General features: G+C 54.4%; 5 protein-coding genes across 6 annotated transcripts; 3 read left to right on the forward strand and 2 right to left on the reverse strand.

The window, feature by feature from the left end:
• Window positions 1-1,195: 1,195 nt before the first annotated feature.
• POLD3 (DNA polymerase delta 3, accessory subunit) lies at window positions 1,196-21,640 on the reverse strand. 2 transcript variants are annotated; one of them, XM_079305054.1, is made up of 12 exons: window positions 21,518-21,640; window positions 20,695-20,750; window positions 20,111-20,213; window positions 18,272-18,311; window positions 16,714-16,843; window positions 13,182-13,419; window positions 11,791-11,863; window positions 9,887-10,049; window positions 8,532-8,644; window positions 5,282-5,376; window positions 5,127-5,208; window positions 1,196-2,753 (listed from the first exon to the last, which is right to left on the reverse strand). In XM_079305054.1, exons 1-12 carry the CDS (start codon window positions 21,575-21,577, stop codon window positions 2,548-2,550), a joined length of 1,359 nt encoding a protein of 452 aa, XP_079161180.1. In that variant the 5' UTR covers window positions 21,578-21,640; the 3' UTR covers window positions 1,196-2,547. The 2 variants fall into 2 exon arrangements, with proteins under 2 accessions (XP_079161180.1, XP_079161179.1); XM_079305053.1 differs by having other exon boundaries at window positions 16,714-16,846.
• Window positions 21,641-26,762: 5,122 nt separating this feature from the next.
• Window positions 26,763-28,703, forward strand: LIPT2 (lipoyl(octanoyl) transferase 2; the record flags this gene model as incomplete). The annotated part of the gene is given in 3 exon segments (XM_079314499.1): window positions 26,763-26,866; window positions 26,868-27,229; window positions 28,062-28,703. Coding segments are annotated over 3 exon segments (699 nt in total). The 3' UTR covers window positions 28,295-28,703.
• A 1,631-nt stretch (window positions 28,704-30,334) lies between these two features.
• On the forward strand, window positions 30,335-30,855 carry KCNE3 (potassium voltage-gated channel subfamily E regulatory subunit 3). The gene has a single exon (XM_079311873.1). The coding sequence runs from the start codon at window positions 30,518-30,520 to the stop codon at window positions 30,797-30,799; it is 282 nt and encodes a 93-aa protein (XP_079167999.1). The 5' UTR covers window positions 30,335-30,517; the 3' UTR covers window positions 30,800-30,855.
• Window positions 30,856-36,764: 5,909 nt separating this feature from the next.
• Window positions 36,765-58,080, forward strand: PGM2L1 (phosphoglucomutase 2 like 1). Its single transcript, XM_079321462.1, has 14 exons — window positions 36,765-37,044; window positions 42,197-42,364; window positions 45,765-45,871; window positions 47,066-47,150; window positions 49,341-49,424; window positions 50,803-50,996; window positions 51,262-51,451; window positions 51,658-51,755; window positions 53,561-53,741; window positions 55,037-55,130; window positions 55,506-55,635; window positions 56,028-56,217; window positions 56,295-56,428; window positions 57,171-58,080. The coding sequence occupies exons 1-14, from the start codon at window positions 36,934-36,936 to the stop codon at window positions 57,271-57,273; spliced, it is 1,869 nt and encodes a 622-aa protein (XP_079177588.1). The 5' UTR covers window positions 36,765-36,933; the 3' UTR covers window positions 57,274-58,080.
• Window positions 58,081-64,127: 6,047 nt separating this feature from the next.
• Window positions 64,128-65,251, reverse strand: TPBGL (trophoblast glycoprotein like). Its single transcript, XM_079321143.1, has one exon. It carries the CDS (start codon window positions 65,205-65,207, stop codon window positions 64,131-64,133), a length of 1,077 nt encoding a protein of 358 aa, XP_079177269.1. The 5' UTR covers window positions 65,208-65,251; the 3' UTR covers window positions 64,128-64,130.
• Between the last annotated feature and the right edge of the window lie 2,513 nt (window positions 65,252-67,764).

The raw sequence follows: 67,764 nt of genomic DNA on the forward strand, positions 1-67,764 counted from the left end.
CCCTGACAGGAGGAGACAACCAGGGGGATCAGGCTGTGCTCCAGAGAACAGGAGGAGAGGGAATGGCTCAGGCTGGGCCAGGGCAGGCTCAGGGTGGAACCAGCAGGAATTTCCCCATGGAAAGGGTGCTCAGGGCTTGGCAGGGGCTGCCCAGGGAGGTTTGGAGTGCCCATCCCTGGAGGTGGCACCGAGTGCTCTGTGCTGGGGACAAGGGGGGCACAGGGCACAACGTGGGCTTGGCCAACGTACTGGACTCTGTGATTGCTGGTCCCTGGTGCTGAGGCACGGCCCTGGCAGGTCCTGCTGTCCCTGGGAATCTCTGAGCTGTGTTTTGCTTCCTTATAAGGCCCTGCTGCTCCCTGCTCCGGTGTCTGCGGCCGGGCTGGCATCGCCTGTTGGGAGAGCACAACAATTCCCAGCAGAATGCTGGGACATTCCTGCCCAGCCCTTCTCCATCCCTCCATCCCTGTCTCCAAAATGCCCAAGCCCAGCAGGAAGAGCAGGCCCTGCTCTGTGGAAGGAGGGTTATAAATCAGCTCAGCTGTCTCCTGAACAAGGGATGGGCCTTTTGCATCCCTCAGAGCAACACCAGGGGCTGCTGGTTCAGAAGCACCTTGTCCAACGAGAGCCCCAGCCTGGAGTGTCTGACAGTGCAACTCCTCAGTGCCCCTGGGAAACAAGGATGAGGATTGCTCTGCCCGAAATCAGGTTTCTAGGGAGGAAAGAAACACTATAAACTGCATTTCACTGAAGGAACCTCTCCCACTGCCTCTCCCGAGGCTCTTGTAAATAGTGGGAAGGGAGAGCAGCCCTAGCTGGGATCTCAGGCAGGGGCCTGGAGCCCCCTGGGGCTGGCAGCCCAGGAGAGGGCAGTGGGCAGGGTGAGATCATGGCTGGTGGAGCCTGCAGTTGCCCGGGTGCTGCTCCTCAGACATGAGGTCATTTTCCTGAGGAAGTGCCGTGTGACGGCAGAGGTGAGCAGCAGGAGCACCAGCACGCCCCGTCCTGCCTCTGCCCCAGGATCACACTCCAGGCCTCCAAGCTCAACACAAATCCTGCTGTTTCAGGGTTTCAGCCACCCAAAAACACTCAGGTGAAAGCTTCCAGCACTGCTTCTGATGGAAGAAATCTTCACCTGCTTCACCGGGGAAATGTCTTTGACTCCCATGCAGCCAAATATCACAACCCTTGGATATCAGGATTTGACACATTGTTTAATGAATAAGGACAAATTAAAAATAAAAAAAAAAAAAAAGAAAGTCTGTGTTCAATGGGATTTGTTACTTATTGTTACCTTTAAATTTCCCCTCAACTCCACCAAGAACAACAGAACCACTACAGCAGGGAGGGTTTTTCTCTCAACAGTTAAACTTCCTTTGTTAAACCAGAACAGGGCTGCTCATTCTCTGCCCAGGCACAAACCCAGTGATGCTGCTGGGGTGCAGCAGCTCCTCTCAAGTGAACACTGACTACACCAGCCCCTGGCTGGAAGCACCCACCAGCCCAAGCTTCAGGGATCAGCTCCTCTGGAAAACCTTTTACACCTGCCTCTCAACCTTAGGACCAGCCAAGACCAAGAGCTCCTTTCTGGTTAACAGGATTGCTATGCTTTACTCCTCTCCCATAACAGGTTCCTCAGGACCATGTGCCATGACACACTTCCTTCAGCAGGCAGATGATGAGATGTCCAGGGATAAACTCTGCTCTTGTCTGGTTCATGCCTGTAAAAAACCCTTCAGGCATTCCCTGGTACCTGCCTGGTGTTATCAGCAGTGCCCTCTGATCACCCTTCCCTCTGACTCACTGGCCTCCAAGGCTAAACCTCCAGCTCTTTCCCAATAACAGCAGAGCCTTCCCCCAACTACTCCAGAGCCAATTGGGTGGGAAGCCTCAAGGATGTTTTTGTGAAGACAGAACACCAACAGTGTCCCAGTCTATAATTAACCATCTGAGCAAGTTACAGAGGATATGTTCAAGGAAGAAAAGAGCAAGAGGATTTTATATGCACTGCTTTGTCCAAAAAAAGATTATGAAAGGCAGAGCAAAAACTATTTACCAGTCCTAGGGGGCAAATGAAGCACATTTCATTCAGTTAAAGCTGAAGCAGATGTTCAGTATGTGTGTCTGTGCCTGAAGACCTGCTACGTCACGTAGGCTTCTACCCAACTGAACATCTGGATCAATCTGGAGAGCTGAGGGTGTACCAAGAGGGGAGGAAAACACCACAACTCCTAACTTAGCACCAAGGGGTGATTAAAAAAATACAATTTCATGTGACCAGACTTAACAGCCTTTCAGGAGTTCCTCTAGATGTTGCTTCTAGCTGGCAGCTCCCACACCGCTTGGTTGACTGAAATTACTACAGTAACAAATAACAACTTTTCTCTGATACAAAATCCAGTCCAGAGTGCTTCCTTACACAGTAAGCAGGACAGCTTGTGTAACCAGGGGGTGCATGCTGGCCTCCACAAGCAGCTTGATGAGAGCCACACAAAAAAAGGGAGCAACACTCCCAAGCTGCCAAGAGGGCTGGGAGATGGACCCAGGTCATTTCTTCTGGAAGAAGCCCATGATGGAGACCTGCTTGTTGGCTCTGTTGGCAGGAGCTGCCCCTTTCTTCAGGTTCTTCTTTTCTTCCTTTGGGTCTCTCCTGGTGGGCAGCAGGGGCTGTTTGTGTGGAGCTGGTGCCTTGGGCTTGCAGAACTCATCCTCACTGTCCGTGCAGGATTCACTCTCGTAAACCTTCTCAGTCACTGGTGGAAAGAAGAGGGAAGGGGGCAGAGGGGGATGATGGTTAAGCCACCTTTATACCAGTGATGTCCCCACTGCAGCCTTCCCACAGCACTCCTGGAAAGGAACGTTTTGGGTCCAAGGAGCACAAGCCAGATGCAGGAATTAAGCCCACTGCTCAAGGTTAAGCAGTAGGAAATGGCCCCAGGTTGTGCCAAGGGAGGTTTAGGTTGGCTGTTAGGGAAAATTCCTTCCCCAAAAGGGCTGTCCAGCCCTGGAGTCCTCATCCCTGCAGGGATTTAAAAGCCTTGTGGATGTGGCACTTGGGGACAGGGGCCAGAGCTGCCTTGGCAGGGCTGGGGGAACAGCTGGAATCAATGACCTTACAGGGCTTTTCCACCCTCAGTGATCCTGAGATTCCAATTCGTGTGGCAAAGGCTGACAAGCAGCCATCAGAGTGATGAATCCCAAGGAGATCAGAGTCAGTAGTTTAGCACTGGACAATGGAACATCTACTTTATGGCTGAACCCACCATTCTGACTTGGCCTGATTTCCAAAGGTGCCAAAGCAGTCAGACAACCCAGAGACACCCCCGAGCTGCTCTGCCCAGCACACTGCACAGTGAGGGAAGAGCAAAGCAGACACTGCCCATCTTGAGGGGCACAGGGGTGGAAACCAGGGCAAACACAAAGAAACCCTTCACCAAAATGAACCCCCAGCCGTGTCTGCAGTCAGGGATGTGCTTGAGGGGGCTGCCAGCTCACTCAGCCAGGGCCTGGCCATGGAAAGCCCAGGGATATAAAACAACACACACAGAAATGAAACTGGAGTCAGCTCTGCTGATGAAAGCCACCTCAGACCCCAGAAAATGCTGCTATATCAGCTTTCCCAGCAGTGCTCTGGGATTCTTCTAGTAAGCCATTTTTCTTCAGCAACTGTATTCTTTTAAACAGATGTCTTAACTTCCCCTCTTCTGGGAAACTGGCTTTCACTTGTACTAATGCATCAAGTTAAATAAGGTTTCCTACGTCACCAGAGACTGGGAAGAGGAATGCTATGAAATCCTCCTGGGCAGCACTAGCAGAACCTCAAACAGGGACTGCAAACCAAGCAATCTCCCTTCAGAGACAACAGCCTTTTCAGGGAGCAGCTTCCACAGACCACTGGGTGAGCTTGAAAACCTTATCCTGTTGTCAGCCCTGTCAGGAGCTGCTGGGAACTCCCAAAGTGTGCAGTTAACCCCTCCAGCTGCAGTAACACAGCTTAGATCACCTCCTTTGGCTGCAACCTCAGCTGAGCTGCAGAAGCCTGTATTGGCAGCACCTATGGGTACAGGTACAGCCACTCACAGCCAGACTCCCTGAATCAGAGTGGCTCAGATGATGGGAGCTCTAAAATGCTGTAACACAAATTGCCCTCCAATGCACAGGTGGATATTCCAATCTCCAGGCCCACGTGTGTCCTTTGAAGCTTTAGACAGTGCAAGGTAGAAACATCCAAGCCTAAACCTCAATAATTCCCCTTTGCTAGGGACTAAGAGCAGGCCATCAATCCGTGGATTTCTCTTGATGCGTAGGAATGTGTATTGTGCTTAACTCCACACACACTTTAATTGCTCAATTTCCCTCAGGGCTAATCCGTAAATTACTTTTGCTTTTTGGCACCAATTCCTTGCTGTTGCAGCTATTGTGAAAACCATCACTTAAAATTGTGGAGAAATATAAAGTACAGCATCACTCTCAACGTTAAGATTTAACATCTCTTAAAACTTCAATGTCAGGACATGGAGGAAACAAATACAGCTTTCTTCAGGTCACAGGAGAAAGGAGTCAGGCTGGAATTCAAAGCCTCTGGCTCTCAGGACTTCTGTAGGGACTCTCCTCCCTTCTGAAAGCAGAGCCACCCTTATCAGAAACAGAAACCCCATTAAGCATTTAAGCCCCAACTTATTCCCTGTTTATCTGGGATTCTGTAAATTTCTTTAACATATAATCAAATTCTGCACAGCTCTGGATTTATCCTCAAAGGAAAAAAAAAATAAACCAACAAGGTTATCTCAGGCAGAATTTATCCCAAACCCTAAACCTCTTTCTGTACCATCTTTAAAAGCTTGCAGCTTTGGAGAGGAGAGTAAATGAAGGTGGTAATCATGATGGCTGAAGAAAGGGAAAAGAACTGCAGGGAAATCTGTGAATAATCAAAGAAGGGTAAGGATTCAGCTCCAGCTCTGACTGCCCACCCAGGCCTTCACCAGAGGCACAGTCACCTCAGTGTGGGAGCAGGAGTTCCAAGTGGGATAACTGATTGTGTGATTCTTTCTAAGGCTGGGAGAAGCTGGCCTGTTAAATGGCCAGCAAAGTGAGCTCCAGAGAGTGCAGGGCACAGCCAGCCTTACCCATGCAGCCTTCCTCTTCATCAATGAACATCTTGGATTTCAGCACACGCTTCCTCTTCCTCTTCCTCCCTGCAGCTGGCACCTGCAGGACACAGCAGCACTGTCAGAAACCAGGAGCTCACCTCTGCCAGCTCACCCCTCTCATCTGCTCTCACCTCTGTGGGTGCAGGCTCCAGCTCAGCTTTTGGAGCAGGTGCAGGTGCTGGAGATGGAGCTCTCTCCTCCTCAGGTGTGGGAGATGGTGGGACATCTGCCAAGAACAACAACACCTTGATGGCACGTGGGTCTCACGCCACACACTGCAGGTCCCAAAGGAAGGGGAGTGGGACAGGATGGGAGAAGCAGGCTGGGGATTTTCGGTAAGGCAAAAAAAATCAGTTCCACCACAGGAAACTTTTAAACCAGGCCCAGAAACTGGCAGGTTTTGGCTATACATTTCACTTGCTAGTCAAAAAGAGTGACTGCAATGTGTTTAGAAATTAAAACTGTGGTAAAAGAGTTGTTGCTTCAGTGGTGGTGCTACACATCCCAAACAATCTGTGCTATTAGCTTAACCCGAGAATTAAATGCAGTACACTATCACACATCTTAAAAGATTGTTAAGGGATTGGGTTTTTCCCCAAACTTTTATTTGGGGAGAAAAACCACCCTAGAACAAGAAACACCACAAAAAAGGAAGCTGATTCTCTGACTGTTTCACCTCCTTGCTCTCCTCTGGGTTCAAGGACAGGGACCCCAGACTCTGCTCAATGCCAAGACTGATCAAAGCAGTCAGGGACACCTCCACACATTTGTGTGGAGCAAAGTGAGCTCTGGAGCCTCTCCCAGCAGCATCAAAGTGAGGCACGCAGGGCTTTAGAGCAGGAGCAAGGCAGGGTCACCCTCCTGTGGGGCTGGCAGGGGGACAGAGCTGCAGGAGACCCAAGTGAGAAACGCTGCCACGCACACCCTGGGATGTGGGGAGGGCTGGCACTGTGGGGAACAAAGTGCTCCTGTGACCTACTGCCTCACCCTGCCGTGGATGTGGAGCTGTCCCCAGGGACCAGGGCAGCCAGGCACGCTGCCAGCTGACCTCTGCAGGTTACCCAGGCTCCAGGGAAACGCTGCTGGGCTGCCAGGGCCCAGCCATCAATCACATTCCTGCAGCTTCAGCCTGCTCTGAGAGCTGGGGCTGGCAGGGCACAGCCAGGTAACAGCCCTGCTCCCAGCTGGGAGGGCTGGGGGATCTCACAACGCTCAGAGTTCATCCCTGGGCTAAGGCCCCCACACAGTGCCCAGCACCAAACCTGCCCAGCCTGGCCTCAGCCCCTGGGAAGTGTCTTTAGCTAAGAGGGCTGAAAACCAGCCTGGTGAAAAGCCTGTGCCATGCCCAAGCAGAGGCTGCTGAAGGCATTGTCAGTGTGCCAGCTGCACTAGACTCCTTGGGGAAAATCTGGGCTTTTTTCAAGCTTCCTGCAAACAATTTCCCCAGCTCTTGGCAGGCAGAAGGCGCCTTCTCCCCACGTCAGAGTGTTTAGGACTACTATCAAGCTGTTTTATGGCTTCATTATCCTCTTCTGGCCAACACAGCCCTCTGACATGTGATAACTCCTGAGTCAACCACTAGCTGCTGCCCACAGTTTGCTCAACAGCAACAGCTGCATGAAATAGATACAAGTTGGGCAACTGGATGGACCAAAGATGTAAATCCTGGCTTTGTTCAGCTTGCTCTGACCCTGCCTGGAAAAACTGTGAGAAGCTTGAGTGCTTCTGCTGTGGCTGTCCAAAACCCAGGGAGTTTGTAGGTCACAGTGCCACTGCAATCAGCCTCCAAAGTGGCTGTAAAACACTTGTCAACACTGCAAACCTGTGTTGGTGCAGCTGGGGCTGCCAGGGCTCCCGGCCTGCCCGTGGAGTTTGTTCTGGCGCTGGGAGCAAAACAACCACAGTGCCTAAGGAACCCTCCACCAAGAGGACAATGAAAAAGCATTTACATGGACAGGACTGTGCCTTATGCCCTCTCTGTACCTCCAGCGTGGGACAATGTGTTGGTGCTGGTGGAAGGAGAGCCTATTAGGGCTACTTAGCACATCAGGAGCAGGCTCAATGCAGAACCAGGCAGGAGTCCTGGCCTGACTCACAACTGCCCATAAGTGCCTCACATCAGCCCTGCAGGCTGAGCTTCACACCCACAGAGCCTTGCCAAGTGTGCCTGCCACTCCAGGCACTCCAGGCCCCATTTTGCTCACTGATGCTGTTGATTCAAGTTGCCCCTGCTCTCTTCCACCTTTGGAAACAGATGCTCTTAAAGCCCAGCTGGCTGTATATATGTTTTTTAAAATTTCTTTTTTCATCCAACTCACACTCTTCTGCCTCAATATAGAATATAATACTACCAGTGTGGACTCATTAAAAATATTCCAAACAATTCAAATCTATCTGCTTTCATCTGGTTAGGATTTAGAAGGGCAAGCAGCAGGACCAAAGAGCAGAGTTCTCTCAATTCTCATTATCTCTTTTGAAAGGGCAAACTGAGTGATGTCCAAATTTGTATAGTGTGCTGCAATTTGCATGAATTTACAATTCTAATGCACAACACAAAGAGGTGAAGAACAAAGAGGGTTCTGATGCCAAAAACCTCCCCAGTGCCTGACTACCCTCTTGAGGAAGAACTTTTCCCTAATATCCAACCTAAACCTGCCCTGTCACAGCTCCAGCTACTCCCTCGGGTTCTACCCCTGGTCACTAAAGAGAATATAAACCCTGGAATAAATGAAACCAGGAGGCACACACAGGTACCCCACAGGAGACCAGAGAGCTCTGACATTCCAAATTCCTGCCTGATCTCACAGGATGTGGATGAGCTGAGAGATCCCAGCCAAGCAAGGATGGGCTGATTTCAAAATTCCCTCCTCAGAGCTAAACAACTCAGCTTGTCAGTGGGAGAGTGATGAGGAAATGGAAAGACAAACATCTAAAGAAATAAATACCAAAGAATGTGGGCATATATGTGTGTATATATACATATATTTAATAGCCAAACAAGGAGCTCCACACTGGAACGTGATGGAGTTAAGGCTGATCATGGAGAACAGCTTCCAGAGAGATTTATCATCCTGTGGAATAGTCTGAGAAGTGATACACAGCTGATGACAAAGATCATCTGAAATTATGTGGGCAGCAGGGAAACTATGAAAACAGGCCTAGAGGTGGCATGGCTACTGCAAAGATACCAACAGCAGCCACCTCTGCCTGGCCCTGCAGATTGTGCAGCCACACTAAATGGGGTCACTCAGGCTACAGCCATTTCCACAGTCTTTAGTCCTTTAAACGATTCCCTCAGCCACCGACCAACAGATTTGGAGAGAAATGCTTTGGAAATCAGGCCCCCGACCTACATGCCCGATTGTCTGCAGCTCTTTTTACCTTCATCATCACTGCTGTCAGACTGAAGCTGTTTGATTCTCCTCCTCCTTTTCTGGACGTTTTCAGGATCTCTTTCTTCCTCCTCATCTGACCTATCTGCTCTCTTCGTTTTACTGCCACAAAAAGTAGAGGGGAAAAAAGGGAATGAACACCCATTACCTCTCACGTGTGCATGAAAGCATCATGTGCATTTGGACATTCCTCAGGGAAGGATATCAAATGCCTCTCAAAACCATGAGCATGCATAGTCTGAAGTGTACCCTCCTCACAACCAGGCATGGGTGCCCCAGCACTTCCAGGCCTCTCATGCTCCCCACAGCCAGCTCTCCAGGACAAGGAGGGTTTCTTTAGCCCCTCTGCAGCTCAGCCCAGCACCTCGCCTGGCCTGGCCACGGCAGCCTGGCAAGAGCATGTTTCTGATCTTGTCTCTTCAGCTCAGGCTCCCAGTGTCCCCAGAAGCATCACTCAGAAGCTCTTTTGACAGACTGCTTGCCACTGACTGACTATGAGGTAGTGTCTCAGAATCCTGGAGCCATTTTTAAAGACTACTGGAAAAATAAAATAGCTTCTTTCTTTTTAGTGCTGGCGAGACGTGTCAGACGAAGAAGCCTGGAGGCTAAAGCCCACGTATCCTCACAGAGCTGGGACAGCACAAGTGGCCTCCCCAGCCCCAGGCTGCCAACACCTCCAGGCCTTGGCTTCGTGGGCAGGACTATCAATAAGACAAGCACTTAGTGCTCACTGCCATGGTGGGCTGGGTGGTGTGCTTACCTATTCAGCTAGAAATGGATTGAGACCACCAATTAATTACTCATAGGCCACCAGAGAGCCATCAGACTGTAGTGATTCTTTGTCCCTGTCAGTTTGGGTTGGATTAAACACAAAGGGCTGAACTTAAAATTAACTTGGAGCCTCAGCCCAAAGTAAACCAGTGGCATTGAAAGCAGCCGTACATGAGCTATGGAGACCAACAAGCACAACTTTGTGCTGCAAGCTGTGTACATACAAGCTTGGGAATCTCCCACCCTCCCTGCAGGACAGGTGCTCCTGCCAGCCCTCCCCACGCTGCCTGCAGGGTCTCTCCCCTGGCTGCTCACAGTGGGAGGGAGGTTGGCTCATGGAAAGCCATCCCCTCCCACTGAGGGCAGCCTGGGCCCTGTCCCTCCCATGTGCAATGGCACTCACAGCAGCAAATGGAAAAGAAACACCAGGAAAAAATCCTGACAGATGATTTTAGTCAGGTTGAACACAACTCAGAAGATGGAAACAGGAGGTGAGCCAGCATGTGTGACCAGCCAGCTCCACGCAGGCTGTCCCCAGGCAGGTTCACAGGGACCCTGAAGGGCACGACCCACCTCTTCTTGTCCTTTTGCTGAATTCCAGCAGACTCTGCTTTCTTCCCAGGTTTCTCTGCTACACTGCTAGGAGATGACTCTGGTTCTGCTACAGCAACTGAGGGCTTCACTGCTTCTTTCTCCTCCTTTGGCTGCTCAGGCACAGAGTTGGCTTTGAGTTTATCTGTGAACAAACCATTCAAAAAGAACAAACACTGGGCATTCAGTTGGAATGACAGCTTACAAAGCAGCTGGCCAGCTCTGTGCACCAAGCACACAGACAGCACTCCCCATCGTGTATTCAGGGATCTGCATTGGCCAAGCTGTATCAGACATGGGAAAATGGAGGGCATGCTTCAATTTCTGGGGGATTTTCCATGGTTCTGCTGCTCCTCATGTCAAGCCACGTGTGCTGCAGCAGTTAAAACTCTGTGGCAGAGGACTGGGAGGCAGTGGCAGGAGATCATGAGTGGGGTCAGAGGCTGCTGGGAGGGCCACAGCATTGTGCCAAAGCCCTTCTGGGAGTGCTGGGAAAACAGGCTGGCTGCTTCCCTGGGCAAGGGCAAACAGCACTGAACAACAGCTCTCTTATTTATGACCAACAGCACAAAGCCCAAGGACCCCACTGCTGTTAACTCAGGACTTTTTGGCAATGGTGGAACCTTTGAAGCCAGGAGAGACCTGCATGCAGGGAATAAATCTTTCTCCTGGAATCCCACCCTCTCCTCCACAGACATAATCATTTCCAGTTCTGCTCACTTTGCTCCTTCTCCCCAGCCACCTCAGAGTCTCCTCCACATGCTCCCCCACAGGACTCAGCAGAGAAGGGAACCCCTTGGCAATGATGGAAATGCACCCACAAAGCCTTCCCCACCACCACTGGGTCACCCTCAGGATTTACTCCAGTTCAGAGTGGTGACTGTCCTTAGGCTGAGAGTGTCCTCAGCTCCCTCAGTCCCACCAAAACAGGGACTCAGGGAGTCCCAGCAGGGCTGTGCCTCGTCTGCTCAGTGCTGGAACCATCCCCTGCAAACTCTGACAGATGCTGGTCAGAAAGTGAACTTTGCTGTTTACTCTCTCCCAAAATTCCTCTTTGAAGCCTCTTGTATTCAGTTATAAGGGAATCTTTGAAGAAGGTCCCACAGGCCTGCTCCAATACTCCAATATTTAAAAGCTTCAGCACAGTTTCTTTAGACTTGGATGCTTCAGAAGGGACCTGCAGGGGCCACCTAGTCCAAACCTCTGCTCAAAGAGAAAGGCCACCCCTCACTTTTATTCTCCATTTATCAGTCCTTCAGTTTTTAGAGAAGAAATTAACCCTAAAACTAACAACAGGCTCCTCAGTGCTGTGTGATGGAAAGCAAGCACCATTAGCATACCCTGCAAAACAGATTTTGGCAAGCATCTCACCAATAGCTGATCCTCCAGCCAGAACTCACTCTAAATCAGATTTCTTCTGCACTAAAAATCCTTCCTGGGTTAGTCTGTTCAAATATGTCATTTTAATTGATCTCCCTCCAGCAAGCTTTTTGTCTGAAAAATTCCACTGAAAACTCTTAATTTTTGCTTTAAAAGCTGCGTGCAAAACCATTAACCCCTTTGAGTGCAAAAGAGCAGAATAAAGTATGGAAAACTATTAGGAAAGAGGGGATATAAAGAAAATCCAATGAGTTTGGTGGAGTGGGGATGAGGAGGAAGAGTTCTCCTTTCTGCATGCCTCCCATCACAGCTCTAGTACAAAACACTTGATTCTACTGAATATTTTTTAATTTCTACCCAGCTTAAATAAAATATAATTAAAAAAAAAACAAACAAAAAGAGACTTCAAATCCTCAAGTTTGGGATTTCTTTTGTTTGTTTGTTTGTTTAAATACAACAGGCTGTTCCCTGACCACGATGGCCTCTGAAAACAGAAAAGCACTTACTCATAGCAGCTTTTCCAAAGAAGTTGTTCATGATGCTGTTCTTTGTTGGTGGCTTGCTGCTTGCTGCAGACACCTGGAAGCAAAGAGGGGAATAAGCACAGCAATTGCTCCCAGCCCTCGAGATGCACACCACTGCCTCTGGACAAGCAACTAATAGCACCTGTAGCAGATTTAGCAAATCCTGCTTTGGAGAATTTGAAGATGCTCCCTAGACACTACTATGTGCATCAAAGGGGTCAGAGTAAGTTACTAGGAGCTCCTTAGCAAGGCCTTCGGGTCTGACTGGGGCACATTCCCATCTGATGGCTGACAGTGCAACTGAAATAAGTGTGAAATAAGTGCCTGGACTAGGGTCAGTTCCCAGGAAAGAAGTGCTCTGTCTGCAAACCATCAGTGCCTCAAGTCACAGCAGCTGATAGAGCACTGGCCAACCAGGAAGGCTTTATCCAGCTCCTCTGGCATGCAGGCTGTTTGCAAGGAAATATCACTGCTCTGCTGCACCAATGCAGCCACCAAAGTGGGAAATCACACCCTCACCACTTAAGAAAGTGCAGCCTCCTAATCCAACTTATTTTCATGCAAATATAAGGCAACTAAAGTTCCCAAAACACGCACACTTCACCACTTCTGAACTCCCTATAAAAATCAGAAAAAGGAACCAAAGTGCACTTGGTTGTTAGAGAACAGCCAAACCATCCACAGGGAGTGTTACCATTTTAACATCCATTCCTCTGGCCACATGGCTTTAAAAACAATTACAGTAATTAAAATTAAAACATAATCCTGTCCTGGAAAAACAGCAGTCCAGAAGATAAACAATTTAGTCTTGCACAGGTCAAGCTCTGAAACTTCCCTTGCAGACCAAGTTTAAACACCTTGATACTTTTAAGACCTGGGCTTCTCACGTTTCACTCGTTGCTCAAACAAATCCTTTTAAGCACAATGGAGAGACCAGGATCCTAGTGGGTGTGTATATTGGGATGGCTGGAGAACAACTGTCTGCACAGGGCAGCTCTGCTGGAGATCCAGCCACTGGGGAGTGCCAAAGTTAGGGCAGGCAGGGAACAGTGACAGGGATAATCCTTGAGCATCCTGCCTGCAGGGACTGAGCACTGACAGAGATCCCTGAGCATCCTGCCTGCAGGGACTGAGCACTGACAGGGATAATCCCTGAGCATCCTGCCTGCAGGGACTGAGCACTGACAGGGATCCCTGAACATCCTGCCTGCAGGAACTGAGCACTGACAGGGATCCCTGAGCATCCTGCCTGCAGGGACTGAGCACTGACAGGGATCCCTGAGCACTGCCATGGCGATGGCTCTGCACAGGAGCAGTCCATGGCTGGCGGAGGCACTGCGGGCGGGTCACCGAAGGGCTCCGCGGTCACTCACCCCCGGGGCGTCCCTGGGCTCCGCCCTGCCGTCCCGGGGCGTGTCCCTGGGCGCGGCTCTGGCGGCGAACATGCCCGCGATGCCGCGCTGCTGCGGGGGCGCCCTGGCGGCCGCGGGCCCGTGGCCATTGGCCGTGCTGGCCCCGGGCTCCCGCTGGCCCTGGGCGCCCGGCGGCGGCGCCGGGGGAGCCTCGGGCGGCGGCCGGGCCACGGCGGCGGCGCAGCGGATGGCGCTGAACCTGGGAGGGGAGGAGGGAAAACCTGTTAGCATCCTCACTCTGCCTGCTGGCATCCTCACTCTGCCTGCTGGCATCCTCACTCTGCCTGCTCGCATCCTCCCTCTGCCTGTTAGCATCCTCCCTCTGCCTGCTCGCATCCTCCCTCTGCCTGCTCGCATCCTCCCTCTGCCTGCTCGCATCCTCCCTCTGCCTGTTAGCATCCTCACTCTGCCTGCTCACATCCTCCCTCTGCCTGTTAGCATCCTCACTCTGCCTGCTCACATCCTCCCTCTGCCTGTTAGCATCCTCCCTCTGCCTGTTAGCATCCTCCCTCTGCCTGTTAGCATCCTCCCTCTGCCTGTTAGCATCCTCCCTCTGCCTGTTAGCATCCTCCCTCTGCCTGCTCACATCCTCCCTCTGCCTGCTCGCGTCCTCACTCTGCCTGCTCGCATCCTCCCTCTGCCTATTAGCATCCTCACTCTGCCTGCTCGCATCCTCCCTCTGCCTATTAGCATCCTCACTCTGCCTGTTAGCATCCTCCCTCTGCCTGCTCGCATCCTCCCTCTGCCTGTTAGCATCCTCCCTTTGCCTGTTAGCATCCTCCCTCTGCCTGTTAGCATCCTCCCTCTGCCTGCTCGCATCCTCACTCTGTCTGCTCGCATCCTCCCTCTGCCTGTCAGCATCCTCCCTCTGCCTGCTCGCATCCTCACTCTGCCTGCTCGCATCCTCCCTCTGCCTGTTAGCATCCTCACTCTGCCTGCTCGCATCCTCACTCTGCCTGTTAGCATCCTCACTCTGCCTGCTCGCATCCTCCCTCTGCCTGCTCGCATCCTCCCTCTGCCTGCTCGCATCCTCACTCTGCCTGCTCGCATCCTCCCTCTGCCTGCTCGCATCCTCCCTCTGCCTGTTAGCATCCTCACTCTGCCTGTTAGCATCCTCACTCTGCCTGTTAGCATCCTCACTCTGCCTGCTCGCATCCTCACTCTGCCTGCTCGCCTCGCCTTCCCCGCCCCCGGGGGAGGGTTAGGGGCAACTGAACCCGGGCATGGCACAGAGCAAGAGGCCTCTGATGGAAAGATCAGCAAGAGCCGCAGCAGTCGCACGCTAAACAAGCTGTGCAGCTCTCCTGGGGGAACAAGCTGGACACCAGGCTGGGCAGGGAGCAGGCTGCATTCTATTCCTAAACGGGTCAGCTCTCCAAAGCCCGTGGCTGTGTGAGGATCCAAAACATTCACAGCTTTCTGATGCTCTGACCGCAGCTGCTGCGACAGGCAGCCATGCTCGGCCAGGTAAGCAAACCCCAGCAGAAGCTGAGCACCAGACAACATCCATGACATTCCCATTTAACTGCACAGAGCCATTCCCATGCAATCCCTGAGAGTGAGAGGCAGCTTGGCTTACAATGGTCTGGAACTCGATTGTTTGGGGATGTGAGATACAAGAGCTAAAGGATGCGCTCGCAGCTACAGCACAACTCACTGACAGTCAGGAATAGCAGATCCCAAAAATAGCTGAACTCTGCTCCCCACTGCGCAAATGCCACAAAGGAGCCCAGACTCAGGCCTCCCAGCCCACTGAATCACACAGCACATTTTCATTTGCCTGAAAATAAAGCAGCCTTCTGCCAGTTGGTTTCTGTGCCTCAGCATTAGCTGCTCACGTGCACAGTCCACTTCTACTCCCACCAGGATCTGTACTAACAAAACACCACCATACCCACGGCATTATGAGGCTGCAGCAGCAACCTCTTGACATTCAAACCTTTAAAGGAAGGGAAGCAGACACTGAAGAAAAATAATCCTACTCTCCTTTGTACTTTCAGTTTGTTTTTAACGTGGCTAATACAGCCCTCAGGACAGCCTGAGCTCCTACTCTAAACACCACCAACCCCACAATACATAACAGTCGTAAATAATACTGTCAATAGTTTTGTTGACTGTGCAGCAGAACTCAGCTAAACTTCCCCCATTCCAAGTCAGCTTGCCTTGATGCTGCTGTGTGACTATACCTTTATGGGTCTGACACAAATATTCACTGAAAAAATAGGCAACACTTGGACTATGCTCTGCAAACAAGGAGCTGCTTCAGTTTGGAAAGCTGGCAATGCCAACAGGCATTAAACACATATATTGCTATTAGTTAGCTATTATTAACCACCTCCACTGCCCTCACAGCAAAGCAGGTCCTGTAGAAACACAGGAGAGAACAAAGATCCTTGTCCCAAAGATCCCTTCAGCCGTGTCACAACTGACAAATGAAGAAGGTGCAATTTTTATTAGTTTGCTGGGGAAATCCTGCTTTAAAGCTGGATTCACACACAGGCTTCAGAACCTGGAGTATCTAAACCTTCTGGATGTTTAAATCCCAAAGGACACAAGTATCCCTACGGCACAGGTACCACCCAGGAGTGAACAGAGTGGAGCAAGGCACCTGCAGCCCCAGCAGGGCTCGTGGCTCCCCTGAGGTGGGGTTATCCAGTGCCTCCCAGGGCATCCACACTCATGCCCCAAACACACAGCCTCTCTTTTCTCTGCCACTCTCTTGTCAACACTCTGGATACCACCACATTTCTCCTGTCAAATCCTATACTCTCCCTATGACACACCCTTCAGGCATCCCCCTCTAAACCAGATTGGTCATGGCTCTGTGCATCCCCATGACTTCAAGCTGAAGCTGTCGTGGTGGGAACAACACACAAAGGAGAAGCTGCAGCTGCCAGGGGCTGCTCAGGAGGCAGACAGTGACTCCTGGAGACTGCAGCCCCTCCCAGCTCCTCTGCAGTGCCACCACCAAGCAGCCTCGTGCTGCCTGGACTGTTCTGTGTGCAGAGATCACAGCCTACTCTGAGCTGCCACGAGCCCACACGGGTCAAAGCCCAGCTCCTGGAGAAGGAGCTCCTGTGAGACTGTGGCGAGTCCAGAAGATGAAAACACAGTTTCACAAAACAGAAAGCAAACTCCTGTAACTGCTGTGCTGAGCACATCATTCGTGGTTCTATCAGCCTGTTTCGATTTTCTCTTCCTGTGTGGCTGAGAACTGGATTACATTGGTCATGATTAAGTGTGGCCTGGAAAGGAGGGGAACGTTTCCAGCCCTCAGACAAGCAAGGTACTGGAACAGTCTCCCTGTTGGAGTAAGGACCAAGTGAACCAACTGTGAGCTCAGTTTACTCAACAATCACTCAGTGTGCTCTTTGGGCACGGTGTGGCAGGGCTCTGAGGATAGCTTGTCCTAGCTCTGTCAAAAGCCAGGCCTAGCCAGCAAGCCTGGAGTGCCAGAGCTGTGTGAAGAGGGTGAGGAGGGGGCAGGACTCACTTGCTGCAGTGCTGCAGGTTTGTTTTGACGATGTCGTAGTCGGTGTTGTAGAGGGGGGAGCTGTCCTTGAGCAGGGCCTTCTGAATGCTGTACACGTGCACGCTGGCCAGGCTGGACAGCCTCGACTTCACTGCTGGGATGGGGACAAGAGCACACCCTTCAGCATGCAGACAGACTGACCACCTGACAGAAAACCTGAGCATGAAAAGGTCCAGCCATCCCCCTCCCAGCTCACCAGTGAACAATTCGAGGGAACAAACTGCACAAGCCTGGCGCGTTTTCCACTACCCACTCTTGGTTCTTGCACAACTGACTCACGAGTGATCTCTGTGCCTGCCTGCCAAACACCCAGTGTTTGGGACCCAGAATACCTGAGTGAGCACCTAAAGCTAAGGCAGGAGGTGGCTGGTCACTGCTGTGCCCTGCTGGAACTGCTCTGTGCCACCAGGGCCGTGCCCAGCACCACAGTGTCGCCCCTCCAGTCTGCTGGAATGAAAACTTCATCTCTTTTATGCTACTTGGATTGCAGCCCCCTTGAGACAAGGGCTGGTTTTTAGGAATTCTTTGTTCATTGCTTATATTGTTCTTTCCACAGAGTCCTGGTTTGAGGCTGAGCTTCTAGGCACTGTAAAAATACACGCAGTAATCATTTCTTGGGGCCAGTCCTAGACTCTGCAGCCCTACTCCCATCAAAAACCTCAGCCTCTTCCAAATATAAGTCATACCTTTGGCCTGCCTTCCAATACAAAAGCCATGAGCAACCCTTTCCTCCACAGCAAAAGTGTTACACAGCACACATAACTCAACAAACATGACAGAGAGTAGTTGCACTGCCTGACAATCTCTTGCTCCGAGGAAAACAGCCCGAGCTAGAAATCCACTTCAGATTTCCAACAACGCAAGTCTTTCAAACAAAGTGAGGTCATTAGCACAGATCCTTAAGGTCACAAATACCACAGAGTGCTCTCAAGTGCCAAAGACGTTATTTGAAAGTGATGAAGGGCCTGAAGTTGTGTTTCAGTTCTGTGGGTAAGATTTCATCAGCGGGACTAGAGCTGGGAAGATGGTGAGACAACAGACAGTGCCCAGAGCAGTGTTACAAAGGGGGCTTTTCACCTTTCACTCACAAAAGGGAGGTAAATGTCCTGTGAGAAGGTTTCAACAGCACTAGGAGCAAAGGCTGCAATTGCATTGAACCAATAACCAGAATTACCAGTTTCAGCACTCTTGGGGGCCTGAAGGCTCACCACTGTTCTGAGACACTACCAGGGTATGGCTGTGTCCCTGCTGTCAGGGGCAGGGAGCTGGAGAAGAATCACTGACAAAACGTTCAGAATTAAAATTTTAAAAAATCAGACTCAAATCACAAGCCTGAAGGTATTCAGCTGCTGGCTCAGACACTCCAAATTCTGAGAAACAGTTGGTACAAAAAGTACCCACCTGACCCCAAGAGCCCGGCCGGGCATTTACGTGCAGATGGCAAGTTCTGAGCTTTGCTCATTTTGCTGTTCTTTCAAAGGAAAAAGTTAAAGCTACATGAATTTCCCAGTCTGCTTACCTTCCAGTTTATCCTCCCTCACTACTGCAACCTTGTGGCACTGGAAAAAAGAAACACAAGCTTAAAATCTGAGGCTGCACGCAAGGCTGGTGTTTTCAGCTATTGAACAAGAAAGTATATTAATTATTCTAGCACAAATCACTGCCAGTGCCTTCAAACACTCCTCTGCTGTTAAAGCTCTTAAAGGATCCAGAGAGACAGACTGAAAACCCCACACTAATTCTGTGTTAAACAGATACCATGGGCCTGTCTGAAACCAGGGAAAACCCCATTGAATTCAGGCTGTAAACATGACACTGCCTGTGCAATACATCCCATTACTCAGAACTAATGCAGATTCTGCCATTTCAGGCAGATTTGGAGATTAAAAGACAATATTCCATGCACGTGAATCAGTTTACTATTTAGGAGAAAAAAAAAATGTTGTTTTTTTTTCCTAATCTAGAAATAAAACCAGGGCACCCTGAGATTCACTATCCCAAAAAGAAGATTACTTACTACAATATCTATACTGTAATAGATATTTGTGTATTCAAAAACATTTGGTGGAATGTCAAAGGCATTTAGTGTTTGCCTCCTAAGTTTGTCTGTGGGCAAAGGGAAACAGACACTGAATTTTCTCCTTTTCTTTTGAAAACCTCTGGGGTATCTGCCTGAAGTTTTAGATGACATTCCTGAAAATGTGATAAGCAGCAATGAGGAAAAGGAAATTAATTAAGCAGTAAGCTGAAACACTTTGAAGACAAAGTACTGTAAATTAACTTTAGTTTCCTTTGTTTCCCAGGATTAAAAAGTGGCTTAAACTAGGCAGCAAAAGAGCAAGGGGCAGGAAATGAGGCAGGTGAGAGGAGAGATGCAGCCTGGGCCCCTCAGTGCAGAAGCAGCAGTGCTAGGAGGGGCAGCAGAGGGGGATTTGCAGGCTCTGCCCTCAGGAGTGCTGCAGCTGGATGGATCCACAGCATTCCGGCTACACCTGCTGCCAGCAGGCAGCAGTGCAGCTCACAGCTGGGAGAATGAAAAAAAAAAAGAGATTTGTTGGGATTTTCATTCCAATCTACAAATGAAAACCAGGACACCCTGAGATTCACTATGCCTAAAAGGAGAGTGGATCATATTGTAATAGATGTTTGTGTATTTAAAAACAATTGGTGAGATGTCAAAGGCATTTAGTGTTGGCTCTTAAATTTGTCTGTGAGCAAAGACACTGAATTTGCCCACTTTCTTTTAAAAACCTCTGGGGTATCTGCCTCAAGTTTTAGATGACATTCCTGAAGATCTGACAAGCTCAATGCATTAAGCTGCAATGCCTTTGTTAATAAGCTGAAGCACTTTAAATATAAAATACTGTTAATAAATTCATGTTTCTTTTGTTTTCCAGGATTAGAAAGCTGGTTTAATCAACAAGACAACTTCAGCTGCACATGTGCTGTTCTATTTGATATCATCCCATGCTACATGAGCTCCAGGCTCCCTCCAGACACCACTCAGGCACCTGCACACCACAGATCCTGGGATGTGGACAGGTTGATCTCTGAAGGGCCCCTCCAGGAGGTTTGGTAACTTTGCTGCCCAACAACAATGATTGAGATGAATGTGACAGGGTTCTGAGCCTGGTGTGTTACTCAGCCACGACCAACTGCTCCTCCCTGCCATTGTCTGACTCTGGGACAGACACTGAGCCTTCTCCTGCCCCTGCCACAACCTGCTGCACAAAGAGCCAGCCCAGCTCCTGCCCCAGGATCACAAAACAAGGCAGGAGAGACACCCAAGGGCTCCCAGGCACCTGTGGGGAGTGAAACACTCACACTCACAGACCCTTGTGGGAACTGAAACACTCACAACATGCCCATTCTGGAGGAGGTTTCCTGCCACTAGGTAGGTGACATGAAGCTGAGCTCCTGAGTTCTCCTTCCGTTTCCTCTCCACATAATCGTAGAGCATTCTGCAAAAAGAAACCAGAAAGGTTTGGCCAGCAGAAAGGGGGGAGCTGCCACAGGGCTGGGGCAAAGGGGAAAGGCAGCCTGACAGGGACACTTGTCACACCAGCCCAGTTATTCTCCCCAGGAGTGATTTAATCTCTCTGAGACCCTGCCCCTCTGCCACTGTGGAGAATCCAGCCCAACAACTACAGAAACCAAAGGGCACATGCATTCAAGAGTGGCCCCTGCCGCTCACAGCCCCTGGGCAGCTAGCTGCAAAGCCTCTCCTCCAGAAAGGCATCTCTGAAACCCCTGAGAAGGAACAGCAGACTCTCTGGTGCATCATTGCCCAGCAGCCTGGCAGACAGTCAGGCACATAGAGTAACCTGAAAAGACAGGCAGGGATGTGAAATATTTCCACGTGCTCACTAGTGTGATGGGAACAGGAATTCACAGGGATTTAACAGGGGTTAACCAGGCTCTGGGGGATGCAGGGACACCTACTGTTTAGCCTGGTTGACGTGCACGCCCAGGGTGAAGCTCAGCCACTTGTATGTCACCTGGAAAAGGGACAAATCCTTTAACAAGGAACCCTTGACCTCTCAGTCCCACAAATCTCCCATCTTTGGCTTTTTAGTCAATGGAATTCTCTGGACGCCCCCTCCCTTCCAAGAAGTGCAGCGAGTCACTGAATTGCTGAGAGCTGTCCCAAAGGCGAGGGGGAATCTCACCCCTCTCCTGTCCCGGGGACACAGGCATCTCCAGCTGCACCTGTGTGCAATACCGTGTCATTCTGACCAGCTTCATCTCTGACTCCTGCTCTGCCCTGTTAAACCCCAGCCTCTGGCTGAGAACACCATTCAATTGCTGTTTATCGAGATTTTTCTTAAAGAAGCTACAAAGCCACAGGCTGCTCTTGTTCACGTTGTCAGACAGCTTGCACCAACTTTGCTTCACCATTTTCTAGGCAAAACCCATTTTATTTTTATTTTATTTTATATTTATTTTTCTTTCCAAATAAAATTTTGAAATGAAATTACAAAGGAACAGGCCCACGCGGAAAACCACCAGCTTTCTGAACGGCCCTCAAAAGGGTTAAGGAAAGGGGGAAGAGAGGAGGAAGAGAGGGGAGAAGGGAGTGGGGAGGAAGAGGAAGAAGGAATGAAAATGAGGAAGAAAAGGGAGGGGGAGAAGAGAAGGGGGAAGGACGGTGAAGAGGGAGGAAGAGGAGGGAGATGAAGGAGGGAGGGTGGGGAAGGAGGAAGGGGTGGAAGGAGGCGGAAGGGGGCGCAGGGAAGGAAGGCGGGAGAAGGAGAGGGGCACTCACGACGCGGTTCTGGTCGGTGACGAACTCGTCGATGTTCTCCAGGTAGAGCTCGTCCGCCATGGCCGCGCCGGGCCCGCGCTTCCCGCCCGCCCCGGGCCGCGCGCGCGCGCCGCCATGGCAACGGCCCCGCCGCGACGGCGGCCGCGCGGGGACACGCGCCGAGCGCGAACGGGCCGCGGGCCGCGCCCGGCCGGGGGCTCCCGTCCCTCTGCTCCCACCGGGACCCCTGATCCCACCGGGACACCTGCCCCGCCATCCCCCTGCTCCCACCGGGACACCTGCCCCGCCATCACCCCGAGCCCTGCCGGCACCGGCCGCACTCGGCTGGAACGGAGTGAAATTGAAATGAAATTGAATGAAATTGAATGACAATAAACTACGGTAAAATAAAGTGAAATAACATAGCATAGCATAGCATAGCATAGCATAGCATAGCATAGCATAGCATAGCATAACATAACATAACGTAACGAAGTAAAATAGAATAAAATAAATTAAGTGAAATGAAGTAAAATAAAATATAAAATAAAATAAAATAAAAATAAAATAAAATAAAAATAAAATAAAATAAAATAAAATAAAATAAAATAAAATAAAATAAAATAAAATAAAATAAAATAAAATAGAATAAAATAAAATAAAATAAAATAAAATGCTTTTGAGTAGATCTGGGGAAGCAGCAGGCTCGGGAGGAGCCGTCTCTGCCGTGCAGTTCCCTGTGCGGGTCGGCAGGTGCCAGCGGGACACCGCGCTGGCCGGGCAGGACGGGGATGGGATGGGATGGGATGGGATGGGATGGGATGGGATGGGATGGGATGGGATGGGATGGGATGGGATGGGATGGGATGGGATGGGATGGGATGGGATGGGATGTGATGGGGATGGGGATGGGGATGGGATGGGGACAGGAGAGTCTCACCGGGTAGGACACGGCTGCGGGCCAGCGCAGGAGCCGGCGGGAATCCCGGGATCACAGCAGTGGGAAAGCCCCGGGATTTTCGGGGGCAATCCTCCTGCAGCGCTGCCCAAGCCCCGCTAACCCGAGCTCCCGGCGCCACAGCCACACGACTTTAATCCCACCTGCACTGCCCTTTCCAGGAAGGAATTCCCCCAGTGTCCCACCCAAACTGCCTGAGGCCATCTCCTCCCGGCACTCCTTCAGCACCTGTCCCCAGCACCGCCGGAAAGAGGGGCCAGGAGGGGCTGAGCAAGCTGAAAAACATCCCGTTATCAGCAAACATCTGGGCTTTGCACGGCCCCGGAGCAGCTGGCAGAGAGAGAGCCCCGGGGCAGCAGCTCTGCTGGGGAGCCGCGGTGGTGCCAGCCCAGGTGATGCCAGACCATGGTGACACCAGCCCAGGTGACACCAGCCCAGGTGATGCCAGCCCATGGTGCCAGCCCAGGTGACACCAGCCCAGGTGGTGCCAGCCCAGGTGATACCAGATCATGGTACCAGCCCATGGTGGCAGCCCAGGTGACACCAGCCCATGGTGCCAGTCCAGGTGATGCCAGACCATGGTGACACCAGCCCAGGTGGTGCCAGCCCAGGTGGTGCCAGCCCATGGTGCCAGCCCAGCTTTGGATAAGTGTTAGAGTGAACTCCCAGTGTTCCTGTGCTGGAGTGCCCCTCCAGGGCTCACGATGACATTCATTCCTCAGCTGGCATCGGGTTTGTTTTGCTGGTAACAAAATAATCCACATCTTCTTCCACCTGAGTCCCGGCGCCTCCTCTCGCACCCTTGGTGTCTCTTTTCCTTCATTTCACTGCAGCTATTCCTGTGCTGTGACATTCCTGGCTTGACATTTCTGTCTGGTTTAAGGAGGGAGTGTGCAGCTCTTGAAGGCGTTACTCATCTTTCTGTTGTTTTAAGCCTCTTTTCATCTTTTGTTTTTCCTTCCCTAAGTTTCCTGCTCTGAGCTTTCTGGATGATTTCACGGCCTGGGCTAAGGTGCCTGGTAACTGCAAAGTTACACTTTTCACCCTCGGGGCAGGCACACTGTGTGTTGGTGCTGCAGGTTGGCTGAGGGGTATGGTGAGTGCAAGAGGCAAGAATTCTCTAGATGAGGATTTATTTGTATTAAAATGCTGTTTTACCTTACACCTGCTTTACACTTTGAGTTGAAACAAGTTGAAACAAGACTGGCCATAAAGAGAAGTTAGAATCACAGAAGGGCTTGGGTTGGAAGGAACCTTAAAGACCATCCTGTTCCACTGCCCTGCCCTGGGCAGGGACACCAGGTTGCTCCTGATCTCCTTGGAGAAATATTTTGAGATCTGCTAATGCGAGATTGCCTCATTGTCCTTGCTCCTGTGCTGTGCCAGCTCTGAAGCCTCAGTGCCAGCTCCTGTGAGGTGTGAAAGGCAGAGTCAACAAAGCCCAGGTCCTTCAGAAGAGCCGAGTTCTGAGGGCACATGGCCAGGCAGGGCTGGCTCCTGGGTGTCGAGGCTGGAGCAGCCTCTGAGCACCCTCTGCCCTCTCCTCAGGCTCTGGGAGCTGCCCTGCAGATCTGCAATCCCGCATTTGAGGCCGGGCTCTGCATGTGGTTTGTACCAAGGCCTTTGGGTCCCTTGGAGCCCCCTTAGCCCTGGCAGGGACTCTGAGGTGTCCCTGGATCCTTCTCCTCTCCAGGTGAGCTCCCCCAGCTCTGCCAGCCCTGGAGCAGCTCTGTGCCTCCTCTGGGCTCTCCATGAGCTCCAGGTGCTCCTGTTCTGCAGGTAGGGCCACTCGAGGACATTTTTCTGGTGTTCCCCTAGCTGAGCTCTCCTGGGGCACTCTCCTGCAGCAGTGCTGTGGTGGGTGTTTGACTCAGCAGCCCTGGTTTTGGCTGCTCTGGGGTCCTGCTGGCTGTCCAGGTGGCAGAGTGACCCCTGGCAGGGGTCTGGCAGCTGCTGGGGACAAACTGGAGATGAAAGCATCTTCAGCAGCGTTGGCGAAGGACCAGCCACACAGCTGAGCTTTGCAAGTGGAAACATCATCTCCTGGTGAAGCTCAGGGGGTGCAGAGCCTGCCCAAGGTGGGCCAGAACCTGAGAGCAGTGCAATGAGCACAGAAACTCGGCTCTGCCCCGCCTGCCCGGGCCAGCGAGGAGCTTCCTTGAGCGCTTCCTTCCTGCCCCGGGGCACAGCCCTGGCACAGCCCCACACGGGCATTTCCTTGTTTCCTTCCCCTCTGGCACAGCCTTGGGAACGTGGTTGGGAGCGATGAGGGAGCAGGGTGGGGGCAGAGCAGCCCTGCTGAGGGACACATTCAGCCAGATCCTGCCCCAGTGAACGGGGATCTCAGCCCCAGCACTCGGGGTGAAATGTGTGCCCCTCCTAATACGGCTGCTGCTGTAGGATTTCAGTGCTGCTGCTGTTCTGGTGGATGTTTCCGTGTGGTACCTGGGAGCCTGCTGTCACTGGATCAAGTCAAACAGAACCACAGCTGTGCCCCGATGCCAGCACAGCTCTGTCACCTCTCTGTCACATCCCAGCCTTGCCAAACTCAACAGGAGTGTCATCCAGCCTTCACTGGAGCCAAGGTGTTGCCCTTTGCCTCCATCTGCAGCTCCCTGTGAGCTGTGACAGCCCCTCTTGCCAGGCACCTGTTTCACAGCCAAATCCTCTGTCCTCTTCCTGCTGTTAAGCCCTGACTTGCACTAGCCCTGAACTTCCCGAGGGAGCCTCTCCTGCCAGCACAACACCCCGAGCCGCCTTAGGAACACCCAGCCCGACAGAAGGATGGAAGGTGAGCCACCCGCGGCCCCCTGACACAGATTTCCGGGCAGGATGTGCTCAGTAAACAGGGCAGTGACGCCACCTCACTGCTGCTGACGAGGGTCCCGGCCCCGTGACAGCCCCATCTCCAGCCAGGACTGGGGGCTCAGCCATAAAGGAAAGGAAATAACTCGTTGCACACACGCTGTTGGTGCAAAATGTGACTCCTGGAGCTGGCTGAGGATATGATGGGTGCTGCTCAGTTCCTGGTGAGCTTCATGGTGGTTTCCCCCCGCCTTTTTCTCCTTTTCATTGAGAGAACGGCCCAACAAAGGGAAGCAGCTTTGCTTCCCTGCAATAAGGCAGAGGTTGACCTTGCCGGGCACCCGAATTACCTGTGGCGACAAAGGGCACGTTACCGCGAGGTGTGCCTGCGATAACAGCAGGAGCTCAGTCACAGTGATTGCTCTGGGGAATCAGGGCATTCTTTCACACGCTCAGCCCGTCGATAAGCTGGGAACGGCCGCGTTTTAATGGTTGACTCATTAGCGGTTCGACCAGATCTGTCTATTTTCTACATTTGCAATAAAAGCTGAGGTGGGAACACTTTGTCTCTCACAGTCCCAGGGGGATGACCTGCAGCTCTCACCAGCACCTCGGCAATACAAGAGCTTTATTTACAGTCCAGAACCTTGAGGTGCCAGCACAAAATCGTACAGAGTTATGGGGCTGGAAGGGAACTCAAAGCTCATCCAGTTCCACCCCCTGCCATGGCCAGGGACACCTTCCAGCAGACCAGGTTGCTCAAGGCCTTATCCAACCTGTCCTGGAACACTTCCAGGGCTAGAGCACCCGCAGGTATCCCAATTTCACCCCAGAATGGTATTTTTAGCCTGCTTTGAACAGGCCTGGGATGTCCTGTGCCTATTCCCTGCCCTCATCGCCCTGTCATCACCCTGGTGCCCCGTGTCCCACACCCTGCGGTGAGAGGGGCCCCGTCTCTCCTCCTGTGTCCCTCCTGCAGCCCCGGCCCTATCAGCCACCCCAGGTCCAGGCCTCCTCCCCTGCCTTATCCGCCGTGCCCTATCTCTAACCCCTGTCCCTGTCCCCAGCCTCCAAGCCCCACCACAGCCCCATCCCTGGTAGCCTCCTTTGGGCCGTGTCCCACGTTCCCTGTTCCCCGCTCTAACCCCAAACCGCCATCCTCCGTCCTGCCGTGTCTGCGTGTGTCACCGGGTCTGTGCCCTGTCCCCCATTCTCTCTCCCCGCACGCCTGTCCCCTACCCTTGTCCCCATCATTTCTGTCCCCCCTGCCGTGCTCTGCCCTCCCTGTCTCCGTCCCCGCCGCCTCTCCAGCGGCCGCGCTCCGTCCCCGCTCGGCAGGATCCCGCCCCGCTCTGCCGCATCACTCTCTCCGCGCCTATCCTCGCCGCCGTTTCCATCCCGCCCCTCGCTCGCACCCGCCTCCTTTCCGGTGCCCGCCCGCCGTGCCCGCGCTGTCCGCTGCCCGTGTGTGCGTCCCGCCCCGGTGCCGGTGCCGGTGCCGCGATGCCGCGCGGCGCGGCGGTGCGGGTGCTGCGGCTGGGCGCGGTGCCGTACGCGGAGGCGCTGCGGGCGCAGGAGCGCTGCGTGGCGGCGGCGCGGGCGGCGCGGGGCGCGGGGGCCGGTGCCGGGCCCGGCCGAGAGCGTGGTGCTGAGCGAGCCGTCGCGGCCCGTCTACGCCTGGGGCTTGCGCGGCGCTCCGGGCGCGGCGGCGGCCGCGGCGCTGCGGGCGCGGGGCGCGGCGCTGGTGGCGGCGCGGCGCGGCGGCCACATCACCTTCCACGGCCCCGGGCAGCTGCTCGCCTTCCCCGTGCTGGACCTGCGGCGCCGCCGCCTGCCGCTCCGCGCCTACGTGGCCGCGCTGGAGGCGCTGGTGGTGCGGCTGTGCCGCCGCCTCGGGCTGGGCGCGGCCCGCGCCCTCCCGCCGCCCTTCACCGGGGTCTGGATGGGCGACAGCAAGCTCTGCGCCATCGGTGAGCGGGGCCGGCCCCGGGAGCGGGGTGTGTGCCCGCGCACTGCGGGGCTTCGAGCCCCTGCAGGGCCTGAGAGGGCTCCGGAGAGCGGCACGGGGACTGGCCACAAAGGGGAACGGCTTCCCGCTGCCAGAGATGGGATTTTGGGCAGCAATTCTTCCCTGGGAGGGTGGGCGGGCCATGGCGCAGGCTGGTCAGAGCAGCCCTGCCTGCCCCAGCGTTCCTGAAGTGCTCGAGGCCGGGTTGGACACCAGGGCTTGGAGCCACCTGGGATGGTGGGAAGTGTCCCCGCCCATGGAACACCTCCCAGCCCAGCCCAGCCTGTGATCCCATGCCAGGGCACAGCGGCAGAGCGCCAGGGAACTGCCACGGGGCTGTGGCACCGGGGAGGGTGGCTGGGCACAGGGGAGCGTGCAGGGGAGGGATTTGCATCCAGGAAGAACGGGCAGCGCAATTTTGAGCCCCTGCAGCCCACCCAGTCCCCAGCATTTTGCAACCCTGCACTTACTAGGCTCTTGCTCCCAGAACCTGGTGACCGCCTGCAGCCCAGTCCCCTTCCCTTGCTCCCCCTCCACATCATGCATCCCGTCCTGGGACCCTGCAGCCTGGATTTGGGGTCCTGCAGCTCTCCCCATGTCCAAGCTCCAAGGGCTGGGGTGGAGGGATCTGGACATGCCGTGCCCCGTCTGCCCCAGATTTGGGGAGCCTGTCTGTGTGTTCTGCCTGGCGGAACTGAGGAGCAGAGCGGTGGTGTGGGCAGAGTGGTCACTCAGTCTGTCCCTGCAGCCCCCCCGGTGACGGTGCTGACGGGTGTGTGCTCTTGCCCCGGCAGGTGTGCACTGCAGGAACCACATCACGTCGCACGGGCTGGCGCTGAACTGCTGCACCGACCTCAGCTGGTTCGAGCACATCGTGCCCTGCGGGCTGGAGGGGAAGGGGGTCACCTCGCTGAGCCACGAGCTGGGCCAGCACGTCGCCGTCAGCCACGTGCTCCAGCCCTTCCTCGACTCCTTCCAGGAGGTGTTTGACTGCCCCTTGGTCCCTTCAGAAGACCCTGGGGATTAGGATTGCTGGCACGGGTGTTTTGGCAAAGCCGTGTTGTCAGGGCAGCGCTGGGGTCGCTCTGGTGAGACCAGTTCTCGTGCCTTTGCCTGTAGACTGTGAGTGGACAGTAGCACAGGCCTTCAGGCTGCTGCTTGGACATCCAGACCTCCACTGGGGCTGTTCTCTCGGGCTCAGTGAGTCTCCATCCCTTGGCTGAGACCTCCGTGGTGCCACATCCCCACGCCACTTGCTGGGGAAGTGCCCAAACAGGTGCTTTTGTGGGGTTGGTTTTTTCTGCTTTTTGCCCCACAATAATTAGTGATTTGTGTGAATGCTGATGAATTCATCTGAATTCACGTGGGTTGAGCATCCTTCCCTTGCTGAAGGGTGAAAAGAGGCAGATTTTATATATAAAGAGAATTGCAGGGAACTTTGGCTGCTGATCTCTGTCATTTATTTCCCCCAAGACTTGATGAATGATAACCTTTTTCTCAGGGAAGCCCTAACGTGGCAGGAGATCCTGGCTTCGGGGCGGGTGGAAGATTGGCTGTAAATGGCTGGTTAAAGGGCCACTGGAGCGCTGCAGGTGCGGTGGGAAAGGGGAGGAGCAGCGAGAAGGGTCCCAAGGAGAGAAGGCACGGCTGTCGTGGGTCCTGTGGGACCAGGCAGCATCCTGCCAGGGTGATGGGGACCTGCTCCCACTGGCTCTGTGGCAGTGCTTCTGGAACGGCTGTCCCAGCGGCAGCACCAGAAGCTGATTTAATGATTTAAGGTTCATCCAGGGGTGAGAAGCACTCACACCCTGCTGAGCAAGACCCGACCCCCGCACACACACACCCTGACTGCTGTGCTGGCCCTTTCCCAGCCCCACAAGCTTTGGGGTATCTGTGCTGCTGCCCAGCACTGGCAGCTCCTTGTGAGCCACCTTGGGTGCCCGCTGGGGCTGGAAGGGGGAAATCCCGTTCCCTGGGGCAGGCTGGGCTCCGAGGGAGCGGCGAGCGGGAGGAACATGCCCGAGCAGGCTCGGTGCCAGGGCGAGGGCTGGGGACGGCGCTGCCGGACGAGGAGGGACAGGAAAGCGCGACCGTGTGCGGGGGAAGCGCGGAGCCCCGCTCTCCGCCCGCAGAGCCCCGGTGGCCCGGCAGGACCCCGCCGGTGGCCCGGCAGGAGCCGGCGGGACAGGCTGGTGGCCCGGCCGCGGCAGGTGGCTCAGCCCCGGGAAGGGGAGGAGGCTGGCGGCGCTCCAGCCCGGCCGGCATCCCTCCCCGCCGGCTGCGATGCTCAGTCCCGGCTCAGCCTGGCAGCAGAGAGGGCACACAGGTGAGTGCGAGCCCTCCTCCCCACGCCCTGTCCCCCACTCCTCACCCGGTTCTTACATCCCCCTAAGGTGGGTCCCCACAAGTCGCACCCCATCTGTGGGTGCCCTCCCGGGATAAACCCAGATCTTGCCCTAAACCTCCCAAATTCAGCCTGCTTCTCTTAAGTCAGAAGGGCAGCCGGACCCGGCCTGATCCCCGTGGGGTCCTGCTGCCCGGCCCTTCCTCCCGCGGGGTCTCACCCTGGGAGAAGCACCCCGAGCTAAGGGCGGCCCGTTTGGGAGGGGGATCGGCCGCCTCTGCACGGGGCAGAGCTGGGGGTGCAGCGGGCGAGGGGTGCTCGGAGGGGTGGGGGACAGGGGGGGCTTTGTGGGACTGGCGTGTCCCAAAGGATGGCACTCGTGGGGGACTGTGCCCGTGTCCCTTCCTGGCCGTGCCTGCTCCGGGTGCCAGCAAGGTGTGAAGGTGCGCAGGGGAGCCCGGGGGGTGGCAGAGGGGCACCATGCCAAAGTAGGGATGGCAGTCCAACGAGAAGGGAAATCCCCAGAGAGGTTTAGGGCAGCAGAACTCAAGATGGGTTCACGGGGATTTGCGGGGGGCTCTGCCAGCTCTGCACCCTGCAGGGGTGCAGGATATGTGCCCACCATCCCCACACATCCCTGGGGAAAGCAGACTTTGAACCCAGCCCTCCTGGTCCCTCGGGACAGCTGTGTCCCCACGCTGTCCCCAGCCCTGGGAGCTTTATCTCCTCTATGGAAGGACTGAAATTTAGGGAGAAGGCTGCTGGGGATGCGAAGGGTCCGGCCACCCTGCCCTGTGGCAGAGGAGATGCTTGGAGGACCAGTTTGGGGTCACTGTTGGGAACACCTCCTCTGTGAGGGCAGCACCTCCCGAGTGTCCCTGTCCCTCCCTGCAGCCCGCGGAGGACATGGGTGACAACAACCGGACGGAGACCTGGCAGCAGAGCCTGCAGGCGGTGCTGACCGCCCTGAACCAGAGCCTGCAGGGGTCCGTGCCCTGCCCCGGCCAGCCCCGCGCCGGCCGCGGCCACGGCCGCAACGACAACGCCTACATGTACATCCTGTTCGTCATGACGCTCTTCGCCGCCACCGTGGGCAGCCTCATCCTGGGCTACACCCGCTCCCGCAAGGTGGACAAGCGCAGCGACCCCTACCACGTCTACATCAAGAACAGGGTCTCCATGATCTGAGTCCGGCCCCGGGAGCGCTGGGCTCGGGGCACCGTGCTCTGCACAGCCCGCTCGCTGCGGGATGTGACAGTGCTGCTGGCCCCAAAGCTGCTGGAACCCCCAAAGCTGCTGGGACCCCCAAAGCTGCTGGGAGCCCCCCCACGGAGGAGCTCAGTCCTGGTGGAGCAGCGCCGGGATGTCCTGGCTGGCAGGAGCTGGAAGATTGTGACCTGCAAGCAGGTCCTGTTCCTGCAGCCCCACCCCGGCTCCACTCCTTTCCCACCGTAGCCTTTGGGCGCTGGCAGGAGCCTTCAAGGACAATATTTCCCCATTTCCTCACTCAGACCAGCGGCGTTGACCTCCCTGGGCTCCCAGCAGCTGTGACAGTGGTCAGCGGGTTTTCCTGCTGCTGAAACCCTGTAATGTTCGAGCCCAGGCTCCCGGGCTGGGCCCCGCATTTCTGGCAGGGAATTAAAGGAGGTGGTGGGCTCCAGGGGACTTGTGTTTGCTTCTCCTCCGGGCGGGGCTGGCGTTTGGGGCTGTCCACAGTGGCAGCCCCGCCCCGGGGGGTGAGCCCCGTGTCCCGGTGGATGCTCTGTCCCTGTCCCCGTCGGGCAGGGCTGTGGGCACGGGGTGAGCTGGCCGGGGCTTGGCTCCAGGCATCCCCCAAGGTCTCTGCGGGCTCCGGATGGCCCTGCCGGAGTCTTTCCTGCTTCCTTCCTGCTGGCAGCTGCAGCTCTGGCCTTTTGTACCGCAGGTCCCAAATGTGTTTTCCGTGGGGTGAGGGACGGAAGGGGATGTTCTTGGGTCCTGCTGGGCTCCTTGCCTCTCACTCTGCTATGAAGCTGGCTGGGTTTGGACCCGGCCCGTGGAGTGGCCAGTGTCCAGGACAGCAAACGTCCCTGTCCTTCCAAACAGGCTGTGGGGCAGCGCCAGCGCCCCGGCGTCCCACACGTCTCAACCTGTTCATAATGGCATAATGAACGCCTTTAATTGCAGCTAGATTAGCTGGCCGAGAGGGGCCTTTCCGCCTGCATTCCAAGGTCAAACAGAATCGCAATCCTGAGCCCAAACAGTGACGCCAAACCCTAATCCAAGACAGAGCAGGGATGTGAGTGTGTTTGGGGCAGGGCTGGCACCTTGGCACCAGAGGCACGGGGACAGCAGCAGCCTGGTGACCGATTCTGCTCTGCCATGCCCTTGGCTTGGGCACAGAGCCTGCAGCAGGGGCTCTGGGAGGCCCATCCTGGGGCTGAGCCCCCTGGGATTCCTGAGCCTCCAGGTGTCCTCCTGCACCTGGCCCGAGGGGAAGTAGCTCAAGAGGCTTCGCTCTGTTTATCTTGCACCTGCAGCGCTGGGAAAGGAAAATAAACCCTTTATCTGCAAATAAATCAGGGGAATCGGGCCAGGTGGGGACAGAGACACGCACTGTGGGATCCTTTTTCCTCCAGCTCCCCGGGTGGGTCCTCCTCTCACATCAGCCCCTCCAGTGGGATGAGCTGTGGTACAGCAGGGCTGGGTTATGGGACCCTGCAATGGGATGGGGGCTGGATGGTGAGTGCGGTACCCCAAAACTCCCCCCAGTGATGTGGATTTCTTGCTATTCCCACATTTGGGAGAGAGGGATGAATCGGGTGACTCGGGAATCTCTTCCAATGCTGCGACCCAAAGGGAAAAATCCTGTTGAAGGACAACATGTCATAAAAACTTGCGAAAAAAAAAAAGCTGCTCTTCCCGAGGAGATTCTGAGGGTGAAAATCCCTCTCACAAGACACAGCTCTGCAGCAATGTTACCCGCCCGACCTTCGATCCATCGGCAGCTCCAGTGTCCATCCATCCTTGCCGGGAACTTCGGACAGAGCCTGCGGCAGGGCTGGGCTGGGCTGGGCTGGGCTGGGCTGAGCTGGGCTGGGCTGGGCCGGGCCGGGCTGGGTGACAAGGTGCCAGTGCCACCTTGTGGCAGCTGCCTCGGGATCCCGGTGTCACACACCCGGGACATCCCTGCACCCCTGGGGAGCTCCGGCTCCAGCCTGGCTGGGTGTCCGTGGGATCCACGGTCTGGGGCAGCTTGGCAAAGAGAAAACAGAAACACGGAGGGAAGGATGGATTTGGGAGCCTCCTCAGATGGGTTTGATCCAGGAGCAGGGGAAGGTTTTTGCCACTGTTTAGATGTTTATCCAGAGCTCAGAGATTCTTCCTCAGAGCCGATGGGCTCTGGCCTCACCTCCCTGGAGCAGGCAATTCCTGGGTGGCACTCACAAAGATTTTGTTAACAGCAAGGAGATGCTAGCACACAGAGAGAAGAGCTGAGAGCGTGCCTGTCTTGGCTCAATCCCTAAATCCAACTGAGCAAATTGTAGCTGACTACATTTGGGTTTTAAGCAATGTAGATAGGGGAAAAATAACGCTCCTGGGAGGCCAGTTTATTTCAGGCTTTTATTTTGGCACACAGCAATGGATCCCGGGTGAGACGGTGTCTGGTGCTCGGATATCAAAACGTGTGGGGGGTTTGGGCTGACCTTGGCTTAGAGGATCAATGGTTGGATTGTTGGAGCAGCAGGAATCCCAGCAGCCTGTCCCTGGGGCTGCTTTGATGCTGGGCACTTGGATAAGGAGCGCTGGAGGTGGAGTGATGGTGGCTGAGGGTGAGATCAGCAAAGGCTGGGCTGTCACGGGCTGCCCCGGGTCATTCTGCTTTGGGATGGGGGCACAGCCTGGCTGGGCAGTGGGAAGCTGTTCCAGGGCAGCTGCTCCTCCAGCAGAACTGTCAGTGCTGGCCAGGGAAGAGCTGCTGTCCCCTCAGCAGTGCTGAGCCGGGCTCACATCACCAATGCAGCCTGAGGGACAGACGGCTCACCTCGGGGAAAGTTGATTTTGGGAATACAAAAATCTTTGGAATCGGGGGGTGTTGAAGGGAGCTGCTCCTGCCCTCCCTTAGGGACCAGAGCAGAGGTTTTCCAGTGGCTCTGAGCTGCACGTTACAACCTGCTTTTAAAGCATATTCAGAGTGTTCTGCTCCAGGGGAAGATGAGGAGTGTGCTGCTGGTGCCGGAGGGTGTGGGACCAGGCCTCCCCAAAGCTGACATCATGAAGCATCGAGCTAGGGGCAGCTGCGGAGCTTCCAAAGCCATTGCCTGACGCCAGCAGCCTCCTTCCCAGCTCCCAGCCCGTGCTCTGCCTGCAGGACCAAGCTGAACACCAGCGGGGTGTTAACCGGTGCCCAGGAGCCATGTCCCCGGGGCAGGGCGTGCCCAGCGCAGGGACCCAGCCGCGTGTCCCTGGCTCTCCGTGAGCCGGGGTGGGGAAGGAACGCCAAGGGGGCTCCGGGCTGGCGACATGCTGTGCAATCAGCGCTGCAGATCGCCATGGAAACTCTGCTCCCGACGGAGGATGTGGGCTGGGAGCCGGAGGATGCTAATGGGATGGGACAGGTGTTCCTAACCCGGGTGTGCGCCTCAGCCCTCCTCGTGGGCTGATCCCCGGCTGGGCAGCAGGGGAGGGGATCCTGCCCCTCTGCCCCTGAGCTCAGGTGAGACCCCACCTGCAGAGCTGCCCCAGCCTGGGGCCAGCAGCAGGAGGACAAGGAGCTCATGGGGAGAGTCCAGAGGAGGCACCAGGATGATCAGAGAGGTGCAGCCCCTCTGCTGTGAGGAAAGGCTGAGGGAATTGGGATTGTTTGGCCCAGACTGGAGAAGCTCCAGGGTGATCTGGTTGTGACCTTCCAGTATCTGAAGGGAACCTGCAAGAAAGACAGAGAGACTTCTTACAAGGGCCTGGAGTTCCAGGACAAGTCTGCCTCAAACTGACAGAGAATTGATTTAGATGGAAATTCTTTGCCCAGAGAAGCTGCTCCTGGATCCCTGGCAGTGTCCAAGACCAGGTTGGGACCCTGGGAGGGGTCCCTGCCCATGTCAGGGCTGGGGTTGGAGTTGTTCTGGTCCCAGCTGTGCCCCTGGGTTTGCAGCTGGCAGGCAGAGAGCAGGGCATTCCCTGGCTGCAGGAACAATGCCTGCACAGTGCCTCACTCCTGTCGGGGTGTTCCCTGCTTGGGCTCCACTGGGAGAGGCCATCCCTCTGCTGAGCCCTGCCAGGGCTGCTGCTGGCCTGGCAGCTCCCAGCACACGAGCCTGGCAGCCCTTCCCTCCGGGCTGGCTGCCCTCCATGCCTGGCAGCCCTTCCCTCCCTGGCCCGGGGTCCCTGGGCTGTTTGCTGCTCACTTTGCTCTGCGTGTGCTGTGCCTCCATCAGCCAAACGATGCCTGAGGGTGGAAACACACAAACCTTGGCTTCCCTTCACTCACTGAGTAATTGCCCATGGTCTGGCTTTTTTTTTCCTTTTTTCCACAACCATGAGGGCTGTAAAATGTGTGCTGTCAGGGGAGGCCCTACAATGCTCCCAGAGTGTCTGGGAGAGCCGTGCACACTCCAGGCATGCCAGCAGATGGGACTGGGTTTAACTTTCCTGGAGAAAGATAATCAGCTTTAAAAATTCCTCTGGAGGCTGATTAACCCTCAGATACCCTCAAAACCCTTCTCTGCCATCCCCCACGAGGTCAGTGTTTTCTCCAGGCCAACACAGCAAATCTCCAAGTTGTATCCCTATAACCTTTTTCCAGGATTGCCCTGCTCTGGGGCTGCTCAGGCTGCCTGGCATCTGCCATGGGGTGCCTTGGAGGTCCAAAGCCTTCTCACAGGGAAACACTTGGGAGCTAATCATCACTTCCCAATGTGGGGTCCACTGATGAGGTCTTGGGAAGTATCAAACCCTCTGTGCTGCAGTGATTCCTGGTAAATAAATAAGCTTTATCCTCCATGAGACTATTTTATTCTCCAGGAGAATAATCACGCAGGAGTGCTGAGAGAAGGATAATTCTACCATTGTTCATCCATTTCAGGCTACAGGGAGAGCTCAGAGCCCCTTCCAGGGCCTAAAGGGGCTCCAGGAGAGCTGGAGAGGGACTGGAGACAAGGGATGGAGGGACAGGACACAGGGAATGGATCCCACTGCCAGAGGGCAGGGATGGGTGGGATATTGGGCAGGAATTGCTCCCTGGCACAGGTGCCCAGAGCAGCTGTGGCTGCCCCTGGATCCCTGGCAGTGCCCCAGGCCAGGCTGGACACTGGGGCTGGAGCAATGGGATAGTGGAAGTGTCCCTGCCCATGGCAGGGGGTGGGAATGAAATAAGCTTTAAGGTCTTTTTCAATCAAAACCATCTGTGATCCCATCATTCTATCCCCCTACAGTGCCTGCTGTCACTATGGCAACCTGTGCAGGGATATGCTGTGGGGTGGGAATGCTCAGTGGGATTGGGATGCTCTGTGGGATGGGATGGTCAGCAGGATGAGGATGCTCGGTGGGATTGGGATGCTCTGTAGGATGGGATGCTCTGTGGGATTGGGATGCTCAGCAGATGAGGATGCTCGGTGGGATTGGAATGCTCTGTGGGATGGGATGCTCAGTGGGATGGGATGGTCAGCAGGATGAGGATGCTCGGTGGGATTGGGATGCTCTGCGGGTTGAGGATGCACAGCAGATGCGGATGCTCAGCAGGATGTGGTCACTCCGAGCCTGCTGTTCAGCCAGGCAATCCCATTAGCGCCGATGCAGCCAGGAGAGGGTTATGATTCTCCTGCTGATGGTTCGGAATGGCCATCTGGAGTCGCTTCTGAGCAAGCCGCTCATGGCCCAGGGCAGCGGCTCGTAGATCCCCCTCGGAGGGCGCAGACGATGCTGTGGCAGCCCTGCCTGGCGGTGAGCCGCTGTCCCGTCGGCAGACGGGACGGTGCCGTTCGCGGCGTGTCGCCGACACACGGGACATTGTTTTTCACACGGCGGCGGCGGCGCGCCCCCGCTCGCCGGGGCTGCCGGGAGCTGTAGTTCCCGCCGCCCGCCGCGCGCGCCCGCCGCGCCTGCCTGCCGCCCCTCGCGGACTACATTTCCCACAGCGCCCCGCGGCGGAGCGGGGCTGAGGAGGAGCGGCGGCGGCAGGAGGAGCGGCGGGCGGGCGCTCCCGTTAATCGCCCCGGATAAAGCCCGGCCCGCGGCGCCGCCCCGCGCCCCTCGCCCTCCTCCGCCGCTGCTCCTGCCGGGCGTGGCCGACTGAAGGAGCGGCGCTTCTCCGTCCTCGCCCCGCTCTTCCTCCGCTCCCCGCGGCCATGGGCGACTGCGGAGCCCCCGGGGACGTGAACTCCAACGTGCTGGTGGCGCGCAGCACCGGCGACGCGCAGCTGGACAAGGCGGTGTGGCAGTGGCTCAGCTGGGACAAGGTGGGCGAGCGGCGGCCGCCGGTGCCCGGTGCCCCCGGGCCCGCTCCCTCCTGGCGGCGCCGGGCGCTCACCTGTGCGGGCACCGAGGGGAGGCATGGATGCATGGATGGATGGATGGGCTGTGCTGGTACCTGGAGTGCTGCACTCACCTGTGCGGGGATGGATGGGGCTGTCCTGGCACCTGGAGCACCGTGCTCACCTGTGCGGGGATGGAGGGAGGGATGGATGGAACCATCCTGGCACCTGGAGCACCGTGCTCACCTGTGCGGGGATGGATGGACAGAGGGAGGGATGGATGGAGCCATCCTGGCACCTGGAGCACCGTGCTCACCTGTGCAGGGATGGATGGATGGATGGATGGATGGATGGATGGATGGGGCTGCCCTGCCCCACCTGCTCCCTCCTCAGTGCCTGACTGGAATGGCCAGCTGGCAGGAGAGAGGGATGGATGGATGAGTAGCTCATTAAAATGCATGAGTCTGTTTTCCTGAGCTGCCTGAATTTAACCCCTCCCCAGGAAAGAAACAGCCAGGTTCCAGCATTCCCTTCTCTTTTCAGCGCCAGCACGTTGTCAAGAGCACTGCAGGCTTGGTGAGCTCTGATTGAGCCACCCAAACCTGTGATAAGTGTGGTTTTGGAGGGTACTTTGCTTGTCCTTGAAAGGGTTGCTTTGGGGTTTTTGAGTGGGATTTTTTTGCAGATGGTTTGTTCAACCATCATGGCCTGTGCTTAAAAAAAATACCTTGATAATGGGGGAGGGTAAGCTACCAGCACTCCAGCCTGCTTTTTCCTTTTGTTTTTTTTTAAGGTTTCTTTCTCCTGACCCTATTTTGCTTTTATTTTTGTTAACTAGTACCACCAGTGTGCTACTGTTTCCTCTTTAATTTCTTCCTGCCAGGATCCAAGCAGGAGAGCTGCAGCCAAATGCCACCTGATGGCTCTGAGAGGAGCTCTCTCCTGCTTGGAAATACTCCTTTCAGCCTTGCAGAAATTCCGGGTGCCATCTGCACCTTGTGCGCTCAGAGCTGCTGCTGTGAGAGTGGCCGGGGAGGGAAGGAGTGGAGAAAGGAAATGGCATTCCTGATAACGCATTTCCTAACCCAGTCATTCCGTTGTTGTTTTCAGTAGCGGCTTGTTAGTGCAGCGAAAGGCTTTTGTTGCTTTTAACAGGTTATTTTGTCTTTCCTAAGGATCGTGCAAATTTCCACCGTGGGAACTGACAGCGGTGAAATGTGCCCGTTCCTGGAGCTCCTCCTGGGGCTGCAATTAACCGCTGCAATACAAACTGCAGGCTCGGTGTGAGTGAACCTGCTCGCCCTTGCTTCCCCAGGTGACAAACGTGACCTTTCCCACAAAGCTGCCCGGACCTGGAGAGTTCACAGCTCCCTGAGAGGTTTCCAAGAGAGCTCCTGGGAAATGTGGCCACTCCAAATCAGCCGGAGGAGCAGCGCTGGGGCTGCTTGCTGGGGCCAGGGGCCTTTCAGGAAAGGTGTTAACAAACCAGATGGAGCTGTTGGGGAGGGGAAGGCGAGGAGAAAGCAGGAAATGTGGCAGGAGCGGGGAATTTGGTCCAATGCCCTTGTATTTCACCACAATCCCTATTTCACATACTTGCTGCTTATCAGGCTTGACCCCCCTTCCCACCCCCGGCTTCCTCAGCTGCAGGGATTTTTTTTTGTTGCTTCTGATCAAGGAAAAATCTATGCAGTGAGCTCCCAGCTGCGGGAGGCTTTTGTCCTCCGTTTTAATTGGAAATTGCTGGCTGTAATTAATTGCCAGAGCTGTGCTGCCTGTCCTTTGTGGGCTGGGTGTAGGTGCTCACCTCTCCTGGGTGGGTGGGTGTGGGGTGAGTGCCCTGCTGTGCTCCCCCTCTCAGCAGTGCTCCTGGCACTGCCCCTGCCCTCTCTGAGCCCTGGGGACACAGGGCAGTGCTTCTGTTCAGCCCTCCCTGAACAATCAGGCATTGTTCTCCACTTTCTCCCTCCAATTCCCTCTCCTGCACTTCCTCCTTTCCCTGCTGTGCTTCCACGTGTGCCTCCTGCAGGAGTCTGGCAGCGTGGCCAGCTGCTCAAGCAGCCTTTGTGCCCACTCTGCTCCTCCTGGGCTACCTGGGGTGGCTGGAATTGCTTACCCAGGAGCTGTTTGTGCAGGTCCCATTCACTGCATTCTGCCTTGGCTTTACTCATTCATGCACTCGGTGTCGTTGTCTCAGCGTGGAGAGCTCTCCTGCTGGCTGGGTGGTTTTGGAGTGTCCCTTGGTGTTCTTCTCATTTTTGTGGCTTTGGAGATGCTTTCCAAGAGGAAATGGGCTTGATGGTTTGAGACCAGTAACTTGCTCCAGTCGTTTGACTTGCAATATTTTTGCTTACTGAGACTTTGAAGTGGATTTTTAAGAATAACGTTGGGAGAATGACAGCCACAGAAAAATTCATTGAAACTCAAACCAACCTGAGACTTTCCCCCTTCTTTCAGCAAAACAAGAACAGAGAGTGCAAAACAAACAAGTGGCTGTGAGTAGTAAATTTCCAGTTATTTTGACAGGGTGTTAGCTTTGGAACTTAACTGTGGTGGTAAGTACACGTGATGAGCATGATTGGGTGTGAAAGATCTGATAGAAATACTCAGTTAATGCCCTTGTCTTTAATTCTCCATTTGTTCCAAACGTTGAGCCCTGAGCCACAAAAGAGTGTGGTTGTGTACCTGTGCAGTACATGGACAGCTGGAAATTTGGCTGAGAGTAGGATTTTTTTGTTGTTTAATAATACTGAAATGCGTTGCTGAGTCTCCTGCAGGTTGTGACCCCGGAGTTCCGATTCTGACAGTGACTTCTTATAAAAATGTTGTTTTTTGTATATATACTAGTGCTGTAATTTTAGAGATAAATAATTCCAGAGCTCTTTTTTCTGTGGTGCTTGTGAGGGAAGAGCAGCGTTCACCCAGGCAGCAGCCTGGCTGCCTCTGCCCAGTGCTGGATGTGTGTGTGTGTGACAGGGGCTGAGTGCTGGGGGACAGTCCCTCCTCTCTCCCTGGCACTGAGAGCTGCCCTGGCGATGGGACCAGCCCAGCAGGGTGTGTGAGGTGGCACCAGCCTCTCCCAGGCCACTGTCACCTTATCTGGCCCCTCCTGGAGCCCTGTCCAGCAGGGGCTGGTGGCTGCTGATTGTGCCTTGGCCTGGCTCTATGGGCTGTGCTGGGTGCAGGCATGGGCAGGTGTGTGCTTTATTTATTATATACACATTCCTGTTATTCCATTTGTCTGGGAAATGTAGGTTTATAATATGAATCTATTATATGCTCTAATACACATTAATATAGTAAACCCATTATAACAGATTTGTTATTGATTTATTTATCTATACACGTGTATTGTCTGCTAGAGAGGTATCATTATTTACACATATATAATGAAGTTGAAGTGTTTTTGAAGGGTGATCAAATAATAAACATTGTCTGGATTTTCTATAGAAGAAATTTTGGTGCTGATGCTATGACTTGATTTCACAACTGACAAGCAAACCAGCAATTTGTTGGTTTGTTTTTCAGGATTTACCCACTCCTGTAGATTTCCCTCTCTCTGTTGGCCCAGGGTGCTCAGGGCATCTGTAGAAAGCTTGGAGATTTTCACTTGTAACTTTTTTCTCCTCCTTTATTTTCTGCAACTTCAGCTTAACTGAGTGTGACCTGAGTGTATTAAAATGTTATTTGTGTGCTGTTTTGGCCAAGTCATTTTCATTCCTTAGGAAATGAAGTGGTTTCAGTCAAAAATGCTCGTTAATCTATTTTTAAAGTGTTTGTTCTGTTGCTTGAGTATTGCCTCAGTTTTGCAAAGCTCCATAAAGTGTGGAATGTGCAATTTCTGTTCTGTTTTTGCAGGGAAGCAATGCAGTGTGTCCTGAAAAGCTGTAGAGGATGCTGTGTAATTTAATAACTGTTTTAAAGCAAAGCCATGCACTATGATAGCGTCAAGTGAGGTTTTCAATGCTCTTGCCTTAGACTCTTTTCACATGGGTCATTTGTTTTCTGGTTGGCTGCCTATGAACAGCTGAAAGAGAAACTTTCACTTTTGCAATTTAATATCTATTGTGCCCCATTGTTTTGGGTTTCTTTTTAGGCCCGTGTTTAGCTGTGTGGTGAGCAGTGTCTTGCTTTGCTTGCCAGGACAATAATGGCTTGCCTTTTATTTTAGGGCACACAGGAATAAAAAGTTATTTGAAATTCACCTCTCTGGCACTCAGGGTCTGTTTTGAAGCTGCAGGAATAGTTTCAGATTTTTCCATGCGTTTTACAGATTGTGTTTTGTTCCGGTGGATGTGCACAGCTCCTGTCTTTGTGCTTTTCCCAGCGTTTTTTTGCCAGTCCTGAGGAGCCTCCCCCGTGTGTTTCCCAGTGCTGCTGGAACTGGCTGACCTCTGTTTTAAATGTCAGGGGTGCTTCACCCCTTCCCTGCAGATTCCACCTGCCCTTTTTAACCTTTCCTTGCCGCCCTGCTCGGAGCAGCAGCTCTCTGGAGGATCGTTTGTGCTCCCGGGGCTCTGTTCTGCCCCTCGTTTCTGCCAGCTGTGTGACCCCCGCCTCTCTCTGCTCCTGTGCTGTGGGTGGGATCGGGTGCTGTGCCCAGGGTAATTCAGTATCGGCTGGGTAACAGCAACAGAGCCGGTTTGTGCCCCTGGGGGCTCTGAGCCGCGGTGCTGGGGCAGATTTGGGAAAATGCTGAGCAGGGCACTGGGATGGGCTCATCTCCAAGGTCCCTTCCAGCCCAACCACCCCGTGATCTCCACGGCTTCACTGCGCCTCTTTCCTGTGCGTGGGGAGGAAGGAAAAGCCGCTTTGAGGTTTGGATTTCTGGCTGTCCTCCAGCGGCAGAGATCGGGACCTGTGTTATTGAGCTGTGTTTTCTGCCTTGGGAAAAGCTGTTCCCAAGTCTGTGCTGCTCGTGCGGAGGAGCTGGAGGGTGTGTTAATGGCCAGGTGATACATCACCGTATCGGTGGCAGCAGCAGCTCCCGAATCTTGATTTAACGGGGATAACGTGGGCAGGCTGTGAGAGATGCGGCCGGCGCGATGCGCTTTGCGGGACAGGAGGAATTTGCTGTGGGGATGAGCAGAGGCGAGCAGGCACAGCAGCCCCCAGCAGGCTCGATGCTGTGTTTCAGAACCACAAGACGAGGGCGCAGATCGAGCGGCTGCTGCGGGACGGGAAGCACCAGGAGCTGCGGGAGCGCCTGTGCTGCCGCCTGAGCTTCGGCACGGCCGGGCTGCGCTCGGCCATGGGCGCCGGCTTCTGCTACATCAACGACCTCACCGTCATCCAGTCCACGCAGGTGAGCGCCCTGCCCCGCCCTGCCCCGCCCTGCCCCGCCCTGCCCCAAACCCCACAGCTGCGGGTTCCATCCTCGGAGCAAATGCAGCGGCTTAGAGAGGTTTGACTGGGCTGGAATTCGGGCAGTGGGTCATCTGTCACACAGCCCTGGAGCTGCAAATCTTATGAGCTGCCACAAGAAACTGTGTATTGGTCAAAAACAAAGCAACAAAAATAACCCACACCGAGAAAGCCAAGCCCCAGCCAAACAAGCCTTTTCTTTAGTTTTTAGCACAAGCTGTGAACATATATGGGCTATTACACACACTTGAACAGTTTTGTGCCCAGCTCTAGCCTTGACTGTTGAAAATAGAATGAGCTGTTTGGAACACTTGCACTTGGGAAATCAGTGAAATGTTTGTTATGACAAAACTGAGTCTCACCTGTTTTGATGGATACTTTTTGTAGAAATGGAACCTCAGCCATATGAGCCAAGGTGTTTCAATACATGGCTTAGCAAGGGTTGGTAAAACCTCTCATTTAATTCTGTGCACTTGAACTTTTTAGCTGGTTTCTCTTTGAAGGCTGGTGCTCTAACCCCCCTCAGGACATGACTGAAATAATTCTTTCTGTTGGCCTGGGAGGGAGGGATGTGCTTGGAACAGCTGGGGCTCTCCTAAGCTGTTGACATTCTGTTGTCTGGGTTGTACAACTGGAGCCCACACTCTTGTGGAGAGCCCAGATTGCTGTTTATAGAGGTTTTTGTGTTGAAGTGCTGGTTTGAAACTCAGCCTCCTCTCTGGCTGTTTTGCTCTGCACTATCTTCTTGGGTGTAACAAAAAGCTTCCTTTAGGTGTCTGACCTGTAACCTGGACACATCCTGGAGTGCTGCCTCCTTCCCTTCAGCCCTTCCTGGTCCAGGAGTGCCCTGCCAGCAGTGCTGTGATGGTGGGAGCAGGGGCTGGAGAGGCCAGTATCTTGTTGGCAGTGCTGGAATTGCTCTGGCCCTCTTTTCCTGGGAGCAGAGCAGGTTCCTGGGAGTCATTTCCCTGCTCCTGGGTTGGAGTGCTGCTCCTTCCTGCTCCCTCTGTGGCTCAGGCTGGTGGAGTGTGACCAAGCTCTGCTCTGCTGGCTCAGCCACGTTCCTGGCACAGAGGGAGAACGTCCCTGGGTGTGTTGGCAAGCTCAGTTTCATGGGCATTGCTGGTTTTTGGGAGTCACAGACGGGGCCCTGCGTGTGCTCCCCCTGCACAGCTGCTATTTTTAGTTGTTTATTAAAGCTGTGTGTGGAGCTGGGAAAAGCAGGCTCTGGGAAGTGGGCTGGAACTTGTTTCTGAAGCAAACTGCAGCAGATTCTGTCTTTGACCACTCTTGTTTCAGAGCTGAGGGCAGGAACAGGCCTGGGCTGGGCAGCCCTGGCTCTCTGCATTTGTCCTTAACCTGGGTCAGGAATAAATGGCCAGTCAAATAGCAGGCTTGAGTGCAATTAACACTTCCCTCAGTTAAAATGAAGGTGCATGTGTGCTCTGTGTCCTTCATTTGATCTGCTTTTTTTTACAATTTGATTTGATTAAATTGCTATTATGAAAAGGCAGATCCAGGAAGGTACAGAGTATTCAGCAGCTGCTGTGAACTCTGCTGAAAATTGCCAGCATGTAAACTCCATGTCAAGCCCTGATTCCTGGCTTTTATCCTGCCTTGATGCATGTCCAGGTGCTTTTATTAGTGGGAAAGAAACCTGTCACCTCCACAGTGACAAAACCTTTGCATCAAGGAGTTTCCTGCTGCTTAAAAAGCCAAGCTAAAGGTAAAAGATGGAAAATTTAAATGCTGGACTTTATGAGGCTGTTCCTACCTCTCTGGATTTCATCAACCAAAAACCTTTGAGGCTTATTCTTGATGCCATCCCTGTTCCCTCAATTCTCTTTTGGGCTTGAGCATCAGGGGCTGGACATGCTGTGGATGTAGGCTTGTTCTGTTCCATGGGTTTTGCATCAGGGAATCACCTGAACAGATCTGGGGGAGAGGTGATTGTCATGCTTCAGTCACCTGGAGAGAATTTTGGCTTGGATCTGAGGGACTTATACCTGCTAATGAGCCATTCATTATCACCATGAGATGCTCCTGGGCCTTGTTTAGAAGTGGTAAAATTAAACAGCAGTAGCAATTAGGGACACTATCAAAATCTGGGTCTTACTAAAGGGAAATAGAAATTCTTTAAGGAACTTTTCCAAGAGAGAGTTTAACCCCAGGGGTGCTGGGGTTCCTGACTGCCCTTGGGGCACCTGGAGGAATATTGGTGGGGAGTTCAGGTGGAGGGTTGAGATAGTGGAGAGGCTCTGCATTCGTTTCCTCTGACATTTACTGATTTACTTTTATTTCCTGCAGCTTTCCATAAAGGTGTTTGGATAGCAGCAAGTCCCCTAGGACTGAGCTAACCTCAGCTGTGGGGTCTGTGGCTGATCTTATGGGATTAATTTTGATCAAACTGCTCCACAGCAGAAAATAAAGACATTGCTGTTTTCCTTCATACTAAACCTTAGCCTCACTCCGGGATCTGTTATTAAAAATCTGCTGTTCGTGTCTTTGGATGTTATTCATGTTGTTCAGATCAACTGGAGGTGTTTTTCCCTCTCTGCAGCTGTGGGTGGAAGTTCTTGGCAGGGCAGGGTGAGCACTGTGTGTTTTGGGCTCAGTGTGAGGCTGATCACTCCATATGATCCTGCCACTGCTCAGAGTTACATGGATTTTAACAATAAATATACCCTCTCTGTGTGCTCCCTCCAGCTGATGGGCTCTCTGGAAGCTTCCACTGACAATAGTGCTTCCATCTTTTTATCTGGAACTGCTGAGCCATGCTGGGCTGCCCTCTGGGATCTCCAGAGGGGCTCTGCTGGGAAGGGAGGCTGTGAAAGCTGCAGGGGAGGTGGAATTTGGGGCAAGAGCTGATCTTACCACCCAAACCATTCCTGGGTTTGAAAGGCAGATTTAGGGCTGACACCTTGGAAACCATGTTAAAAAATTCTGGAATTGTGGTGTGGGCAGAGAGATAAAGACTAGGCTGACATATCTTACATTGCCTGAGGGGATGGACGTCCACAATATGGGTTTTTCTCAATTCAGTCTTGAGAAAATGGATTTGAATAAATGAAACACGGTATGGATTGAAAATAAATGTTTGCTTCTTGAGGGTTTGTTGTCCTACTCCCTTTATTTCCCACAGCAGTTTCTCTGGTTACTTGCTTTCTTTCAGGGATCACTGGGGAAGAAGCAGTGCTGCTTTTGTGAGCATTGTTATTGATGTGTCTGAGCTATATGTTCTCTACTGTCATTATCCATCCTTTGTGCAATATCACCTTTAATGTTTCTGTGTGCTGCAGTGCAGCTAATTCTTCTTTTCCTTTTTATTTTTTTCCCTCCAGGGGATCTACAAGTATCTTGAGAGGAACTTTTCAGACTTTAAGCAGAGAGGCTTTGTTGTTGGCTATGACACACGAGGTCAGGTCACCAGCAACTGCAGCAGTAAGAAGTATGAGTATTGATTACATTTGCAAGACTAGAAATAAAATGTGGCTTTGAATGCATTCTGTCCTATCAGCACTTTTTCTTTTTGTTTGTGATGAACTGGCACGCTCTGCCCTGTCCCTTAGTCCCTTGAAATGGTATTGAGGAGAGGCTGGGACTGAATCCTTGGTGGTACCAGTTTGCCAGCCAAGGAGGAGTGTGAGGCTGCTTGCTCCACCAGAGAATTTGCAGATTAAATGCATGAGAACATTGGGCTTGGTATGCCTGGAGACAAATTTGAATATGAAGGTAAATTCAGAGTATTAACATCCAGCTGGAAGTCCCTAAATATTAATGCACTTTTAATACTGGATTTCTCTGGTATTTCACACTAGATTTAAGCTTGCTTGGGGGAGAACAATTCCACCTGCAGCCTGCTGTAACCCAGTGTCTTTTCCCTTTGAAGGGATTGTGCCTGGAATGCCTAAAATGTGGACTTCCAGCAATGGCAGATTGTGCTCTTTGCAAGGAAAGGGGGGAAACTGCCTCCAGTTCTCTAATGAGTCCTAATCTCTTGTCACTGGGGAGCAAAACACCTGTGGTAATGTTTCTCTGTGTGAACATGGGAGCAAGGTGAGCTTACACCATTTAACAGCTCATCTGTTTGGACTCTGAGACTGCCCTTTATCTCCTGAGTGCTGAAGTTTGATATCAGCTGCCTGGAAGAGAATGAGCTTCCCTGGTGCCTGAAAGGGCAAGTTTATGATAAAGCAGGATTTGGAACTGTGGGCACTGCTCCTGTTTCTAGACATGCTGGGATAAGGGGTGCTGCTTTGCAGAAATATATTTTAGGACCAGACCTGCTGGGAATGAGCTCTGTGTGGGACACCAAATCCTTTTCCCAGCCTGCTGTTTGCAGACTCTGGGGAGCTGGTTCTGTCCCTGAGCAGAGGATGTGTTCTGTATCTTGGTGTGGGGTATCTGCTTTGTTTGGGTGAGGGGCTGAGGTGCCTTGCACTGTCCAGGCAGCAGCTGAAGGGGCTGGCCCAGCTCCTGCAGCCTGAGAGCTCTTTCCTGGCTGTGCAGTTTGTGGGATGCCTCTCTAGGCACAAGCAAAAAGCTTTAAGAAACAATGCCTGGGGGTGACAGGAGTTCCACCTGCTGCTGGGCTGCCCTGGGGAGCTGCAGTGAGTGAATATTTTCTTTTTCCTGTTGCTAGGCTGGCAAAGCTCACTGCAGCAGTCCTGCTGGCAAAGGATGTACCTGTGCACTTCTTCTCCACCTATGTCCCCACGCCCTTCGTGGTGAGTCACCTTGTCCACGCAGTTAAGGGGGGATTGGAGTTTACTGGAAAAACTAGCCATTTCTTAAATTGCTGTTTAACAGAAAAATAGAGGCTTGGTACACTTGGCTCTTCAGGGAGGCTGTAACAAGGGTGTTGCTGAGCTCCTGCTTTTAACACCTCAAAAATGGACTTTTCTTGTCACAGCACCTTTCTTTGCATGGTTTTAAATCCTTGCTTGTATTCCATAAGCCCTTCTAGCATGCTGTGTGTTCTATGGATGCTGCTTGGAGGGCAGGACTGGAATGCCTGTAACTTGTTTCTCAGCAAGCCTTTTTGTGAATTCCTTTGTTCTGTCTCCAAGTGCTGCTGTAATCTGAGTGTAAGCTTTATTTAGTTAACAATTGCATTTTTGTAATTGATAAAAAATATTTTGATAAACAAAGTGCTCAACAAATCTTCTTATGGAGAAGAATTAGAACCAAGTTTGTACTGCTGGCTGAAGGAGAGAGTGCAGGGTGAGCTGGTGTAGGGTTAAAGGCACCCCTGTGGGTTCCTGGAGCAGAACTGGGCTCTGCTGCAGTGCTTGTGGCAGGAGCCCTGTGTGAGCTCTCTCTGGTTCCCCTGGCAGTGCTGCAGTGTCTGTGGCTCTGTCTCTGGTTCCCCTGGCAGTGCAGTGTCTGTGGCTCTGTCTCTGTTCCCCTGGCAGTGCTGCAGTGTCTGTGGCTCTGTCTCTGGTTCCCCTGGCAGTGCTGCAGTGTCTGTGGCTCTGTCTCTGGTTCCCCTGGCAGTGCAGTGTCTGTGGCTCTGTCTCTGTTCCCCTGGCAGTGCTGCAGTGTCTGTGGCTCTGTCTCTGGTTCCCCTGGCAGTGCTGCAGTGTCTGTGGCTCTGTCTCTGTTCCCCTGGCAGTGCAGTGTCTGTGGCTCTGTCTCTGGTTCCCCTGGCAGTGCAGTGTCTGTGGCTCTGTCTCTGTTCCCCTGGCAGTGCTGCAGTGTCTGTGGCTCTGTCTCTGGTTCCCCTGGCAGTGCAGTGTCTGTGGCTCTGTCTCTGTTCCCCTGGCAGTGCTGCAGTGTCTGTGGCTCTGTCTCTGGTTCCCCTGGCAGTGCTGCAGTGTCTGTGGCTCTGTCTCTGGTTCCCCTGGCAGTGCAGTGTCTGTGGCTCTGTCTCTGTTCCCCTGGCAGTGCTGCAGTGTCTGTGGCTCTGTCTCTGGTTCCCCTGGCAGTGCTGCAGTGTCTGTGGCTCTGTCTCTGTTCCCCTGGCAGTGCAGTGTCTGTGGCTCTGTCTCTGGTTCCCCTGGCAGTGCAGTGTCTGTGGCTCTGTCTCTGTTCCCCTGGCAGTGCTGCAGTGTCTGTGGCTCTGTCTCTGTTCCCCTGGCAGTGCTGCAGTGTCTGTGGCTCTGTCTCTGGTTCCCCTGGCAGTGCTGCAGTGTCTGTGGCTCTGTCTCTGTTCCCCTGGCAGTGCTGCAGTGTCTGTGGCTCTGTCTCTGGTTCCCCTGGCAGTGCTGCAGTGTCTGTGGCTCTGTCTCTGGTTCCCCTGGCAGTGCAGTGTCTGTGGCTCTGTCTCTGTTCCCCTGGCAGTGCTGCAGTGTCTGTGGCTCTGTCTCTGGTTCCCCTGGCAGTGCTGCAGTGTCTGTGGCTCTGTCTCTGGTTCCCCTGGCAGTGCTGCAGTGTCTGTGGCTCTGTCTCTGGTTCCCCTGGCAGTGCTGCAGTGTCTGTGGCTCTGTCTCTGGTTCCCCTGGCAGTGCTGCAGTGTCTGTGGCTCTGTCTCTGGTTCCCCTGGCAGTGCTGCAGTGTCTGTGGCTCTGTTTTGGGTTCCCCTGGCAGTGCAGTGTCTGTGGCTCTGTTTTGGGTTCCCCTGGCAGTGCAGTGTCTGTGGCTCTGTTTTGGGTTCCCCTGGCATTGCAGTGTCTGTGGCTCTGTCTCTGGTTCCCCTGGCAGTGCAGTGTCTGTGGCTCTGTCTCTGGTTCCCCTGGCAGTGCAGTGTCTGTGGCTCTGTCTCTGGTTCCCCTGGCAGTGCAGTGTCTGTGGCTCTGTCTCTGGTTCCCCTGGCAGTGCAGTGTCTGTGGCTCTGTCTCTGGTTCCCCTGGCAGTGCAGTGTCTGTGGCTCTGTCTCTGGTTCCCCTGGCAGTGCAGTGTCTGTGGCTCTGTTTGGGGTTCCCCTGGCAGTGCTGCAGTGTCTGTGGCCCTGTCTCATCTCTCTGTTTCCTTTGCAGCCCTATGCTGTGCAGCAGCTGGGGGCTGTGGCTGGGGTGATGATCACGGCGTCCCACAATCGCAAGGAGGACAATGGCTACAAGGTGAGCCTGGGCTTGGTGTGCTTGGGGTTGGAAAAGCTGCTTTTGTGTGTGCCCATGTAAGTCATGACAAGTAACTCATCCTAACCTGGCCCTCTGCTCTGTGTGAGGACATAAGGCCACACAGTTCTGTCTTGAGCATCCATCTGTAGTGACATTCCACAGAGACTGATCAGCAGCTGAAGCAATGCTCCAGCAATTTGTCTGTTTAACACTGAGCCAGAACTGATGTGAATTCTTGCACACAGTGGGAAGATGGGAATGGTTTGGGTGGATTAATAGAACACAGTAGCTTTGTGTTGTTCCCTGGTTTTCTGGGCTTTGCAGAGAGGTGTGTGGCCTCATTTGAAAGCTTGGGACAATAAACCCACCCACGACAGCAAGGGCAGTGTTTTAACTGAGCATTTCCTTCCTCAGCTTTGTAGACTCTGAGCTTTAGCTGAACATTCTAGAAGCCCTGTGGCAGGTCAGTGAGTGATGGCCATGTGAGGAAAGGCTCAGAGAGAACCCTCGGGGGTGATTGAGCTGCTCTTGCCTTCCCTGGAACAAGCTGTAAAGTTCTGCACCAGCCCTTGTTTCTGCTTAGCTGGAGCAGTGAGTAAGGAGAGAAGCCTCATGAATTTCCCAGGTGCTTCATTTGTCAAGAACCAATTTTATCTCTGTCTTCTGGTACACAGCAGTTTACTTTGGTCAGGATACTGCTGTGTTTCCCAGTGTTTCCCCAGAGCTGTTTCATCTTTCACAATTTCCTGTGTGTTTCAGCAGCTTCTGAAGGTTTTGGACAATTTCAAGGGAAGGTGACAAACCCAGAGGACACTGAGGAAAGAGGCAGAGTCTGCCCTGTGAGCCATGCTGTTGGCAGCAGACTGTGGGAAAGCTGCCCTCCAAGCCTTCAACAAGGACTTTGTTGTAGCTGAGGGTTAGATATGGTGTTTCCAGCTGGGAGATTGCAGTTGTTCAGCTGTGCAAAAACACAGACCTTGGCACTCTGCTTATCTGTTTTCCTTTAGCTTCAAAAACAAGCTGAGTTCCTTTTCAGAAGGCATGCCAGCCTTGGGGAAGGTGACATTTTCCTACTGTTGCAGTTTGCACACACTCCCAGGTACAAGTGCCCAGTTTTGGTTTCTCACATCCTGGTCTTTCAGCTGCAATTGGAAAATACCAGCTTTTGTGGAAACAGGTTGTGTTGCTGTGTGAGGTCCAGTTATCTCAACAGTTGTGAACTTGGGCTCATGCTGAATGATTCCAAATCATGGCAGTCAGATTCTGACTTCTCTGTATGACTTGGGCAGAAATTAGGTAAAATCCTATAGCTAAAATAACCTATCAGATTAATAAGCTTCATAAATAAACTGTCTTGCTTTCCTCCCACTTGCCCCAGGTTTATTGGGAAAATGGAGCCCAGATCACCTCTCCTCATGATAAGGAAATTATAAAGTGTATAGAAGAGTGTGTTGAACCATGGAATGGCTCCTGGAATGAAAATCTGGTAGACACCAGTCCCCTCAGGCAGGATCCTCTGAAGAAAATCTGTGACAGCTACATGGAGGATCTGACAAAGATCTGCTATCACAGGTATTGCATGGAGCAGAAGGCAGCTCACCTATGCTTTGAGTCAGCTGTGGGTTGCATGAAAATGACTGCAGGCAGCCTGCAGTGTGTTCTCTGGGGTGTCACTGAACTCAGGAATGAACCTTTTGGTTGGGAGTAAACCAGCTCCCTTGGGCATGGGTGCAGAACTCAGCAGAACAGTGTGCAGGGGAATTGCAGTTTGTTTGCTTTCCCTGGTGAAATCAGCCTGGTTGAAGGCTGGGGTCTCACTGAAGCTGTTTCCCCCCAGGGAGCTGAATGTGCAGAGCAGGCTGAAGTTTGTGCACACCTCTTTCCATGGAGTGGGACATGACTACGTGCAGCTGGCTTTCCAGGCCTTTGGGTTTCAGCCCCCCATTCCAGTGCCTGAGCAGAAGGATCCAGATCCAGACTTCTCCACTGTCAAGTGCCCCAATCCTGAGGAAGGAGAGTCTGTGCTGGTATTTTGGTTTGTTTCATTAGGTTTCAGTGGGGAGGCACAAACTGAGGAGAGCAGGGAGACCCTGCTTTCAGCTGTGTTCCTGCAGAGGGCAGGCCATGGGGATTTGTCTCTCACTGGGTGTTGGATGTAACTAGGAAGGCTGTGGGTTTATTTGCTCTTATGTTTTGGGGTGGCTTTTTTTTTTTCCTCTTCCTTTCCCTTCAGGAATTGTCCCTGAGGCTTGCAGAAAAAGAAGATGCAAAAGTGGTAGTGGCCACTGATCCAGATGCAGATCGACTGGCAGTGGCAGAGCAGCAGGAAAAGTAAGTGATGGGACCCTTTTTGTCTTCTGCAGAGAAGTGGTGAGAGGCACAGAGTGTCCCCAAAAGGCTGCCAGGCACAGGCTTTCAGTCCACTCCTTCCCTTAGGTGTCTGGGTATTTTTACTTCTAGTTTTATCCTTTGCTATAGCTCCAAATGCATTTGAAATCAGTTCACTCAGCAAAGAGTAGATTAAACACTTACTGGTATAATAGTGAATGGCCAAATAAAGGTCAGCTGTGAAGTGAGTGGTTACTGAAAACAGCAAAATCTTGTGTTTTCATTTGTGTCAGGCAAACCTTCCTTGGCAGCTGCCATGGGCTTTTTTGATGGAGTGGTTTTTTTTTAATATATATTTTTAATTTAAATCCTTTGTTTTCCCCTGCTTATTCATATTGAATGGAAGTTATTTTTCTCCCATTAACAGGCCCCATTCTGATGGTTGTGTAAGTAAAAGCTGACCCCCTGTGTGGGTCAGGTCTGGGCTGCTCTGCTGGGGCACCACAGGTGTGAGCTGTGCTAGAGCTGCCAGCCAGGAGCCCCAGGTGTCTTTCCTTGCTGGAAATGCTCTGGGCTTGTAAATCCTTTAGGTGTGGTGAGTGTGGAGTCCTATCAGTGTGGTGGCTTTGCCTAGAGCAGCTTGTCAGTGCTGTGCTCAGCCCTGGGGTTCAGGGGCTGCAGAATCCTCCCCTTGGCTCCCTGGGGCTCAGTCCCTGCAGGATTGCTCCCTGGGGCTCAGTCCCTGCAGGATTGTTCCCTGGGGCTCAGTCCCTGCAGGATTGCTCCCTGGGGCTCAGTCCCTGCAGGATTGCTCCCTGGGGCTCAGTCCCTGCAGGATTGCTCCCTGGGGCTCAGTCCCTGCAGGATTGCTCCCTGGGGCTCAGTCCCTGCAGGATTGCTCCCTGGGGCTCAGTCCCTGCAGGATTGCTCCCTGGGGCTCAGTCCCTGCAGGATTGCTCCCTGGGGCTCAGTCCCTGCAGGATTGCTCCCTGGGGCTCAGTCCCTGCAGGATTGCTCCCTGGGGCTCAGTCCCTGCAGGATTGCTCCCTGGGGCTCAGTCCCTGCAGGATTGCTCCCTGGGGCTCAGTCCCTGCAGGATTGCTCCCTGGGGCTCAGTCCCTGCAGGATTGTTCCCTGGGGCTCAGTCCCTGCAGGATTGCTCCCTGGGGCTCAGTCCCTGCAGGATTGCTCCCTGGGGCTCAGGCCCTGCAGGATTGCTCCCTGGGGCTCAGTCCCTGCAGGATTGCTCCCTGGGGCTCAGTCCCTGCAGGATTGCTCCCTGGGGCTCAGTCCCTGCAGGATTGTTCCCTGGGGCTCAGTCCCTGCAGGATTGCTCCCTGGGCTCAGTCCCTGCAGGATTGTTCCCTGGGGCTCAGTCCCTGCAGGATTGTTCCCTGGGGCTCAGTCCCTGCAGGATTGTTCCCTGGGGCTCAGTCCCTGCAGGATTGTTCCCTGGGGCTCAGTCCCTGCAGGATTGTTCCCTGGAGCTCAGTCCCTGCAGGATTGTTCCCTGGGGCTCAGTCCCTGCAGGATTGTTCCCTGGGGCTCAGTCCCTGCAGGATTTCTCCCTGGGGCTCAGTCCCTGCAGGATTTCTCCCTGGGGCTCAGTCCCTGCAGGATTGTTCCCTGGGGCTCAGTCCCTGCAGGATTTCTCCCTGGGGCTCAGTCCCTGCAGGATTTCTCCCTGGGGCTCAGTCCCTGCAGGATTTCTCCCTGGGGCTCAGTCCCTGCAGGATTTCTCCCTGGGGCTCAGTCCCTGCAGGATTTCTCCCTGGGGCTCAGTCACTGCAGGATTGCTCTCCCCACAGTGGCTCCTGGAAGGTGTTCACAGGCAATGAGCTGGCAGCCTTGTTTGGCTGGTGGATGTTTTCCTGCTGGAAGGAGAACTGCCCCCCAGATGCTGATGTGAAGAATGTTTACATGCTGGCAACCACGGTCTCCTCCAAGATCTTGAGGGCCATTGCTCTCAGGGAGGGGTTTCACTTTGAGGTGAGTGTGGCTGTGGTGGTGTCTCCAGCAGAATGACCTCAGGGAATCAAAAGCAGGGACTGGCTTCCAGGCTGGGAGTTTTGAGGGATTTCCACTTGCAGAGAGTGTTCTCTGACCCACACAAGCCTGGTTTGCCTCTCCTCAGTGTTCCCAGCAGCTCCAGTGAACACCTGAGCTCCAGACAAGCAGGGCTGAGGAGTTCCTGGTCTCTCCCTGGAGAGATTCTGCTGTGTGCAGCCTGCCTGCTCACTCTGAGCCTTGCTGGGGTTGGAATGAGCACCTGGAGGTGCCACTGGGGCTTGATTTGGGTTTGGGAGGGGCAGAGGAACTCTTGTGCTCAGATCCTCAATGCAGCTTTAAGGACTTGCTGGAAAAGGAACTGGGGGTGCTCCCTCCAGACTGACAGTTTAGTTCCTGCATCCAAATTAAATCTGATTTCTTTGGATGCTAGCCAGAAGAGAGCCTGAAATCACAACACACATAAAGGGCCAGGCCTCATTTATCCATGTCTTAATTAAATCCATGTGCAATAGGAATAAATATTTTTCCGAATAACGAGGAATTTAAAACTGAAAACAGCTCTGAGAACCATTTTGAGTGACTGGCCAGATAAACCTAATCTGGGTAAACTTTCCTTCCTTGTGGTAGATTTGGTTCTCTCTAAACATTGTTGTTTTTTTTAATTGGACAAGGACATACTTGACCGAAAGAAAAAGAAGCCAGAAATTTACACAACTCCTTAAGCTTCTCTAGCAGCTGCCTCTCGTTTTAATTTGTAACTTCTCTCCAAGAAACACTGTTTCTAAGCATTTGACTGCTTTTTAACGATGCTTTTAAACAAGCCCAGCTCCAAGTGTTGCTTTTGCATTTCTGTAGCTTTTGTGTCTGCTCTGATCTGATGGGGTCTGGCAGCTCCACACCCCTGACACCCTTTCCTTGGGTTGATACTCGTGTCCCACTTGGGTATCCACGAGGAAAATGTTATCCCGTGGCTCCTGGCTTTGGACTCATCCTAACTGAATACAGGACTTCTTCACTGTCCCTCTTCTGCTTGAAATTCAAGGGAATCGCTTGCAAAAAATCAGGAAAACATCCTTTAGCTGTAGTGGTTTGACTCTGCAGCATCTTCCTGTTGTATTTAAAATTCAAAATGCATTGTTCTATCTTCTCTGCTTGGGTTTTCTATTTTGTTTTAATCTGAAGTGAAGGTGACAGTGGCTGTGCTCTTTTGTTTTTTGAATTGAAACTAAATTGAAAATGTGTATTTTAATCACTCTTCTCCCCTCCTGTTTTAGGAAACACTGCCTGGTTTTAAATGGATTGGAAGCAGAGTGAAAAATCTCCTAGATAATGGAAAAGAAGTTCTCTTTGCATTTGAGGAGTCTATTGGTATGATATCCCTCTAAACTGTTGAGAACTGAGGGGGGGATGTGGATGGGATGGATGATCTTAGTTCTGAAATAAAACACACCAAGTGCTTTATTTTTATCCTAGTAGTTAACAGCATTGATACTGTGCTCTCATCAAATTGGCTTGCCAACTCCCATAATAAATTGCATCTGACTTGCTGATTCTGGTGCTGTGCTTATCTTTGCAGCCCTGTAACCCCCAGGTAATGAGATTTCTCCTGCATGTGCAGCAATAAAGCAGCTTCCATGTGCTGGCCACTCTTCCCTTACAGGATCAAAGGTTCAATCCTCAGTCGAGTGAATTGGTGTAATAATCTGCCAGGTTCTTTCTCCACAATCCCTGTTTTTTTCCTAGGCTTCATGTGTGGCACATCAGTGCTGGATAAGGATGGAGTGAGTGCAGCTGTGGTCATTGCTGAGATGGCAACTTGTCTGCAGGGCCAGAGCCTGACCCTGGCACAGAAACTCGTGGACATTTATGAAACGTGAGTTGAGTGTGCTCTCTGTTAGAGCATTCTACTCCACTGCTTCAGAGCTGGGGATGGTCCAAGGGATATTTATGTAAATACAAATAGATGTTTGTGTGCCTCAGATGTTTGCTCATAGTGAGTTGTTGTGGGGTTTTGGCTGTGGGATGGATTGCAGCCCAGCACTGGTGCACATATCCCAGGGGACTCCAGGAGGGCTGGAGGGGCAGCTGGGGCAGCACACAGGGAGTGATTTCCCACTGCCAGAAGGGATCTGTAACAGAGCAGAGGTGGAAGGAATGGCTGTGCACACAATCCCAGCCATAAAACGAGGATTGTGAGATCTCTTGGGTCCCAAATGCGTCCAAACCTTCTGAATCTTGCAGCTGAGAGCATGACTGTGCTTGTAGGTATGGCTATCACATATCCAAGACCTCCTACTTCCTGTGCTACGATCCTGCCACCATCAAGAGGATATTTGAGAGGCTGAGGAACTGGGCTGGCCCCCGGTGCTACCCCCAGTGCTGTGGGGTTTACAACATCCTGCACGTCAGAGACGTGACCACGGGCTACGACAGCAGCCAGCCCGACCAGCAGTGTGTGAGTGCACAGGGCTCTGCAGGGAGGGCCTGCCTGGCGGGGCTGCTGCTGGTCTGCAGGGGCTGTGTGTTTTGCAGGTGCTGCCAGCCAGCAGGAGCAGCCAGATGATCACCTTCACCTTCCAGAACGGCGGCGTGGCCACGCTGCGCACCAGCGGCACCGAGCCCAAGATCAAGTACTACGCTGAGATGTGTGCCCTGCCCAGCCACAGGTCAGGCTCTGCCCACGCTGCCCTGCAGCCAGAAACGGGCAGGTGACACAGGCACACAGCTCTCAGATCAGTCCCAGACAGGCCAGGGCGCAGAGTGTCACACCCAGGCTGTTCCTTCTCTCCTGGGGCTGTGCTGCTGCTGCTCGGTGTGTTTGCAGCCCCTCTCTGGGAATCTGCTGTGCCGCTCTCAGCTGCTGCAGGAACCCGGTGTTGCTCACCTGGGTTGAGCTTCTTGCAGTTTGAAAGGGGTGGGGAGGGAAATCCAGGGTGTGTGTGCTGCACAGAAACCTCCCCCATAATGGAATCACGGTTTGTGTGGGAAGGGACCTCACAGACACCTCACTGCACCCCTCTGCCACTGTCCCAGGCTGCTCCAGCCTGCCCTTGGGCACTGCTGGGGTGGGGCAGCCACAGCTGCTCTGCCCACCCTGTGCCAGGGCCCCACCACCTGGTTATTGCAGCATTAATTGGAATTAATTTAATTAAAGAAGGAGAGGGCCGCTAGAGGGCTCTGGGCACCATCTCTAAGAGTCTCCTGCAGCCCAAATGCCCTGTGACTCCACGCTGAGAAGCAGCTTGTTTAGGCAGGCAGTTAGGAGTCTCTGCACCTGGAGGGGCAGGAAGCACAGCAAGTCCATCCCCTTCAGGCCTTGCCGTGTGTTTGCTTTATGTGGGTATAAATGAATTGATTTCTACTCGGTGTATTCCCCAAACCTCTGACGTGTCCCTGCTCTCCCTGCAGTGACAGGGCAGTGCTGGAAGAGGAGCTCCAGAAGCTGGTGGAGGCTCTGGTTGAGCATTTCCTGGAGCCTGCCAGGAACGGGCTGACCTGGCGTTCTGCATAGAGCCCGAGCAGGATGGAGCCAAGGACCCGGGAGCAGAACCTGCCTGTGTGTGTCTGTGTGTTTCCAACAGCTGCATTCTTTCCTGTAAGGAAGAAGCACTCTTTTGTCAGGCTTTCCACCAAACTGGAATAAGGACAGGGGGTCAGAGGGAAGGGCAGGACTTGTTGTTGCGGTTTTCAGTCCTTTTGACCAAAAGTTTGATTAACCCACACCAGTGCAAATGAGCTGCCCTTGCACCTTTGAGGCAGCTGAGCTTGGCTGCTCCATCTTAAGCTCAGCTCAGGTACCTAAACCACCTCTTTTTGGGGTGTGTGGAAATGTTTTAAAGGAGTGCTCCAAACTGGCAACAAGGCTGCTTCTTCCCCACAGCTCTGAGACCTTCTGTGTCCAGGTCTGCACTTCCCAAAGCATCCAAGCAGAGCTCAGCATTTCTTGTTCAGAAAATTGTTGACATTTTTCAGCTACTTAACGATTCTTCTGTTGGTAAAGGTGTTCTTGGGCGTTGTAGCTTTCCTGTGTGTGTCTCACAACAACTGGCAGTGAAACAATCGTGGCAGCAGCTGCAGCTTGGGGCTGGAACTGCCTGGTGCCTTTCCAGGGCTTCCAGAGGAGCAGGAATTGGTCATTCCTTGGCAAAATGGCCCCTCCTGACTGCCGTGGAGCTGCTTTTTGTCCCACTTCTCTGAAGGGTCTGAAGCTTTCTTGTTTTTCTGTAGTCATTGCTTTGAATGAAAATGCCAGTCAGTGACTTTTTGGTTTTTGCTGGCCTGAATTCATTTTGTCTGTGTATTAAAGAAAAAAACAAAAGGCAAGGAAGAAAGTGGAGAGGAAAAAATGGCACAGTCATTAAATGGAGATTTTTTAAAGTACTTTTTGGTCACATCCTGTCAGGTAATTTGTTAAAATAGCACTTTGCAAATCCTATAATTCTTTAAGGATAAATTTTCATCACCTTCTCCCATTTGTTCTCTCCTTTTGCTCAAGTAGCAAGTGAGAGTGCTAATCACACTTGCCAAAAAAACCCACATCAGTACTCAAGTTCTCCTTCTGGTTGGTTGTATTTTGGGCAATAAAGGCAGTGTTGTGGCACAGGGCAGCTGGCTCTGGACACTCCCTGCTGCCACTGACAGCAAGTAGAGAATAGCAGCAGTTGGGTGCTGGGTTTTATCTGTGTTGGAGGTGATGGAGAAGCTCTGGAGCTCAGGCTGTTGTTTTGCCTCTCCAAGTTCCTGCTCCCTCTGCTGATGCCATAGGGTGGCACAGGGCAGGTTTGTGTGTTCTCTCCATGGCTTCAGAGAGCCCTGAGCTCTGGGGGTTTCCTGCTGCCAGCAGCTTTGCACTATACCCATGGAGAAGTATTTCAGTGTCTGTGAATGTGTGTGTGCTACAGAAGGTCTGTGTTGCACAAATTCTGACCTGTCACTGCTGTTTATTTATTTTTTTATTTTGAGAGAGCATCTCTGCATCGTTCTGCCTTTGAGTGAAATGTATCTGATGCCAGAAGCTTGGGTTTTTTACCTTGACTGTACATTTGACTGACATGGTGGGGAAAGCAGGCAGCCCCAGTGACACTGAGGATGCTTTTGCTGCTGTCTGTGCTGGGCAGGGCTGGGAGGGTGTTTCTGCTTTGCCTGCAGCTCCCCAGAAAGGGGCAGATCTGCACCACTGGCAGCAGGTTGAACCCTGGGGCACTGAGGAGTTCTCCAAGCAGTAAAGAAAGCAGGTGATTTGGGACACAGCTCTGAGCACCCTGCACAAAGATGCTGTGTGTGAGATGTGTGCTGGTGGGGCAGAGCCATCAGCCAGTGATGGCTGTGCTGCTGCAGAGAGCAGGAACCTGCAGCTCCCCATAGTCTAACATCTTTAATTAAAGAGGAGAGCCCAGCTGAGGGCTGCTGTGTCTGGGATTTCCCTGTGGGCAGCTCTGGCAGTGAGCTGCAGCTGCAGGGATGCTTTTGGGAGGGCAGCAGCAGGCACAAGGTGTTGAATGTACTTTCAGGGTGTAACAATTGGCTGTTTGGAAACTGCTGCTACTGTTGTTTTCCTACTGTATTGGAACTGTTGGATATATTTATACTGTTCCATTTGTGGAACTCCTGGATCTCCCTCCTCTGATCTCACATCCCTTGCTTCTGTTCCTGTGAAGGACTGGAATTCCCGTTTCCTTGCCCTGTAACTTTGTTATGCATCGTGTTGGAGTTTTCTTGCTTTGTGCACAACCTTCCTTGAGCTGTCAGCTGTTCTCTCCCCCTTCCCAGATGAGAACAAAGGCTTTTCTGCCTCGAGTAGAAAGCAGATCACAGATCAAAGGGCGCTGTGGATGTTTCTGAGGTGCTTCCAGGTGAAACACACCTTTCCAAAGGCTGGGCAGTGGCTCAGGTTGTGCTCATGCAGCCAGTGTGAGGGGTTTGGTGGCTGATAAACCTGGAGGGTTTGGGTTTGTGGCAGGTTGGCTGTGTTCCCGTGGGGCAGGAGCTGTGCAGGGTCACTGGCACTGTCATCACTTTGTTTTGTCTTCCCTGCCCCTTTTTGTCCTCCCCCAACAAAGAGGGGGCTCCTTGCATGGTGGCACTGGGTGGTGACAGTCCAGCCTGGCTCCCTCTGCTCAAGAATGGCTTTGCTCAAGGTGACTGAAGTGTCTCAAATTGCATTGTTCTCCTTGCCTGCAACCTTGGAGTTCTGGGTCTGTGCTGCTGTTTACCTGGTGTCTGTTCTGTAAAACTAGGGTGTATTATTACAAATGCAGAGTGAGAATTTGCACTTTTCTGAAGAGTTTCTGTGTACTGCTATGTGGATTTAGCTGAATGAAGTGTTATAAGTAATAAAATATTCCCTTCATAGTCTCAATCTGGGTTTCTTTGTCTTTAGCCAAACGCTTGTGCCCCAGAAGCTGAGCTGGGAGGAATTTCCCTGTGCCTGTGCAGAGCCTCCTCCCTTTGCTGTCCCTGATCTCCCCTGATGCTGCAGGGTGTCCCTGGGGCTGGGAGCTGGAGTGTCCCTCCTCCCTGAGCCCCAGGGACAGCCAGGGTGGCTGGAAGCTGATGGGTCCTGGCAGGCAGCAGTGCTGCCTTCACATTCAGTCAGTTGAAATGTTAATTTCGTAACTAAATTAATTACCAGTGTGCCAGGGCTGTCCCCTGGGCTCGGCTCTCTGCATGAATCCCTCTGGATTCAGCCCCCCAAACCTCCTGGACCCTCAACTGCAAAAAGGGAAACTGAGGCACGGGGCAGGAGAGGGGTGGGCTCAGGGACCCCTCCTGCCCTTGCAGAGCAGCATCTCTGAGGCTGAGGAGCCTGAACAATTAGAAGTGATGAAGATCATCTAAAAATAGGGATTTGTAAATGTCAGCTGGCGTGGCTGGGGACGTGCTGGAGGATGGAGCAGCTCTGCAGGGCTGTGTGTCCTCAGGCACGATCAGGGGCCTGGAGAGTGCCCTGGTTGATCCTGGGACCCCAAACCCCCCTGGGCAGTGATCCTGAGGCTGTTCCATCCTGGCAGGAGCTGCAGAGGGTCCCAGCTCTGCCCTGCATGGGGGATGAGCTGGGGGCCCCAGGCTCTCACCACAAGGTATTTTCCACTGGTTTTTGATAGCAGTGAACTTCAGCCCCATGGGCTGACCCCAGCCTCAGGATCTGGGTGCCGTGCTGCCAAAACCACCTCAGAGATGTTCAGTCCCCTCTCTGTGCAGAGCCTGGTGGCACAGGGACACCAGCAGATGCTGTCCCCTCCATCCCTGCCAGCTTCTCCCTAGCCCCAGACTCCCACCTGTCCCCAACGTGCCAAGAACTTGCTCAAAACAGCTGGGAACAGAGGTTTATTTGGAAAAATAATCCAGATTGGGGCAGATTAGTGGAAACACGTCCTTCCCCATCTGCCTGGGCAGTGCTGTGCCAGCTCCCTGGGGGCTGCCTGGAGCTGGGCTTGGGGAAAACACAGCTCTGCTCATCTCAGGGGCTTTGACCTGCTCCCTGAGCCCTGGTGCTGCCACCTCCAGCCCCTCCCTGCTGCTGGGGACAGCTCAGGGCTCAGCAAGGGGCCACCATCTCCCAGAAGTGTCCTGGCTAATTAGAAACAGCCCTAGGTACCTGGGAGAAATGCTCATCAGCAGCCCACTCCCCTGGGCAGGGCCCAGAGCCACCTCTGGTGCAGAGGGAGGACAGACAGAGCACTGTCCTGGTGTGGTGCTCCTGGAGCTGCCCAGGGTGTGAACTGAGCCCTGCTCAGGGCTGAAATCCATTCCTGGGGGCTTTTCCCTTGGGCAAACCCTTCCCTGCCACAGGAGCCCGCTCTGGTTGTGCCTCAGTTTCTCCAAGGTGTGAGGGTCATGTCCCCTCCTGCTTTTCCTAAAGGAATCAATGAAAAGCAGAGGGTGTTTTTCCTCCCACTTGAGTTTGGGTTAATTTGTGATAGTGGAGGAGGGAATGTGAGGACTAAGGAGCCTGGTGTGTGGGTTCTCAGGGCTGAAGTAGCTTGGGGAGAATTAATTATCATTAATTCTGTGTGTTTCTGTAAGGACAGGCAGCTCCTGGCTGATTTTTCCTCCCTGCCCCAGTGCAGGAGCAGCATACCCTGTGCTCAGTGAGGACAAGGGTGCTGCTCCAGCCCAGTTATTCTCCTGGATAAATCCAGCTGGGGGCTCTGGCCTCTCCTGCACTCAAGGAGACCACCCTCAGGGTGGGCAGCTCCTGCCCCCAGCCCTGGGCACCCTAGGGCACCCTGGTTCAGTGAAACCCCAGAACATTCCAGCTGCACCCACATCCCCCTCCCCACCAACCCCTCCTGCCCAGCTGAGCTTTGGAAAACAAGGAAGGAAAAGCAGAGCTCAAAGCCTTGCAGAGCACTCTATATGCAGGGCATATCAATAGACATTTTTGGGCTTTTTTTCCCCGTTTCAGCGATGAGCCACTGCAGGGGGCCCTGAGCATGCTTTGCTTGGTTCATATCACAGATGCTGTTCCTATCCTGCCTTTCTTTGGCTCCAGGAGATCCTGGGGTAACTTTCTGCTGGGGACACTGGGAGGTCCATCCACATTCCTTCAGGGGAAGGGGCTGCATGCAAACGTGATGGCAGCTGGGCTTTGGGAACCCAAAAAGCACATCCTGGGCTCGGTGGCAGTGCCCTGATCCAGAGGGTCCCTGACCCTGCTCCTGAAGGAGAGGTGCCCTGATCCCTGGGACCAAAAGCCACCAGCTCCTCCCTCAGCCTCAGGAAAAGCTGGAGCAGCCAGAAGAAAGGCTTTGGGGGCAGGGAGTGTTTGCCTTTGCCTGGCGGCGATTTCCTTCCCGTTATCTATTGCTGGGCTCTGTTCCCTGCCCGCAGAGCCTCCAGGATTCTCCCTGTACCACGCTCACTCTCTCCAGGGTCCCCGTCCCCACGAAGGGATGCTGCACCCCCGGGGGCACAGCTGGGGTGAGCTCTGCCAGATGTGCAGACCCACCCTGCCGCCCCTTCTCTCGCCCAGGGGCTGGGCTGGGCTGCGGCGGGTGGGGAAGGGGAGGAAGGTGGGGGCAAGCTGGGATTTCTCCCCTGGGAACTGATTGCATGGAGGAAAATCTCAGAAAAGACCTTCAGAATTCAACAAGTTCCGCAATGAGCCGAGCCGTGGGGATCTCAGGAATCCCCAGGAGCTGGGGCAGAGTGGGGAGCCAGCTCCCTGCTCAGTCGGAGCAGCTCAGAACATCCAGGAAACTCATTTTGATTCTCAGTGCCGCGTCCCCAGCCGAGCACAGCCCAGGCGCGGGCTCTGCTCCCGCTCTCCCTTCCCGACTGACCCGCCTCGACAGCGGCATTTCAGGGGCAGGGAGCTCAAAGGGGGAAACGCAAAGGATCCTGCAGCAGGCTGCAATTCCCGGGATGGAGGTAACTGTCCCCATTCCCAGGCTCCCACAGACTCTCGAAGGCAGCTGCTCCCGAGCATCCCCCACCCGGCACGGCCGGGGTCGGTGCGCTCCGCACCCCGCATCCCCTCCCGCTGTGACAGAGGCCAGCGCACACGCAGCAACACGCTTCCCTTTTCATCCCAGCGCCGAAACTCCGCGTCTGGAGAGGCCGCGTTACAAAGCTGCGGCTCCCTTCGGGGAAGCCCCGCGGGGGAGACGCTCAGCGCTCTGGCACCTCAAACCAGCCGGGAGAGGAAAACCTCTTCGGAAAGCTGTTACCTGGATCGTTCTCCTGAGCCCCCGCGCTGCTGCCAGCGAGGGAAGAGCCCGAGCTCCGTGCCGAGCCACACGAGAGCCCTCTGCATCCCTGGCCATGAAGCAGCTCGGGAAGAGAAACTCCTAAGCACCGAGGGGCACAGAGGAGCGCGGAGCTCCCTCCCTCCGCAAACCAACCGCAGCGGCTTCGCCTCAGCCACGGCGATGCTCGGAGATCGTTTGCAAGGAGCTTTACAGAAAATAGACGAGGGAGCGGGTGCAGCTTTCAATATATTTGCTCTAGGATACGGTAACAGGCACTAAAGCAAACAGGGGCAGGGGAATGGGGGCGGCAGCTTCTGCTCGGCCCGTTTAGAGTCCCAAAGTGCCGAGCGGCCAGGTCTACATTCTAGAGTCAGAGGGCTGCCCCCGCCTGCCCCGGGAACATGCACCCGGCCGGCGGGGGCGCTTCGGCAGCCGCACGGCCTCGTGCCTGGAACGAGCTGGAACGCCGCCGAACGGGACGGGACGGGACGGGAGAGCGCGCAAGGACAAGCGCGTCGCAGCTGCGCGACGCCCTCTCCTCTTGGCAGCGAAACGGGGGAGCAAAAAAAATAAAAAATAAAACAAAGAAATCGAGTTAAACTTCGCACCTGTCGAATATAGAAATCTAAAAGGAAAGAGAGCTGTACACGGTCCAGGCGGGCAGTCCCGGGCGCCGTCAGAGGGCGGGCGTGCCCGCGCAGCGCGGGTCCGCGTCCTGCTCGTAGCGGTAGTGGTAGCCCTCCATCTGGTCGCGGCAGGCTTCGCGCAGGTTGTGCAGCCAGCGCTTGATGCCGCGGCGGTTCAGGTAGAGCACCATGAGGAAGACGATGCCGATGAGCGCCAGCACGATGCCGAAGAACACGTAGGAGGCGGTCTCCAGCTGTCCCGGCTCGCCGCCGTCGCGGGGCGCGCAGGCCAGCGCCTCGGGCCGCAGGCGCAGCAGCGCGGTGCCGCGCAGCGCCGGCGGGGCCGCGCAGCGCAGGCTGCGCGCGTCGAGCACGCGGGCGGCGGCGGCGCGCAGCCAGGCCAGGAAGGGGCGCAGCCCGCAGTCGCAGCTCAGCGGGTTGGCGCCCAGGCTGAGGCGCAGCCCGCGCAGCTCGGGCCCGTCCAGGCTGCGCAGCTCGGCGGCCGCCAGCCGCTGCAGAGAGTTGTTGCGCAGGTCCAGCTCCTCCAGGCCGGGCGGCAGCAGCGCGGCCGGCAGCGCTCGCAGCGCGTTGCCCGCCAGCTCCAGGCGGCGCAGGCTGAGGTTGCGCACGGCCAGGGCCAGCTGCTCCTCCAGCGGGGCCGCCAGCAGCGCCTGGTTCAGCTGCAGCGTGCGCAGCAGCGGCGCCCCGCCGAAGGCGCCGGCCGCCACCGAGAGCAGCGGGTTGTGGCTGAGGTCGAGGGTGCGCAGCGCGGGCAGGCCCTGCAGCGCCATGTCCTCGATGGCGCGGATGTTGTCGTGGCGCAGGCGGAGCAGGCGGAGGTCGCGCAGCGGGCTGCCGGCGAAGGCGGCGCGGGGCAGCACGCTCAGGTTGCTGCCGGCGATGCTCAGGTTGTGCACGGCGGCCGGCAGCTCCCGCGGCGGCTCCTGCAGCCGCTCGCAGCGGCACTGCTGCAGCCGCGGGGTCACCACGCAGTAGCAGGCGGCGGGGCAGGCGGAGGGGCAGGCGGCGGCGGCGGCGGCGGCCGGCACGGCCAGCGGCAGCACGGCGAGCCCCAGCCAGGGCAGCCAGCGCCCGCCGCCCGCCGGCCGCGCCTGCCTGCGGGCCATGCTGCCGCCGGCGCGGGCATGCAGCGGCGACCGCCGGGCCACCGCCGGGGCACCGCGCCGGGGGCTGCGGGGCTCGCTCCTGCCGCGCCGCAGCCCCCCGCACCGGGCCGCCCAGGGACCGGGCCGCCCCCGGCACCGGGCCGCCCAGGGACCGGGCCGCCCCCGGCACCGAGCCGCCCCCGGGGCCGCGCTGCCTCCGGCGCCGCGCCCGCACACGGCGGCTCTGCCGGCAGCGCCCGCCGCGCCGCTGCCCAAACCGGCCCGGGGGGGTGGAAGGGGAGGAGAGCGAGGAGGAGGAGAAGGAGGAGGAGGAAGAAGAGAAGGGGACGGGTCGGGCTGCCCGGCGCTGCGGGATGCGCTGGGGAGCGCCGCGGGCAGCCGCCGTCGGGGGGAGCTGAGCCGGGCTGGGCTGAGCCGCGCTCGGCGCCGGACCAGCCGCGGGGCTGGCGCGGCCCCCGGGCCGCCCCCGGAGGGATTAGGGGATGTCGCGGTCCCCGCCAAGCCCGGGCAGGATTTGGAGGCTGTCCCGACCTTTCCCAGCAAGGTGGGAGCCGCGGGGCTGCTGCCGTGTGTCGCCCCCAGCCCTGGGGAGGGAACGCGGGCTGTCACGGCGTCTTTCCACGCCAGGGAGGATTTAGGGAATTACCTCAGACCCCTCCCATTCCAGGAGGATTCCGGCTCGGCTCCAGCCGAGCAGGATCCGGGGGCTGTCCCCCTCCCCTTCCTGCCCTGGTCCCCGTTCCGTGCCCAGCAAAGCAGACACGCCGCACATCCCTGAGCGCTGCGGGGTTATCTCCCTCTGCTTCCAACCCTGCTTGGTCCCCGCTGGCATCCCGGGGGCTGCCCAGGCCCGGGGGGCACACGGAGGAGGGGTTTGGGGTGGGAACGGGGTTTTTGGGATGCCGGAGTGATGCACAGCCGGGGACTGGGAGCGCTGCGTTCAGAGCCAGGCGCGGCAGCAGTCGGATCCCCTTCAGTGCCAAATAGCTCTGTGCACCTGAGCTGGGGTCGCATTGAATAAAGCCCAGCCTGGGCACACAGAGTCCCAGACCGGTTTGGGTTGGAAGGGACCTCGAAGTGCATCCAGTGCCACCCCTGCCACGGGCAGGGACACTTTCCTCTGTGCCAGGTTGCTCCAAGCCCCGTCCAACCTGGCCTTGGACACTGCCAGGGATGGATGTCTTATGGATCTTGACTTTTCTTCTCCTCCCTGCCCTTATCTCGCATCCTGACCTTTTCCCCAAAGTATTTCCCCTCTTTCCAGGGTTCCTTTCCCCAGAAACTCTCCTGAATTTTACAGGGACCAGGTAAATTCTGGGTGCTGCTATGACTGGGTGCTCCTGACCACCCTTTGCTGCACTCCCAGAAATTGGGCAAACTCTGTATTTAAAGTGACAGTGTCTGACAGCAGCCAGAGGAACCAAGTAAGCTTGTGGACAGGGCAGGGGAAAGAAATAGGTTTGGGAATGTGTGTGCCACCACAGATTTAAGGGTGGGGAGAGCCAGGTGTGCAGTGGGTCGTGCTGAGCCAGCACTGCAGCACTCCCAGATGGAGCCTCCTCTCTCCCAAAATAGCACTTTGCAGCCCATTTATCACATTTAATTGCTATGTATAAAGAATTGGTAGCACTCTGGGAGACAAGGCGAGGTGAGGCCGGGTGAAGCAGGTCCTGGCAGCTCTCACCAGCCGGGCTGCGAGGATCCTGGCACCTCTCAGTGCTGCCCCGGGCTCCTGGGACAAGGAGCTGCCCTAGGAAAGGACAGGCACCTTCCCTCCCGATCCAAAAGCCATAAACCAGGCGGGTGAGTGACGGTAGAGGGTATGGGAGAGCTTGAGGCTCTCTGCAGCTGATGACTTTGGAGGGTGGAGATGCTCCAAGGTTTGGAGGGCACGGCAGTTCGGGGCTGTGCTGCTCCTGAAGGGCTGGGATGGATCCGAGAGCCTCCTGCACCACCCCCCGCCCATGATTCCGCGTTTGAAGCAGCATTGAAGACTTCCTGTGGCTAAGGGCCGGGAGATTGCATCTGCATTGCCATGTCTGGGGATGAGATTAGGTCGGGCTGATGTGATTTGTTCTACAATTCCACGCAGACCGCTGCCCATTACCTCGTTATCTTCTGGAGGCTTCCAGGGAGAATTGATTGCTGTTGCCATGTCTTGGGTAACCACTGGCAGAGCTGTCACCTGCTCGGTGACATCACTTCTCTTCACCCTCGGCACCGGTGGCCCGGCTTAGTTTTGGTTTTGCACGCTGGGGATGTGCAAGCTCTGGTTCCTCTCTCACACTGCAGCATCCCTTTAGAATTCACTCCTGGGACACTGGAACTTCTCATTCCCCTGCAGGAGCACGCTTGGGAAAATGCTGGAATAAAAGGAAGGATTTTATTGATGTTTCCCACATCAAAACTACTGGAAATTTTCTTTCACTTAAAATAATCCTCCACATGTATTTGCAGAGGTTTGCCACTAAACTCCTTTGCTCCTTTTGATAGCCCAGTGCCAGTGCCGCTGCTCCAGCCCCACTAATGGGTTCCTGGAGCTAACCCAGGCAGCCAG

Source organism: Erithacus rubecula (genome assembly GCF_903797595.1).
Source record: "Erithacus rubecula genome assembly, chromosome: 1".
Classification (NCBI taxonomy): domain Eukaryota; kingdom Metazoa; phylum Chordata; class Aves; order Passeriformes; family Muscicapidae; genus Erithacus; species Erithacus rubecula.

Bases quoted from the DNA above. Each gene is read 5' to 3' on its own strand.
- POLD3 (XM_079305053.1), bottom strand. From the start codon at position 21,577: ATGGCGGACGAGCTCTACCTGGAGAACATCGACGAGTTCGTCACCGAC. The intron at 13,420-16,713 runs GTGAGTCCTGCC...CTCCCCTCCCAG, and splicing joins AACCTGCAGCACTGCAGCAA to GTTCAGCGCCATCCGCTGCG. The intron at 11,864-13,181 runs GTGAGTGACCGC...CTTTGCTTCCAG, and splicing joins AGCCCAGGGACGCCCCGGGG to GTGTCTGCAGCAAGCAGCAA.
- KCNE3 (XM_079311873.1), top strand. From the start codon at position 30,518: ATGGGTGACAACAACCGGACGGAGACCTGGCAGCAGAGCCTGCAGGCG.
- PGM2L1 (XM_079321462.1), top strand. From the start codon at position 36,934: ATGGGCGACTGCGGAGCCCCCGGGGACGTGAACTCCAACGTGCTGGTG. The intron at 42,365-45,764 runs GTGAGCGCCCTG...TTTTCCCTCCAG, and splicing joins CCGTCATCCAGTCCACGCAG to GGGATCTACAAGTATCTTGA. The intron at 55,131-55,505 runs GTATGATATCCC...TTTTTTTCCTAG, and splicing joins TGCATTTGAGGAGTCTATTG to GCTTCATGTGTGGCACATCA.
- TPBGL (XM_079321143.1), bottom strand. From the start codon at position 65,207: ATGGCCCGCAGGCAGGCGCGGCCGGCGGGCGGCGGGCGCTGGCTGCCC.